The sequence below is a fragment of the Ipomoea triloba genome, chromosome 8, assembly GCF_003576645.1.
Source record: "Ipomoea triloba cultivar NCNSP0323 chromosome 8, ASM357664v1".
Lineage (NCBI taxonomy): Eukaryota > Viridiplantae > Streptophyta > Magnoliopsida > Solanales > Convolvulaceae > Ipomoea > Ipomoea triloba.
In genome coordinates, this window is record NC_044923.1 from 4,502,320 (window position 1) to 4,572,717 (window position 70,398).

The 70,398-nt window shown below is 34.2% G+C and overlaps 8 protein-coding genes and 1 non-coding gene across 13 annotated transcripts; 4 read left to right on the forward strand and 5 right to left on the reverse strand.

Annotated features, from left to right (window-relative positions):
- Nucleotides 1-6,297: 6,297 nt before the first annotated feature.
- On the forward strand, nt 6,298-9,758 carry LOC116028011 (AP2-like ethylene-responsive transcription factor ANT). Its single transcript, XM_031269811.1, has 10 exons — nt 6,298-6,476; nt 6,604-6,933; nt 7,035-7,635; nt 7,750-7,832; nt 8,024-8,032; nt 8,133-8,221; nt 8,318-8,391; nt 8,478-8,528; nt 8,623-8,699; nt 8,807-9,758. Exons 2-10 carry the CDS (start codon nt 6,666-6,668, stop codon nt 9,430-9,432), a joined length of 1,878 nt encoding a protein of 625 aa, XP_031125671.1. The 5' UTR covers nt 6,298-6,476; nt 6,604-6,665; the 3' UTR covers nt 9,433-9,758.
- Nucleotides 9,759-22,852: 13,094 nt separating this feature from the next.
- LOC116027981 (transcription factor bHLH74-like) lies at nt 22,853-24,560 on the forward strand. Of its 2 annotated transcripts, none has more exons than XM_031269783.1 (7): nt 22,853-23,102; nt 23,181-23,381; nt 23,457-23,522; nt 23,600-23,662; nt 23,771-23,842; nt 23,941-24,021; nt 24,357-24,560. In XM_031269783.1, the coding sequence occupies exons 1-7, from the start codon at nt 22,983-22,985 to the stop codon at nt 24,435-24,437; spliced, it is 684 nt and encodes a 227-aa protein (XP_031125643.1). In that variant the 5' UTR covers nt 22,853-22,982; the 3' UTR covers nt 24,438-24,560. The 2 variants fall into 2 exon arrangements, with proteins under 2 accessions (XP_031125643.1, XP_031125642.1); XM_031269782.1 differs by having other exon boundaries at nt 22,857-23,102; nt 23,600-23,668.
- A 2,199-nt stretch (nt 24,561-26,759) lies between these two features.
- LOC116027601 (RING-H2 finger protein ATL77-like) lies at nt 26,760-27,467 on the forward strand. Its single transcript, XM_031269306.1, has one exon. The coding sequence runs from the start codon at nt 26,760-26,762 to the stop codon at nt 27,465-27,467; it is 708 nt and encodes a 235-aa protein (XP_031125166.1).
- A 368-nt stretch (nt 27,468-27,835) lies between these two features.
- Nucleotides 27,836-31,563, reverse strand: LOC116027806 (probable xyloglucan glycosyltransferase 12). Its single transcript, XM_031269562.1, has 5 exons — nt 30,370-31,563; nt 29,895-30,203; nt 29,399-29,689; nt 29,201-29,314; nt 27,836-29,102 (listed from the first exon to the last, which is right to left on the reverse strand). Exons 1-5 carry the CDS (start codon nt 31,162-31,164, stop codon nt 28,476-28,478), a joined length of 2,136 nt encoding a protein of 711 aa, XP_031125422.1. The 5' UTR covers nt 31,165-31,563; the 3' UTR covers nt 27,836-28,475.
- Nucleotides 31,564-43,168: 11,605 nt separating this feature from the next.
- LOC116027900 (amino acid transporter AVT6A-like) lies at nt 43,169-47,904 on the reverse strand. Its single transcript, XM_031269668.1, has 5 exons — nt 47,227-47,904; nt 46,548-46,700; nt 45,398-45,601; nt 44,111-44,576; nt 43,169-43,790 (listed from the first exon to the last, which is right to left on the reverse strand). Exons 1-5 carry the CDS (start codon nt 47,627-47,629, stop codon nt 43,658-43,660), a joined length of 1,359 nt encoding a protein of 452 aa, XP_031125528.1. The 5' UTR covers nt 47,630-47,904; the 3' UTR covers nt 43,169-43,657.
- Nucleotides 47,905-49,827: 1,923 nt separating this feature from the next.
- LOC116027902 lies at nt 49,828-52,096 on the reverse strand. 2 transcript variants are annotated; one of them, XM_031269670.1, is made up of 4 exons: nt 51,795-52,096; nt 51,509-51,704; nt 51,335-51,412; nt 49,828-50,228 (listed from the first exon to the last, which is right to left on the reverse strand). In XM_031269670.1, exons 1-4 carry the CDS (start codon nt 52,010-52,012, stop codon nt 50,082-50,084), a joined length of 639 nt encoding a protein of 212 aa, XP_031125530.1. In that variant the 5' UTR covers nt 52,013-52,096; the 3' UTR covers nt 49,828-50,081. The 2 variants fall into 2 exon arrangements, with proteins under 2 accessions (XP_031125530.1, XP_031125529.1); XM_031269669.1 differs by having other exon boundaries at nt 51,335-51,421.
- Nucleotides 52,097-52,591: 495 nt separating this feature from the next.
- LOC116026761 lies at nt 52,592-56,607 on the reverse strand. The gene is made up of 7 exons (XM_031268143.1): nt 56,223-56,607; nt 54,960-55,001; nt 54,677-54,787; nt 53,829-54,064; nt 53,596-53,632; nt 53,121-53,178; nt 52,592-53,020 (listed from the first exon to the last, which is right to left on the reverse strand). Exons 1-7 carry the CDS (start codon nt 56,343-56,345, stop codon nt 52,938-52,940), a joined length of 690 nt encoding a protein of 229 aa, XP_031124003.1. The 5' UTR covers nt 56,346-56,607; the 3' UTR covers nt 52,592-52,937.
- Nucleotides 56,608-57,619: 1,012 nt separating this feature from the next.
- Nucleotides 57,620-61,066, forward strand: LOC116027166 (probable pectin methylesterase CGR3). Of its 3 annotated transcripts, none has more exons than XM_031268612.1 (7): nt 57,620-57,829; nt 57,978-58,124; nt 58,284-58,323; nt 58,650-58,682; nt 59,473-59,847; nt 60,028-60,083; nt 60,558-61,066. In XM_031268612.1, exons 2-7 carry the CDS (start codon nt 58,005-58,007, stop codon nt 60,708-60,710), a joined length of 777 nt encoding a protein of 258 aa, XP_031124472.1. In that variant the 5' UTR covers nt 57,620-57,829; nt 57,978-58,004; the 3' UTR covers nt 60,711-61,066. The 3 variants fall into 3 exon arrangements, with proteins under 3 accessions (XP_031124472.1, XP_031124470.1, XP_031124471.1); XM_031268610.1 differs by having other exon boundaries at nt 57,989-58,124; XM_031268611.1 differs by lacking the exons at nt 57,620-57,829; nt 57,978-58,124; nt 58,284-58,323; nt 58,650-58,682 and adding an exon at nt 58,757-59,230.
- Nucleotides 61,067-62,060: 994 nt separating this feature from the next.
- TRNAQ-CUG lies at nt 62,061-62,132 on the reverse strand. The gene has a single exon. It is a non-coding gene; the product is annotated as a tRNA-Gln (tRNA).
- Nucleotides 62,133-70,398: the final 8,266 nt, after the last annotated feature.

The window sequence follows — 70,398 nt, forward strand, 5'->3', positions numbered from 1 at the left end:
ATACTCTATAAAACATAAATACTCTTCATAATAAAATGACTTAATTAATGAGTCTCATCTCAACCTACATTCCTTAAACAATTAATCTAGTACAGGAGGTATCTGAAGTACTCAATAAAAGTTTGAGAATGTTGTCTTCATTGGTATAAGGTTGGTTAAGAGCTTTAAATGTTGATACCAATTATGTTCTTTATTTTCCTGAACAAGACCCCCCCTCCCCCTTTCCTTACCCCAACACAAACACAAAGTTTTTTTTTTTAATTATTATTATTATTATTATTATTATTATATTATTATTATTATTATTATTATTATTATTTTATTATAATAAATTTAAATTAAAAATCATTACTTGACCATTGATCACCTCTTCCAATTTATTTGTCACTTAAGTATCCTTGTATTTCATGTATTGTTAAATGAAAAAAATTTTAAGTGTAATTGGGTAAGGTGTAAAATGAAAATACATGTAGTATAATGAAACTTTTGTTAAATAAATCACTTAAAAAAAAAAAAGTAATACAAGTACAAAGGGTACTATTTTTTTTTTTTTTGTGTGTGTGTGACGAGGGAAATTGGTAGTAACCACTACCCGAAGGTATGCACAGGGTGAACATGACTTCTGTGTAATAGTCAGCAAACCACATAAGGGAGATAAATCGCATTAAGAAGAGCATGTGTTATGAGCTTGACAAAAAAATGTTTTGACAAGAATCAAACTTGTGACTTTTAAGTATGAGAGTCATACTCACTTACTCGACCACACATTTCAAGCACAAATGACACATTTTGTATCATTGGTTTTGAGTCATTATGCTTTGTGACTTGATGCATTTTACTTATGTGACGAAGAAAACTCGCAATTACTACTTGAAGATGTGCACGGAATAAAAAGGTAGTGATTATTGAACATTGCAAAAAGGAGACTCGCAATGAGGTCTAGCAAGGCACATCGGTCTAAAGCATAGTAGACTATTATTAGATCATAAAACATTATATGTATGTAGTATCATATTTTATATTATAAATAAAGGATCAATTAAGCACATCAAATTAATAGTATGAAATTTGGTGGAGAGCATGCATTTTATAGTTGTACTCCATTTTGAAGAATGAGTACAAAAGACCTTCCCATCTACCCTAATAAAATACTTTTCCCATTTTCATGAAAAGGATGTGATGTTGAAAAAATGGCAGCGACCATATTTAGACCTTGATGGATCAAGGGTTGAAATCAGGTTGAAGAAAGAATTATATTTTTAGAAAAAATTAATTATTAATTTATTTCTTCATTTTTTAAATTTAATTCTCAATCTATTAATAATTTGATCAAATTTTTTCATTCACTTAAATAAATGGCATTTAGTTTTTTTTTTTGAATACTATTAACTCTGTTACAATGTAGTATCTGTTTTTCTCAACCTACTGAAGCACAACGAGCCAACGCCCCCACTAGGGATCGAACCTGTGACCTCTCCCTTGGGATGACATTTAGTTCTTTGTTATCAAGTTCAATTCATATTATTGCCTCCCAATAGATTTATTCCGTTATCAATCCCTACATTGATTGGAATAGAACTTCTTTTAACACACTTATATAGTTCCATAGGTATTTGGATATTGAGCATCATGACTAAACCTGGTTGGTAGAGTGAAGCCAATAATTAGCAAACATTAACTTTGACGATTCAATTATTGACAAAATTAAATAGAAAAAAGTTAAAAACACGTTTCTAATTTGAAAACATGTTTATAGGGATGTCGGTAAATTTTCCTTGTCATCCCCGCCGTCAATATCCGAATGTGTGGACTAGGTAAATCACATTTAATTTCTATGTAAGTTTGCACACTACACATGAGGGCCGGTAAACTGTACTATGAAGACCTTGTGTGAGTGTGACAAACTTAACCAACGAGAGTTAGCAAAAATCAAGCACATGACCTTCTAACATGAAAATTATGTTTCATTCATTCAATCACCCCTTTTGATGCTGTTATATAGTCTGTACTACATTTTGAAGAATGAGCCCCCTATCCAACATGTTCATGAAAGGATATGTCACATTGGAAATTGGCAAAGAGCCACAATTGGATTAGGACAATAAGCTGGAAGCAAGCTGGCAGGAGAGTTATATATGTTAAAGTTATACATACTAAGATCAGAAAATGTTTAAATCTATTTTACAACTTATAAATAAAGGGTCACAAAGGTCAAAATAATGATAAATATTTAATATTTCTTAAAACTTAATTTTCAATTGTTGTCTATTTGAAGAATGAGTACAAAAGTGCCCTTCATCCACCCTAATGAAACAAATTTCCCATTTTATGCTATAAATAAAGATCACCAGAAAAAAAAAAATTAATAGTACGAAATTGTCCCAACTTTTTATTTTTCAATTATAGTGTACTGCATTTTGAAGAAATAGTACAAACAAAAGAGCTTCCATAGTCCCATGTAGCCTAATCAGTGTTTAATAATTGGTTTAGTAATGCAAATTGTTTTTTGTACCAGTGCAAGAGCCATTGGGTACAATCATATCCTAAAGTCAATGAAAAAGGCTTTGGTTTGAATCGGATCCTATAAGAGGATGACACTAGTGTTTTTTGTATCGAGTACAAATTAAAAAATTTGAAAAAGTTTTAAGTTTTTATCGGTTGTTGAGATAGTGTCCTATAGTATTGTGTATATATACTTATATGTTACTAGCTAGAAGATGACAGGTGCTGAAGCGTAACAACAATACTTGTTTTAAGGGTTTGCACTTGAACAATGTTTATTGAGTGGGTTGGAGGTGCATGGTAGTGCCCCATGGTATGATACTAGAGTAATTTTGTAAATGTACTACAAATTAGTGTTGCATGTAAATATGAAATATATAACATTGGATGTATTATATCACAATTAATAAATGAACTAATTCGCTCACATAGACTTAGGCACACTTACGAACCACACAAGTCTTGTGTTCTTCTTTCGTTTATATCTTTATTCTTGATTTCTTAGTTTCGTTTTGCCTAATACATAGTATTTATCCCATGCAAACTCAAAAACATTTTCAATTTACTTTTAGGTTGTACTTGGTACAAGAGATACTTGTACAGATCAATACCTTATATTTTTTCAAAATTAGGGAAAAAAAGTAATTTTCATTTCTAAGTTATAAGGTAATTATATAATTCACCTAATTGTTAGACATGCTCACTTTTCGCCTCTAAGCTATCATAGGCGTTGACTTTTTGGCCTTTTATTAACTTTCCGTCTCTAAGCTATACTAACATTGCAAATTTCGTCCCTAATGTTTTGTTAATAAAGGGACAAAAGTGTAACACCAATGGTAGCTTAGGGACGAAAAAGTGAGCACAATCAATAATTATGAAAAATGCTACAGTTATCTTATAACTTATGAATGAAAAGGGTATTTTTAAAAAAAAAAATATTATAAATTGGGTCAAAAATATCTTCTTCTTTTTTATTTAGCAAAATACTCTTTGAGGTAAGTAAGTGACTATATGCCACTTTTTTAGAAGCATTAATTTGATGCTTTTCTAAAATGAGTTTTTGATGTAGACTAAAGTCTTTAAATTAAATAATAAAACGAATTTTATAATATGGTATTTATTAATCCATTCAAACAATTTCCAAAAAAATCATTTTTTATATTCTTTCTAAAAATGGAGCATTTGATATCTTAATTACTAGGGCCAGAAAATCATTAAAAACTATTTTTCCATTTTCATGAAAGGATAGGTTGTAAAAGGACAGCAACTATATTTGGATCTGGAACAAAAGTTGGAACTATTGGAAAAAAGGATTTTATATTAAAATTAAATGGATAAATTCTACTCTACATGATTAAATACATTTTCAAATTAAAATTCTACTAAATATATCCCTATTTTACTTTTTATCCTATTATTATTGATTGATAATTAATTTTAAAAGATGGCTTGGCTATTTTTTTCTTCTTGTTTCATTCATCTTTTAGTCATCAATGCTAATAATACGATGAAAGTATGTATTTTTTTTTTATTTTATGAATTTTACAATATTGTGTGTGCTTTGTAGAGTTTCACATTGTGCTTTGTTAGAGGTATATATTAGTACATTTTACCCTCCTATATTCCTCTAGCAAAACATAATGTACTATTTTATAAAGTATACAATACTAAAAAGTTTGTTATGTTTATGAAAGAGTTAAAACCGGCTAACATCCCTCTACTATTATAATGTATCTAAATAAGTTTTTAACTTTTGTTGTTTGAAAACTTAAAGTTTTTAACTTTAAAATTGAAAGAATTACATTATCAATTACCAAAAAGTTACCAATTATCATCTTCTGTCAATTACATATAATACTTTTTTTTTTAATCACCGAATGTTACGTACTAAGTAAACCTTATGAGAAGTAAATTGTACTAGACGGATTATGTGCAACAGACGGACTAAGAGGGTGTTAAGAAAGAATGAAACTCATGATTTTCAGATATAAAAATTATGATATCAGATTCTTGGTACTCTTTTTGAGCTACATGTATCATTTTCTTTAAATTAAAATTAGTAAGTTGAATTTTCTTTAGTTTTTATTTGAGCAAATACCAATTTTGATGTCACGAGTATTAGCAAAATGACAGTTTTGGTCAACATGTTTAATTCTCATCAATTTTCATAATCGAATATTGTTTTAGTAAATTTTCATCTACGACTATTGTTTTAGTGCCAAACTTCATCACGCGGGCACCACTTCATTTAAGACATATCGAAATATGAAATTATTAAGGGTACATTCGTCATTTTCAAATTAAGACCCCAATTTGAGCATGAATACACTGATTTAAGCCTTAAGATCCATTCTAATTCGCAGTTTTTCTCCTTAAATTAAGGTTGAATGATGAGGAGAACTGCAAATTAAGATAGATTTTAGTGTTTAAAATTTCTATATTCATGCTCAAATTGCGATAAGTTGAAAAGGATGAAAATACCATTAAATTTTAAATTTTGACATGTTTTAAACGAAGAGGTGACTAACGTGATAAATTTTGACACTAAAACAATACGCGTGAATGAAATATGGTACTAAAACAATAATGGTAGACAAAAATTAATTTAAATGAAATATGTGAATCAAAATTATCATTTAATTAATACTGATTAGACTAGAATTGGTACTTGGTGTTTTTATTTTTAATGAGTTTTAAGAGAGAGAAGAAAACAGTACTGTATGAAGTGACCGGATGGGCAGATGAGCACTTCTGAAATCTAAGACTCTACCACCACCACCTCCTCCGCTCGCTACTGCTGACGACTGTAAAATGGTGGAAAAAGTAACTATGTTTTTGGATTTATTACTCTGACCTCACAGTCTCACCCTATTGGCTCTTTCTTCCCCACTAGATTCAAACCCATCTTTCTTCATTCTTCCCCTATTTTTATTCATTTCCTAAAACATTTCCCCTTTTTCTTTTTCTTCCTTTCTTGGGTCTCTCCCAAACCCCAATTATTCTTTGATTCAACTAGCTCGATCCACCCTATTTATGGGTTAAAGAAACAAGAAAACGGGCAATTTCAGTCAAGTTAGTCAGACCATCGACTTGATAATCACAAAGTTACGATTTTGACTTTCACCCGGAAAAAGCCTATTGATCTTCTTGCTGTGAGGCAGTCATTTATGAGCAACTTAGACTGATTCAGTCCTTATCTAGCAGGATTTATGACATGCACATTGTTGGGTAGTGTCTCAGGTAGAAGAGTCTATTGACCTTTTTGATGTAAGGCGGTCATCTATGAACAACCTAAACTGATTTAGTCCTTATCTAACAGGATTTATGACATGCACATTGTTGGGTAGGGACTGTAGGTTAAAAAACTCTGTGTCATGTACCTTTCTGGGTAAGAGTGAGGCGTTGTTCTAGTTGAATCCAAATTAATCTGGTAGCGGTGGAAATATCTGATGTTATATGTAAAAGAAAATATAATGATACTTCATAACTCTTATGACTATTCATTAAATAAGTGATTTGGATGGGAGTTAATTAAATAAAAGCTGGATTAATAAATGCAAATTTTAGTGAAAGTTTTAAAAATGTATTCCATATCTAAGGGTGGGTGGTTGGAATTATATCATTTTATGATACTTTGTTTGGGTTTAAGCTGGGTTTAAGACTTTAATAATTAATAATAATAGTTTAAGAAGACAAGTGTTTTGGAAAGATACTTATGCATATATAGTTATATTGGATAATAATATACTGTATACAGAAAATGTGTTATATATACACACACAGATCCCTATGGAATGAAGGGGGTTGCTCGCTGAAACTCATTCTCTTTGCTTAGTTTAAAGCGACCAGTTTTGTTATTTTAGAGAGAGAGAGAGAGAGTTTGTGGAGGGGCTTTCATAGATAGAAGGGAAATGGGAGAGCATCTTCTCATCATCTTCTTCTTCTTCTGCAGCTAGACTACAAAAAAATCTTTGGTGAGTTCTGAGATAAAAATGATGATGATGAAGAAGATGATTTCTTTGTGTGTGCATATTTTGTGTGTGTTGAAGTGAAATGATTGCTGTATTTTTCGACCCAATGATTGAGTTTCTTCAATCCCAGGAAACACTTCTTGGAGCCCAAGGAAAGTAGGAGAGAGAGAAAAGATTTAAACTTCAGAAGCTATGAATGATAAGAACAGTAATGCTAATAATAATAACAATGAAAATAGCTGGCTGGGATTTTCTCTCTCACCCCACATGAAAATGGAGGTTTCTTCTCCTTCTTCTTCAACAACTGCAGCCATGGCTGCTCAAAGCTTCCACCTTTCTCCCTCTCTGTGCTATGGGGTGGGAGAAGCCTCTGCCTTTCATTTTCCTCTTCCAGTTATGCCCCTCAAGTCAGATGGTTCTCTTTGTATTATGCAGCCCCTCTCAAGATCCCACCCAAATGGTAAGCTTTGATTAATTTCCCTCTTTTTTGACTTGTTTTCCTTTTGGGGGTTGAAAAAAAATTGAATCTTGATGAATTTTAAATTTTTGTGTTTTGTAAAGGGATGGTGCCAAATGGCAGCCCAAAGTTGGAGGACTTTTTGGGAGGTGCAACAATGGGGGAGAATCATCAGTTTGGCAGCCATGAGAGGGAAGCCATGGCTCTAAGCTTAGACAGTATTTACTATCATAACCCTAATGACCCTCAAGAAGCTGCAAGGCATAGGGGTAGTTTGGACTTTCTTCAAGAACCCCAAACTCCCCATTCTTACTTCTCCACCCTACAATGCCATGATCTTTACCAAGAACCCCTTGATGGGGAGAATGAGCTGAAAAATTGGGTTTCTGTGGGGCCCTTTAGTGGTGGTGGTGGTGGTGGTCAACAGCCCTTTGACCACCACCCCACCACCACCACAATGGTGGGTGAGGGGGGTGGGGGGATGGGCTGCAATGAGTTACAGTCACTAAGCTTATCCATGAGCCCTGGCTCCCAATCTAGCTGTGTAACAGCTGCAAGGCAGATTTCCCCAACTGAGCTTGAATGTTGTGTAGCTATGGAGTCCAAGAAAAGGGCTTCCATGAAAGTGGTTCCAAAACAGCCTGTCCACAGAAAATCCATAGACACTTTTGGTCAAAGAACATCCCAGTACAGAGGGGTAACCAGGTCAGCTCCTTTGCTTTGAGCCTGCTTTTTTTTTGTGTTTTTAAGGTAATTTATTATAATGATGTTTTTGACCCTGTAATTATATATATCATGTGCACATGATTATTGTACCAGACATAGGTGGACTGGTAGGTATGAAGCACACTTGTGGGACAACAGTTGCAAGAAGGAGGGGCAGACTAGAAAAGGAAGGCAAGGTTAGTCATCAAACCAAAAAAATTAAAAAAAAAAAAACATTATAAGAAAAACTACAATCATTTTTGTACTCTTATTTGTTTGGATGCATTTGTTTCTGACTTCCAATTTGGCTCATACTATGCTTGGTCTGACCTTAAATCTGCACTTTTTTTGGCATGTTTACACTTGTTGGGGAAATGCCATTCAATAGTGTATTTGGGTAAGATTTTTTGTTTTCTCATATCTGTTTTTGAAGAATTAAAGTAATGTGCATTTCCAAATCTTGAAATTGAAAAATGATTTGGTTTGATGATCTTTAGGAGGTTATGATATGGAGGAGAAAGCTGCAAGAGCTTATGATCTTGCTGCACTTAAGTATTGGGGTCCCTCTACCCACATTAACTTCCCGGTATGATTTGATTCGATGGATATAATATGTGCTCGGTTTAAAGATCTGCATTGGGTTTTTGAGCTAATGAATGAAACAAAATCTTGTCTCTGGCAGCTGGAGAACTACCAGAAGGAACTCGAGGAGATGAAGAACATGACTCGCCAGGAATACGTTGCACACTTGAGAAGGTAGTTATATGTCGTAAAGGATAATGTTCGTGTTGTTCGCTGTGCTTAGCTTGTCCTTAGAGTCTAATGATGTTTCGTGTTTCCAGGAAAAGCAGTGGATTCTCCCGGGGTGCTTCTATATACCGCGGGGTGACAAGGTTTTAATTTGTTTCTGTCTTTTGTACAAGATTATCTCCTTGAATTATCGGTTTTTTGTTCTTAGAGTCTCGGTTTCTTTTTTGTGTTTAACAGGCACCATCAACACGGTCGCTGGCAGGCCCGAATAGGAAGAGTTGCAGGAAACAAAGACCTTTATCTCGGGACTTTCAGTAAGTCTACCTATGCGAGCTACTGTTATTGTTACTCTATGGATTTGTTGCTTTTTTATGGTTAAAACAAAAAAAAAATTATGAGTCCTTATATGTTAATTTGATAGGCACTCAGGAAGAAGCTGCAGAGGCTTATGATATTGCTGCAATCAAGTTCAGGGGAGTGAATGCTGTCACGAACTTTGACATATCTCGCTACGATGTGGACAAGATCATAGCGAGCAATACCCTGCCAACAGGGGAAGTAGCGAGGCGAAACAAGGAGATCAGAGAGCCCCCCGTGGAGGCTGCTGCGATCGAGTACAACAACATTGCCCCGCCCGAGGGAGGGGAGTGTGTTCAAGATGGGAGGGCCACCGCGAACGCATCAGACTGGAACATGATGCTGTACAGCTCGCCCCAGCAGCAGAACAGCGTGTCGCTGGAGGCCTTACAGGAGAAGGCATTGAGCATCGGGGGGGGCGGGTTCTCAGTGGCCCTGCACGATGTGTTTGGGAACGAGACGAGCCAGGGAGTCCTGCAGCAGCAGGACGAATCGAACAAGATGGACAGCCACATTTCGAACCCCTCGTCTTTGGTGACTAGCCTCGGCAGCTCGAGGGAAGCTAGCCCCGACAAGACGGGCGCCTCGATGGTGTTCACCGCGAAAACCAAGTTCTTGATTCCAGCAGGCAATGTAGCAGCAGCCTCCATGCCTCATCTGCCAGTCTATGCTGCCTGGAATGATACCTGAGCTCTCTGTGACTGTGTTTTTGCATGGGATGGAAAAGTGGCAATTATTGGTGGTGGCAAAAGGTGGAGAAGAAAAAGGGTGATGTAGGACTTTAGTTGGTTTTTTTAAAAGGTGTTAGTGGGGGGTGATAGTGGGAGGGGAATTAATGGAAAGACATTTGGGGTCCCAATTATCTGTCTGTAACCTAGTGATGTTGGAAACACTTTCAAGAAGGCTAACCCTTTTCCTATCTTCATTTTAGTTTTGGTCTATCTGCAAAAAATGGAGGGAATTGGGTTTCTCTGCAACAAAATTTTCATGTTTAAAACTATCAATCATCACTCAAATTACCCATGAAAGCCCCCCATGCCCCGGGCCGATATGATTCTGGATGACTGGTTAAATCACGGTGACTCAATGAACTGCCAAGACTCAGTCTTGTACCCTAATTCATAATTTACTATTCAAAAATTAACTGAGCTGTCTGTTCGGGTAAAAAAATTGTATTGGTAGTGGAGTGTTGTTGAGTGATTGAACATTTTGCCTTTTTCTTTTCTTCTCTTTTGGGTTCTGCAAAGTACAAAAATCAGCACAATGGCTTCTCAATAATGGAAAAACCCAAAAAAAAAAAAAAAAAAGAAGGGAGGGAGGTTAATACTTTGACCAAATCATGGAATGATCTCCAGCTCTCTCCTATCTGCTGCCCAACACCATCATTGCCATTCTCCTTTTCATTCCATTGAGCTTTCCCTAAAGCCAACATTCCCTCTCAATGATATCTATACATAAATTATTGAAGCAATGAAGATCCTAAATAATTTTTTTTAGGATTATACAACTACAATTTGAGGTTGTATAAATAAATTGAGTTTAATACCCATAAACTCTCATTGATACACTAGTCACTTTGTATGATATGAGATTCGCTATTTAAATGAGGCCAACTCTAGCTAAGTTTGTAGAACAATTGGTTTGACTCCCCGTGGGAGCTGTACTGGTCTTCTTAGCTTGAGCCAACCGGCTAAGGTCACAGGCTTCATCCAGAGCACACCTTCAAATAGCGATTGCGAGCGGTGATATGAAAAAAATACACTTTTTAGTACTATTGACTTCGTTACAATGTAGTATTTGTTCATATATATATTTTCTCAACCTACTAAAGCAAAAAATTACACTCTTTTTTTTTTTGAGGAAGAATTACACTCTTTTTAGTACTATTGACTCGTTACAATGTAATATATGTTCATATATATTTTCTCAACTTACTGGAGTACTATTGACTCAGAACCGTTTCTGAAGCAAAAAATTGCACTTTTTTTGTACTATATTGACTCCATTACACCCCACTAGAGATCAAACCTGTGACCTCTCACTTGAGAGAGTCATAGTTATGCTGCTTGACCACAAGTTTTTTGACAAAAATTAGTAAGGGAAATGCAATTTGAACACGATACACTTTTGGTTAGGGAAATGCAATTTGAACACGTCCACTCTTCCTAATCAAGGACCAAATTACTATCCATTTAAACGAATGCCTAACATCACTACAAAAGTTAACTCAAGAATAACAAGGTGATTTGAAATCATACCAGCACGTGTGTCAAAAGGCTTATGCAAGAAATTAGATGTATGTATTCATATTAACCCAGTGGTTGCCTTCTATAGTGAGTCACCGGCGACCGTTCGATGGTCGCCGGTGACTTTTGGGCCGGAATATGGTCGGAGTGTGCCGAAAATTTGGTCGGAATCCCAATGACCTATGATCACAGGTCATTAACAGGTTTATGGACTTTTTTGCATCAAAATACAATGTTGATGGGTTTAATTGTTATTTTAAAATGTTCAGGGGCCTAATTGACTCCTTAGCTAATGTTGGAGGGCTTATTTGACCCTTTTCCCAAAAAAAAATTGAATAACAGTACCTAATAGAACTCAAAATAACATATAAAATTATAATCGCGATACAATATCGATCAAGACTTTGATATTTATGAGGGGAGATTGTTGCATGAGAGGTGTAGTGGGATTCTTGTAGCTAGGGTTTAATGGATGATCATAATTAGTAATTCTACAAGTTTGTCTGCACCTTTACAAATCTTGACAGAAATGCTCTTCCACTTTGCTTTTGTGACGTTTTGTACCTAAAAGCACTTTCATGTCTTAATGTGCCACTTATTACCTACTATATATATAAACTAATAATAACCAATTTACAACTTACAACCTCGCACGTGTATTCACCTCTACCACAAATCAAATAATTATTTTTCGGAAAGCGTCAAATTTGTCCCCTAATTCCAACAAATGATATAATTAGATATTCTTTTAAATGCTCCAATAAGTTCACTTAAATCAGTAAAATGGTAGTGTAATTAATCAGCGCACCTTAAATTTTAAAATGATTCATCTTAAATTAGAAAGTGACGCACCTTAATCTATAAAAAAGTGAATCTTAAACTATAAAATTACGCACCTTTAGCTTTGAACCTAGGCAAAATTACCATAATGCCACTGCTTTTTTATTATTTAAATTTGTCTTCATTCTAGATTGTTGATTTTGGCAAGATCAATGGCTGAGATTTCACCTCATTGTTTACTTTGGATGAGAACCAATGACAGTCGTCAACTTGTTCAGATCTAACGGATCATATGTAATTTTTTAAAACAAGATGCGACGATATTTTTGTAAATAACTCAAATTTGGTGCAACTAACATGTGTTAAAAGCGCAAGTAACTGGTGTAAGTGTTTAAGTAAAATCATTTAAAAGTGCAACTATTTTTTCACTTAATAGTGTAAGTAATTTACATTTTCACATTGGTGCACCTAATGATAATGTCTTTCACATTGATACACTTAATGATAACATTTAAAATTGTGTTTCTGATCCGTTAGATCTAGACAGATGGACGGTTGTAATGGGTTCTCATTCTTTTCCTGAGCCAAAAGCAATATGCAGTGGTTGTCGTCGTCGACTATAGGTGACTTTTTTTTTAATACTTTTTACAAAAAAATATTATTTTAAAAAATTAAAATTTTAAAAATAAAAATTACATAATTAACATTCACATAAGTATTAGGACACCACATGTTAGTGTAATTAGTGCTATTACTGCTATATCAGTGATAATATGTTGAATATATAATAATAGGATATAATTGCACTAATTTGGAGATATAAAGAGCCTTATTTGGAGTTTTTTAAAATTATAGTTACATTATTTGTTGAAATTAGGAGATGAATTTGACACTTTTTTAATAAATAAATCGTCAAATATTTACCATTTTTTAAATTTAAAAAAAATGCTTTGATTGGGACGATGGTGGAATCTCCATTAACAAAAAGACAATCCAGAAAAGCAGGGGGAAGAACTGTACTGATACAGTAAAATTTTCACCATACATTTCGTTGTAACACATCACATAAAGAGAATATCTATTATCCACAGCGCAAAAGATTATGCTAACTAACAAAATAAATAGTAGAAGAATAACTCATACTAGGATTGTCGATTGTTTTTCTGGGTGTAACTCATGGTTTTCATCGTTGAACACTACTCTTTCTCAACCTGTTAATCAATACAGCTTCTATTGAGGCTTGATCTCATGACTTTTGATATGAGAGAATCACTACATGTCATCTGAGCACAACGTGCCTGTCAATATTTGTATATATTTCCTTAATTTGGAATGCAAAGAATGGAGAATAAGAATTAGAAAATTGACATAAACACAATCTTAACTTCGATGTGTCTTTGCTTTTCAATTAATTTTTTTTTGCCCATATCCTAGTTAAATGGTCGGCGAAACATGTGATTAGATAAAAAATAATAATAATAAAATTTTTCCCTGCATCCACTCTTATTCAATCTCCGTATAATGACCTCCTTCAAAATTTTAGACTATGATCTTCTATGTAGAGTTTTAATAAAACCACACTTCTTTCTTCGTAGACTATAAATTCAAGAAAGATATAATCCTTAGTGTTGACACAAATAATAGCTGAAATTATTGGCACAACAATATTAAATAAAGATTATAATATTTTAAAAAATAAAATCTGCATGGAGGTATTACGTATGAGATGGACCATGGAGAAAGACAAAGTGGTCACCTTGGGCGATATTATATTGATCCCATAATCATGATGTTATTGTTCCATCCTTATCATGTCGTACATTTGTTGGCCATAATTGCACATACTTTTTGGTTTAATGTTTGACAATACAACAATTAATTACTCTCTTCCATTCCATTCCATTTCTTCTTCTTCTTTTTTTTTTTTTTAAAAAAAAATTGTTCATAATTTTTAGTATGTTGAAAAATATTACTACGTATTATATTTAAAAAAATAATATTTTTAATTTCTTACATTTTATTTACTAGGAAAAAGAGTCAAATAAGTCAAACTTTACCTGAAAAGTCAATTAGGTCCCTAAACTTTTAAAAAGTGCAATTACACCCCGTAACATGTTATATCGGGACAATGAAGTCCAATAGCCGGTAATTGACTTGCTATTACAAGTCATTCCTATTCCGGTAAAAGAATAATAAGTTTTATAATTACTAAAAGATTTTATTCCAATAATAAGATAAGAAAACTAAACAAACAAACATGATAATAGATATCAAAACTCATAGTAAAAGGTAAAAATCCCAGCAAAACACACCCTATGTTACCCCAAAAATTGTCCGTCCAATTTGCTACTAGGGATCTAGTATGTTTATCTAAATTTTCATAACCAATATGGCAATTCTATGAAAATAGGAACTTGAAGAAAGAGTACGTACCAAGTTAAACTTAAATGGAGAAAATAAATGATGAATTAGTATAGTTATGTAAAATTGTCTCATATATGAGACGTGTAATAGTTTTTAGATATATTCTAATTTTTAAATAAAAAAATATTTTAATAGAGTTATAAAAGTATTACATTTTAACTAAAAAGTATTATACGTTTAACATCTAACATAAAACAGTTTTACGCAAGATTTTCATAGTGAATATGCATTTTTGCTACACAATAATTTATATTTATTTCATATTTTTGTGTAACCTAAGTTTACAATGGTTGCCAAGTATCTTGTGGTTTGATGACATCACTATTATCATTCCAAACGAAAAGTTGTTGGCATATGTTGTTGGATAGAAATTACTAGATAAGTTAGATTGTATTTTTTTAAAAAAAAAAAAACTTTACAACCGTTTAAAATAATTTTCTACTTTTGCCCTGCTTCTTTGAAACAGAAAGCAATTATTGAATAATACTAGTTTTGTCAGGCTAGCTTGGCTAGTAAGAAAATATTGTTTTCATTTTCTAATTTTACAAGAGTATATATATATATATATATATATATATATATATATGTTCAATACAACTCTTTTTTTTTTTTTGAATAGTACTGACTCTGAGAACCTATTGAAGCCCACGAATCAGTATTGCCTCCACTGAGACTCGAACCCACCACCTCCCGTATAAAGGGAAGGGTTCAATACAACTCTTAAATGTGCTAATCAATTACTTTTTTATAGACCCCAAACAACATGTTCGTGGTCTCTCTTTCAACTTTTCACTTGAGTTTAGTTTTAATACCAAATTGAAATATGTGTTTAATCTCAGATCTTAGATTAATAAAGTCAAACATCCGACCTGTCTCACATATTAGGACTCTATATTCTAACCTACTGAAGCACAAAGAGTCAACAATCGCCGCTCGAACCCACCACTTTTCATGTGGGAGTGTAAACCGGGTGCCACTAGATCACAAGGTCTTTGGCAGTACTCTATATTCTAAGTATTCTAGAATTCATTTTTCTCTCCCTATATTATTAGGATTAGGAATATTACCATTTACCATTTCTATTATGACTAAGACTCTTTGTATCCTTATAAATACATCTCTCCATCATGTACTTCACGTCATCATGATTGATCAAAGATAATTCCTAAAACTATTATTCTCATATGATATTAGTAGACCAAACTCTACATGACTACAAATCCTACCAAAAAAAAAAAAACATTGTAGCTGCCCATCGATGACACCACCTCCTCTTCTCGCATCATCTTCGATATTGTCTATCCAACCATAGCATCAATAAATACCCTACAAACAGCTCATCACTTTATCTCCATTAAACATACTTCCTCAAACTAGCTGTTATGGAAGACTCAACTTGCTCACTTTCTCCATGGTCAAAGTCTTAGTGGATATGTTGATGGCACGTTACCTTGCTCGACTTCATTTATTAAGGCTTCGGATGAGTGTTCAATAGTAGTCGCGCTCCGACTGAGTGTTCTGTTGTAGCCGCGCTCTGGATGAGTTTTCCGTTGTAGGCTTCTAGCTGCGCTCCTGATGAGTGTTTTGTTGTAGTTAGTTGTGTTCCGGATGAGTGTTCCGTTACAGTTGCACTCAGAATGAGTGTTCCATTGTAGTTGCGCACTAGATGAATGTTCTGTTGTAAATGCGCTCCAGATGAGTGTTTTGTTGTAGTTGCGCTCCGAATGAGTGTTCTGTTGTAGTTGCGCTTACTCTAGATAATTCATCTTGATGCTCTTTAAACCTTATCAAATATCATATAACCTTTTTCACTATTCACCAACTTTTGAAGGAGGTAACATGGAGATAGAAGGGAACACTCCAAACATGTATAATCGATTAGGTCATTGGGTAAGAGAGAGTAGAGTGTGTGTAGTGGTCAAAAAGAATGCGACATTAGTGGGAAAAAATGGAAAGCAAATAGGGATACTTCTAATCTATGGATACTAGCTTAGCTAAAAGGTAAAAATAATGCTGATTTGATATTTGATTTTTAGTCAAAATTAATTATTACTCTTTGTGGGTTGTAGACAGCTTGTTCTTATACAATACAGCACAATTACACTCTAAATTGTTGTCTTTTTTGTGCACGAGGAGATGGACATAATAATTAATCCATCAACCACTTCTTTTGTCAATATCTTCTTCTTTTATTTATTTATTATACCGCCAAATTAGCATTGTATGCTCTATAATGTCGTTAATTTTAATTGTTTTTTAAAGGGATATTTTGATCATTATATTTGTTATTTTACTAATTTAGATGAAAGTATCAAAATGTCTCTTTTTAATTTCACTTTTAGAAAAAGGCATCGAATGAGAAGACATTAGACCTTCTACATTTGTGAATTTTACACTGTTTTTTAGACAATTAATGCTTAGTTGGAAGAAAGAGAGGGAATAGAGAGAGTATGTGAGGTTGTCTTGCAAATTTGAATTTTTGCAGTGACAGTGGGGCCGCTGTGAGAGGAGAGAAGCGCCTCACGTAGCGTGAGGCGCAACTCTCGCGCCTAGGCGGGTGCGTTTTTTTTTTTTTTTTTTTTATACATATTTGATTTTTTTTCTTTTTCCTCCCCACTCATTTTCTTTTTTCTAGTCATACCTAAAATCTCCTCAAAAATCGATCACTATTGAGGAAGGCCTTAGGGAGTTTATTGTCTTTTTAATCTTCATCGAGCAATGTTTGTTGGTAGTCAATGTGTAATAGTTTTGATGAGATAAGATTTCAAGTAAAAAAAATAAAAATTATACGGAGTATATTTTAATTTATGAGTTTAAATTTCTTTTAAAATAACTTAACATTTGCGATAAACGATTCTCTTACTATCTAAAATAGATATTTTATAAGTTACATGAAATGGTACGATATAATCTTGTGATCTATTCGACTTGACAATAACTTTTTAATAAATCCCATCATACTATTTGCACTGTTGAATATCTCTCCTAAGGGCTTAAGTATTATCTTATGGCCTATGAGGATATAGTCCAACAACTAATGAAATTTGACACGGGTGATATTTACATTTACGAAATAACGTAACACTAGAAAGATTATATTGTAAGCGGCAGCTTCAATCAAAAAGATGGTGACAATAATCAAACTCAGATCATGATATTATTTTAGTATGAAAATCATACTAATACAAGTTCCACCCATTCAACCACCCTTTATAACACTTTTTTTGAATATATTTATAGGGTAATGTTCCTATGAGAACCAACCTCTCCATGAGTCAATGTGAACCAATCTGAGGCATCAAAAAAATAAATCTATAGATGAGATTAATTGGGGGAATTAAGAATGCGCATGTGCATATATTAAGCATACATGCAGATTAAACATGTGTTGTATGAAATATATAGACATGCTTAATATGCACACATTATACTGCTTCATATTCACATGCGCGTTTTTAATTCTCTTAGTTAATTGCATATATACATCTATTTTTTAATGCACCAGATTTGTTTTCATGAACTCACAGAGAAGTTAATTCTCATATATATGTGTGTAACTTTTTTTCTACTACAATAAGAACCAAAGTAGTAATCTCATCAGAAGCTAACAAGGATGAAAATTGTACTTTTCCTACACTTTACTTTACAGGACAATTACATACAAAGAAATGAGTATTGCTACACTCTCCTTCCAAAATTACTTCTTAAATTTTATCCTAATATGTAATTATTCTATTAGATTTTTTTAATATATAATTAATGATCGCATACTTTCTTTTAATGATATCTTTTTATCTTGATTATAGCTCAATTCTTGAATAACTAATAAATATAAAGAATTTTTTTTTAAAAAATCGTATAAATAATCTTACACCAGATATTGACGTGACATTGTCGGCAAAATTAAGAAGGTAAAACGACATTTTCTTTGTTAACCAAACTGAACCATAAGGACCACTTTGACAAAAAGATGTAATCTTTTTTGTACATCTCTAAATATCACATGTTGAAACAATTAAGAAGATTTGCCAACAAAAATCAGAGGTAAAAACGAAGGAAAAAACAAGAAAACTCAGATTGTACCTACCATATATACGTGAAGGACATGGGGACAATAATATGGTACCAAAATGTTGTTTCATTTTCAGAGGATTTACAGATGAGGATTGAGGGGAGATGATTTATAATTGCATATATGTTGTTCCCTGTAGAGGCTCCTTGTTTCCTGCTTTGAAACTGTCTTTCTTTCATTATTTTTCTTTTTTATTCATTTGAAGGTCCCTTTCCTGTGCCCATTTCAAACCCCAAATCACGTGAAATCTCAGAAAGCAGACCAAACATTTTTGTTTTGTTTTGGTTTTTTTTTTTAATAAAAATAAATTGAATGCTTTCGTTTGGAGTAAGGTGACATTATTGTTTTCTAACCAAAGAAAGAAATGGGCTATCATTATTCCCACATTATTATTGTCTTGTTTCCATGTAAAATTTAAGGGAAAAAAAAAAACACAAAATGGTAAATTATAACCACAGAAATAGTCAAAAAGTGCTATCCTGAAATGCATTTTGGGTGAAACTGACCTTGTGGCCTAACTGGCAAAGGACCACAAGGAGGTAAACTAGCCTAGTTGTCCATAATTAACCGACTCAAATCTCAAACCACCTCTCATCCCGCTTTATGACCTTAGCTAGCAAAAGACCACAAAGAGGTTTCAGTCTAGATTACTAATATCTGACTGATTCAAACCAAGAATGTCAACATATAGCTAACTCTCACAAAGAATTGAATTTGGAATATTGTATTTACCAAGACAAATAGTCCCGAAAGAAAGTGGTCATAGTAATTTTTTTCATTTCCTCTAATAAAATCAGAGCATGTAACAAGTTAACAACAAGTAATATTATAGTTATATAGAACTTCCACAAATTACCCAGAAGTTTTATTGGTTGCTATATAAGATGTTTATCCTAGAGGTAAATGAATGTTTCATCAATGGTATAGGCAATGAAATCTTTGAATGTTACATGTAATAAGAATTTTTGGATGTTGAGTTGAAACAAAACAATGATAAAAGAAAGTAGAACCACAGCCTAGTATAGGATATGTAAGACACAACAACATCCTAGGGAGTCAATTGAAACTCTAGTTCATTTATGGAGGGTGGAATTTATTATTATTATTATTAATTATTTTTTGTGAAGAATGAAATTTGCAGTTACTTCTGTAAAATTCAAGTTCATTTATGGAGCTTGGAGTTAGATTTCTATCATAAATAGTGAGTCACTGTCACAATTTATTTTTTTGTTGCCCCACTGGCCCATGTCGTGGGTAGCCATTAAAATTGCACAACCACCAAACATCAATTTAGTTGTTTTTCTTTTTTATTTTTTACCCACAAAAGTCAAAATTTTCTTATTCTCAGATCTTTATTTTTCTGCTTGAGAGGATATTGAAATGTTAAATTACAGTAACTCGGTGACTCGACTAAAACAATAAGGTGCACACAAAGAACCCATCACATTGAGTACCTATTGAGAAATTGAAGCTTGAATTTTTGATATACTAACCTAAAGTCAAAAACCATTGCCACTTGATTACAAAGACTTTGGCAGTATCAATTTTGTTATTGAGGCATCAATTACCAACGATCAAAATGAAAATAGTTTAATTTTTTAAACTAAGTTCTCATATTTGGGCCAAGGACCTTGTGGTCCAGTGGCATCAAACCCATCCTTTTATATGGGAGGTGGTGGGTTCGAGCCTCAGTGGAGTCAATACTGACTCTTGTGCTTCAATAGATTGAGAAATTAGTTATGAACAGATACTGCATTGTAATAGAGTTTTTTTTGTTAGACCATGAGGGGTTTTGAGCAGGCCTTAACTGTAGGAGACACATTTAAGCGCATATGTAATAGAGTTTTTTTTGTTAGACCATGAGGGGTTTTGAGCAGGCCTTAACTGTAGGAGACACATTTAAGCGCATACCATACTCAGACTAATTCTCATTCGTACCGGCCCAGCCCAATTAAGGAGCAAAGTGCTAGCCAGATTGATTTTTCCATACAAGGAGTTCGAACTCCCGACGTCTCTTAAGGGACAATAGTACACGTAATTAACTAGAAAAATATAAAATATAATTAGACTATTGAATTAAAAAATAATAATTAGACTATTGAATTAAAAAAATAATTAACTCATTAAACACGTTAAAACACGAGCAATTAAACCAAATATTCATTGTTCAAATAATCATCTGGTAATTAGCCATTTACTATTCTCCCCTTTGTTGCTAAACATATCAAATACTGAGGCTACCTAAGCCCAGTATTTGATCTTCAAAAAAAAAATCAAATACTGGGCTTTGGTAGCCTCAGCTTAGGTTGCATGGGCTATTGACGATGAGAAGCCTATGGGCTACTTTTCTATATAGGCCATTAAAGCCCACTCTAAACAAGAGGGGTTGTTATGCCGTGGACCCAGGTCCACCTTGCAAGGTGGACCTGGGTCTACATACACATACACTATACTCTATAATCTACATTCACACTTTGTAAACTCCACATTCACACATTACAGGATTATATGATACTCTACATTCACACTTTGTAAACTCCACATTCACACATTACAGGATTATATGATACTCTACATTCACACTTTGTAAACTCCACATTCACACATTACAAGATTATATGTTTAGTAACTATATTACCACTGTTATGCATTCACACAATCAAAATTCTATATTCACAAGTCCTATATTCCATATTCACAACTTGAGAACTCCACATTTACACATTACAGAGCTACAAGTTGCTAGAACTTCTTAACTCTATTACAGATTCACACATGCATAACTCTACATACACGATTTCTATACTCCATATTCACCATTTGCAACCTCCACATTCACACATTACAGGGCTCCAAGTTGCTAGAACTTCTTAACTCTATTACAGATTCACACATGCATAACTCTACATTCACGATTTCTATACTCCATATTCACAATTTGAAACCTCCACATTCACACATTTATGGGCAACTCTACATTCACACAATCATAAATCTACATTCACAATTTCTATACTCTAAATTCACACTTTGAAACTTCTACATTCACACATTTTTGGACAACTCTATATTCAACAATATGTTTATTAATTATTTTTTTTTAAAAAAAAAAAAAAGACAAAAACGACGTAGTTTTGGACCCAGGTCCACCTTGCAAGGTGGACCTGGGTCCACGGCATAATTTGCCAAACAGGAGTTTGACATGTGAACTGGTTAAGATTTTAGTCGGTTTTTTTTTTTTTTTTTTTTTTTTCACAAATTTTAGTCGGTTGTTATGACAAATAAATTATTTATTCATTACTTTTTTTGAAACATTGATTTTTTATAATGTAGTATATGTTCTATATTTTTGGAATGATATCAGAGGTTCTAAATAATAGTTGACTCTTCATTACCCATCTATTTAAGGATCAATTTGACTAATTTGGTTCACATGCATGAAATAAAGAGAATAAAAATTGAGATTATTTTTCCTAACTTAAGAAAGTTTAGATCACTACATTCCGTTAAAAACTATTTACCAAACACCTCCATAATATTTTGCAACCTTGGAAAGCCCCTTCCACAAGCAACCTCTGCACAAGTTTCTCCCCAGAGGATTTTACGTAGGACATTGTCAAAATTTTCATTCTACTTTACTAAATGTGTCTTCATAATGCAGAAAAGTTTTCTTTGGATAAACACAAGGTAAAGTACAAGGATTAAGGAAGAGGAAAAGCATCAGGTTCTGCAATAATATAATATAATCACTTGCCAGTAATCTGTGGTTTTTGTCTTCTAAAAGTAGTCAAACTCACATGCACAAAAATTCCCAGTTTAAATAATTATGTTATAAGTAAATTACTGAGCAAAACTCTGTAAATGTCTTGCATAAACAATTTATGGACTGACAGTTTTCTAGGAAGGAAACTTGGAATATTTGATCTATAAAGACTGCTGCTTTCTTTGCTGTGTTTATCCAAGTAGCCAGTTGATGAATTTGGCCTCTGTGGAATTTAAGCAAGTATTTGATGCTCTCAGAATAGTACTATCCATGGAATTTGGTGCTTTTTGCTGGGCAGTTTTGGCTACCCTTTCTCAGAATATTTAACGAAATTAGATTCCCAGACTAATTCTAAGCCCCCAAAATCCTTACTCAAGAGTCGCTGGAGAAGGTAAATCGCGATCTTGAGCCTTATGGGGTTGTTTCGAGTACTTGTTATTGGCATCTGTTAAAAATATATTTCTGCAATAGGTGTAAGGGATCTTCTTTCACCACCATTGCTAGAAGCTCCAAAAATGTTTTGTTAACCATGATTTAGATCAAGATTATGTTTGATTAGTTTGGAAGAAGTGGAAATTAATTACTCTTTGTTTTTTTGGTACAAAAGGGAAAAAAGAAAGGGGAATCTGCTTTCTAATTGGCTTCTTATCCAATGCCTTTCACTTCATCCTTTTCTAACTTTATGCTCTCAAAGTTTCATACTTTTCATGTCTCTGGTGATTACTCATTGCACCAGAATTCATCCTAGGATTTGTTCTTACCCAGAATGTTTTAGATTCTATGCCTGTTTCATTATCTGTATTGATACTGTGCTGAGAGATTTCATTTCCTTGATTTAACCTTAACCCTCCTTTCCCCAGTCCTATAAAGCTGCCTGGTTATTTTCTTTATAGTTTGAGTCCTGCAAGATATTACCTTCAGTTCTGTTATATTAGCTCTTCCAATTTAATACAAAATGGGAACTGAGGATAATCAGCCTATTAGTGGAATTCACTATCCATCACGTTCGAATCCGGTTAATGTGGTGTCCAAGATTCCTGCATTTTGGAATCAAGACTCCTGCATTGCCATTAAGGTATAAACTTTTGCTCTGAGATCCTCCAGTTAATCCTACTATGAAGTGAATTATATTATTTGTTGCATAATGTTGTAGAGTGTTGAAGGGGGAGCCCCAAAAGATCCATCTGGAGATGTTTTCGAATGTTCGAAAGAACGAGGTGAAAAGAAACATAAGATGGGGCAAAACGATGACAGTGCGAGATGGAAGAGTAGCGGGGAGCCTCGAAAGGAAAATTATGTTCATGTGAGGGCTAAAAGAGGCCAGGCAACAAACAGTCACAGCCTTGCAGAAAGGGTAATAACCTCCATTTCACCTTTTTCTTGCCAGAAAATATACTATGAAAGGCTTGATTTCCTCAAAGAATTGCAGGTTAGGAGAGAAAAAATCAGTGAAAGAATGAGACTGCTTCAAGAACTAGTCCCAGGCTGCAATAAGGTAGTAACTGGATTTTTATTTTTATTTTTTTTGGTCTTATCGAATTGCGTGTTGAAACTTGCTGATTCGATTCGTAGATTGCTGGGAAAGCGGTGATGCTCGACGAGATTATTAAGTATGTGCAGTCACTCCAGCAACAGGTTGAGGTATATTTGTGTTCTCAGTTCTGCAGCCTTAAATTAGCAGAACCATTCTGTTGTTGTTTTCGATTGTTTCCGACCATTTTCCTTGCTTTCATGGTTTTATAGTTCCTGTCAATGAAGCTTGCAGCTGTGAATCCAGAGATGAATCTTGATGCTGAGCAGATATTATCCAATGATGTGAGTGATAATATGTTAATATATCAATCTGCATTCTTCCTTTTGTATTGTAGAAAGAACATTGAAGTTTAATTTATCTGCAATTCTCTTCTGTCAAGATCTTTCTGCCAGGATTGAATATTTCCCACAGATCTTTCACTTGCATCCCAGGCTCAACCCTATTGCATGCTTTACCTCAGGTATAATCAAAGCGTATTTGATCACTGTCCCGCAGGGCTAACTCAGTTGATTCGACTGGTTACCCAAAACTTTAGTGACAGGGAATCCCTGTATCTGATCATTGTCCCGCGGGCTAGCTTAGTTGATTCGACTGATCACCCTAAACTTCAGTGATAGGGAATTTGGAGGCCATTAGGAGACATTAACAGATGAGAAATTTAACTCCTCTAGCAGCTTTCTTGGGCAGGGATTCTGGGAGCTGCTTAGGATTAGTCTGACGTATCATTAGTTTTAGAGCTTCTTTTGCTCAAAACAGCATTGATAAAGATTACAAAAGTTTTGTTTTTTCATGCAGAATGTATGGGACAATGACCTGCAGAGTATTCTCCAAAAGGGATTTGATTCCATGAGTAGTAGGGGACCAAATGATAGGTGACAACTATGATTTAGCTTGTTTAGTAATCAGTAGTGCGGTCAAAGATGAAATACTTATCAAAAGGTGTTGATTGAAATGAAATGAAGTTAAGTCGTTTAAGTATAAGGTTGAAATTTAAAACTATGAAAGTTGTATATGTTGTTTTTGCTTACAAAGTCCTAATTCTAATAATGAAGTAACATTTCAGATTTCATGTATGATGTACATCAAGAAAGACTTTGATCTTATTCAAGAATATAATATAAGGGACTAAAATGCAATAATGATCCTAGAAAGCAAAAAATGTGTATTATATTGTTGGGAAACTAGGGAATATTTTAACATGTGAAGCTACTATACCTTAATTACATCCAACTATAACTTCTTTGATTTGCGGGAAAAGTCCGTATCCACTATTCGAATGTATACTTAGGTATTTAAGTGAAACTCGTCTTGTAACTCTAGCCAATAAAAGATCACAATGAAATAAACCAGCATAAGTTGTTTATAACTAATCAACTCAAATTAAGAAGGCCAAAAGTATAACTATAATTTCTCACTATACTATACTAGTATAGTAGTATACTACACTAAAAATAGAACATAGTTAACCATATCCAAACCTTGTGATCATCTATTGCCAAAAGAGAAATGCTTACAAAAATAACATAACAAAATCCTATCTCCTAGGCCCTAGCAAAGTAACAACCTATTGTGATAAATAGCCCAAACTTATGTCGTGAACTTAGTTGTAATTCCAACCCTATGTGCAAAACCAAATAAATACTCTCCCAAACAATTCCTCATAGCTCATCCAACTACAACAATTCTTAGTTAGCCAAGCACACTACCATCAACATTAATTTTAATGGCTAAATCATTCGACTTGTCCCATTTAATGATAACCTTTCACTTAAGTTTAGCCCTATGTTTAGCCATGTTATTTCACAACACTTAATTAGAGTTAGTAATAGTAATAACAGGTAAAAGATAAATATACCATACCATTATGAATCCATTTTTTTAATGAAAACTTCTGCATGATTGTTACAATTAAGGTTACAAATTTTCAAATTTTATACGTCATCATGTAGTAAAATATCATCCTTTTTTTTTTAAGCAAACAAACGATAACACTATATTAAAACGGGAGAGATTAAGCCAAGAATACAAGAGGATAGATCGAGATCCCATTCCCTTAGATCAATTTGAGAGCTTATAGCTTTTTTTTTAACTTGTTGCACATGATCTTTTTAGTGCGGTTTACCTCTCCTATGTACTTTGCGGGCTATTAAACAAAAGCATAGTTTACCTAATGCACACACTCGAGTAGTACCTACAGTTTTTTCTTGTCACAAATTTTCATAATATGCTCTAAAGGGAGTGGTGGCCATGTGGGTAGAGCATTATTTTCGTATCTAAAAATTATGAATTATATTCTTGTTAATACACTCTTGGTCAAGTCCACACAAGACCTTCCAAATATCCTATTGGTCGTTTCGACAGCTCCACTGTTGCTTTTGGTTCTACAACCAAGAAAATTACTTTGTTTAATGTATTTAGCTTTGAGAAGGTACATTTTAATTTGTTACTTATAATATTAGATTATATTTGTATGGTATCATCAATCAATATATAAAGGAAGGTCAGTGTGCAGATGTCACGTCGCGTATATCACGGAAGCATGTCAAGTATAGAACAAGCAAATCAGCACCCATACCTATCTATCATTAAATAAACAATTACTCCGTAACAACAATAAGCCAAAATATTGTTGTCCCATTCATAATCTTCACATATTTTATTGCTATAATTTTTCTATTACTTGTTACACTAATACTCAGTTGAAATCTATATAGAGAAGCATATTAGGTGTGAACTAATATTATCCGTTCATTTAGAATAATCAAAGGCTGAAAATTAATTTAAAATATGTGGTGTCATTTTTGTAATTACAACGATATATTTAAAAACCCTTACATGTAGAAGAGTAAAATTTAATAAAAGTGATTGCATTTTAAACATTTAACCTGACAAAGAGAGTTGGTGCACACGGAAAAACAAATCAAAAGAAATAACAGAGAATGGAAAAGGAAGAAAATAAACAGCAATAACCAATCAAACCCCACAAATTGAAGCCAGATATCAGCCCAAACCTAGAAAAGATTTTTTTTCCTAATCCTAAACCGACCTGGATTTGTAGAACAGCCTAATCCTAAACCGACCTGGATTTGAATTGAAAATCCTATAAATTTACCTAATAATCTTCAAGCCTTCACTATCATCCATCTATCCTCTCTTCTCCAACACATCACTACAATCAACTAATTAATTAACACCCTCATGGCAACACACAATAACTCACCCAACATCGGATTCTTGCACCGTCGAGGCACCGCCAGGCTCTCCTTTCGAGCCAGGCGGTCATCGGAGATCAACCCTAGCTTTGTAGCAATAGAAATTTCTCTAAAATTCAAACACATATTTCTCGGGACCGGCGGCGAGGATGGGTACAGCTATCAGAGGAGTCTTGGCGAGTCAACCGTTTCCTTTCCTCTCAGCCACGGCTCTTCCGGGCTGCACCTAGACGCCTATTTGGGAAACCAATTTCACCGCTGGATGCCGGCATTATCTCCTCGCGTTTGTGGCATCCTCTCCCAACGTATTGTGCATTCTGCGCGGCGAATTGGATTTGCTAACGGCGGTGGAACGGTAGTTACAGCTTCTATTGAGATCCTGGACCGAGAACGACCGCCGCCTACTGAGAATAATGTCGTCGATTTTTTTCCTCACCGTGATGTTTCATCGTCGAAGCCGAGGGGTTTGAGCGCGGAGGAGATCAACAGGCTGAAGGAAGAGAGGTTTGAGAATGGCGATGATAAATCGTTGGTCTGTCCTGTTTGTTTGGAAGACTTTTTGGCGGGAGCAAAGACTTCGCCATTGCCCTGCTCTCACGTCTTCCACCATGGATGCATATCTTCATGGCTGGAAAAATCTGCAAGCTGTCCTATTTGTAGATTTGATGTCGCCAACCATCTGGCAACAACTTAATTGTTTTTAGGAATATAATGAATATGTTTTAAGAGGTTTTTGTAATATGTTTTAAGAGGTTTTTGAATATTACAGTATCTAGCTTTATTTGCATTTCAAATTTAACTATATATGTTTATAACCATAACATAATATAGTTGTATATTTATATGTTATAAAATGACTATAATCGACATGTATTATTAATGTGTTATGATATTTGGATGAAAAATATTTATTAGCTTGAATAGTTTGAACTTAAACTGAGTCGAACTCGAATTAAAAAAATTATACCTTAATCGAGCTTGAGCTTCAATTTTCAAATCAAGTCAAATTTCAAGCTTTGACTATTTGAGCTTTAACTCATTTACACATGTACTGATAATATCTGATACAATCATATATAAACATTCTCACAACTGCCCTTAAGAAACAATGTAGAGCAACGTAAAATCTAGACAATAAGAATGTGCTTCAAATGGCAAACTTTGTTGTCCACATACACAATATCTCCTTCACCTAAAGATTTCAAGAATCTACACAAGTCCTTTTCTTCTTGAGGATTGGCTCCACCATCAAACCTCTAATGAAATTATGGAAATAAATTGATGACAATGAATTATTGCATTCCCCTCCCCCTACTACTACTATATCAACTGTATCTAACCCCCCTGTTTAATGTTTCGACCGACAAATTCTTCTTACAAAAGAATATGCCAAAACAGAAAAAATAAAAAAGAAAAGAAAATTACAAGACAGAAGATGGCCATAGAAAATACCATTCTTTTCGAAGCTGCAGTGTTTGGAGCAATCATATTCCGCTTTGCAACTTCAGCGGGCAAAGGTGAATTAGCGGGAGGGGGGAGGGGAGAACGAGTATAGGCGTGGTATTTGTCGCTCCGTTATTTCCCCCCCTCGGGATAGTGTATATGCATGATGTGCCATTTCTGTTTTTGCACACAGACACCGACTTGACTGTCCACTCGAACTACATATTCACTCGAGGCTGCTAAACTAACCCGTATTTATTTAGTCTACCTGTTCACCTATCAGGTCCAACCCGACGAGTAGGAAGGATACGCCTTGGAACAGCAAGAAGTAGAAATGGATGCCCTGAGCTGACATGAGGCTCCTCGCTGCAGCTGTCAGAAGGAGGAACGCGAGGGCTAGTTCTTTCGTGTATATCCGGTTGTGCTTCTTTTTGCGGGAAGCCTTCTGTTCCTTCTGTTTCATTTCCTCCCGCAGTTCGTCTAAATCAGGTACGGATACCCCTCTTTGGGGTTTCGGTTTTTCATCGACCAACGAGGCAAGATCACCCTCGGAGGATCGCCCTAGCTTTTTCGTTACAACCCACTCATACGCACTTCCGAGTTGGAAAAGTCCGGAAATCATGGCATTGAACTTGGTGACCGACATTGTGTTCTCGAATAGAAGGTACGGGACGATGAAAGGGAAAGATTTTGGGGCCGGAAGTATATTGAGAAACGACATGGTGGCGGGGATGTAGCAAACGATCCATGATGGAAGTGTAGCCTCGGGAATGAACATTGTCATGGGAAGAATAATGCAAAAAAGAGTGAACGAATAAAACGGGAGTATCAATTTCCTCAAGAGGAAGAATAGGAAAATTAAATTGGATTTCTTCCAAATGCTGATCTGCATAAACCAAGTAGGATCGGGATTCGGGGGTTAGCCATATGTAGTGTCCGGTTAAATGCAACTCGACAAATAACATGTTTACTCATATTAGTTACCTTTGAGTTAATGATGTCAGGCAAACAAAGACGGAACAACTGCATGGGCCCAGAATGCCACCTATGTTGTTGTTTCCTATACGCCTCATAAGATTCCGGCAACTCACATTGACACTGAAAATTCAAGAAACTACGGTTAGCCACACATAATTTACCCTACCATAACCAAAAACGACAGTTGTGTCCACCTATGAATACCTCTACATCGTTAAGAAAGATAAATTTCCATCCATGGAGGTGCGCCCGGACAGCAATATCCATATCCTCCACCGTCGTCCTTTCCAACCATCCACCGGACTCCTCCAACGCTTTTATCCTCCACACTCCAGCAGTCCCGTTAAACCCAAAGAAATTTAGGTAAATCCCATTGACCTGCTGCTCCACTTCGAAATGAAAAGCTAAATTAATGAGCTGCAACCTCGTTAGCAGATTTTCATCCTTGTTCACAAAGGACCACCTTGCCTGAACCAGCCCTAGGTCCTCGTTATCCTAGAAGTCAAAGTGAATGACAGCAATTTACTAACCACTAACAAAGAATACCCGTATGAAAACTATAGGAACAGCAAAAAAAAAAAAAAAAAGGATTGCTGACGTGGAGAAAATCAAACATGAGTTCATACTCCAAACTGAAGAACGAAAGCACGGGGCAACATAATTGCATCTCGAAAAGTCAAATACACAAACCAAATAATACCTTGAAATAAGGAACAGTTCTTTTAAGAAAATCCGGTGCTGGCTGAAAATCAGCATCGAATATGACAACAAATTCGTAGTCCTTAACATAGCTGCAATTCATGGCGGACTTGAGATTCCCCGCCTTATATCCCTCCCTAATCACTCTATGCCTGTACACAATGTTGGCCCCCTCCTTCTGCCATTTATGCACCTCGTCTTTAATCAACGACTGAGTCGCGGTATCATCAGAATCATCAAGAACTTGAATCAAAAAGCTCGATTTAGGCCAATCTAAGCTACACACCGCAGCTATTGATTGCTGATAAACCTGGAAACAGCAATATAATGCAAGACTCATTTCAGACCAAACACATCAACATCCACCGACAAAACTCTCATCTATCATTCTATCCATGTTCTTAAAAGCTATGAAATTTACAAAGATTAAAAATTCAAACTTTCAAAACCATAAGGCAGGAAAGGAATTCTCCTACCTCTCTTTCATTGCACATGGGGATCTGAACTAGAACCATGGGGAAATAACCAGCCCCTTCACCCCCTTCAAGATCCATGGCTCCTTCTTTGGCAATTGGTTTTATCTTCTTAAACCGGATCCAGAAACAACCCAGGCAAAGGATAAGCCTATCCAAGCTCTGGATAAGGAACAGGACAATGCAGACATTGGCCAAGAATTGGAGTGGGGGAGCGAGATACTCCACCCTAACCAAAACCCACTTGGAATAAATCCAATCAAACAAACCCTTAACCGCAAAAGGGTTAGTTAGAGTGTAGAGATACTGGAATTGAAGATCGGTGGCACTAAAGTGCCAGCCTTGAAAATATGCGGCAATTTCAAACCCTAGCAGGACTAGGGATAGGGCGAGGAAGACCTTTATGCAGGAGAAGAAACGGGTCTTGACCGCAGGATTCTCCGCGGGGGTAGTGTCGGCGCAGTCGGTCCTCCCGGAGGCGACGCGGCGGCGCACGACGGAGGCGAGGCCGAGCAATGCGGCGGCGATGGAGGTGAGACAGCCGGCGGCTTTATGCGCCTTGAGGAGGAGCACCCAAGTGAGCTGCTTGGCGTTTTTGTTCCGTACTTTCTCGCGGGGCCGGAAAGCCGGCATTGAAGGGCCGTGGTGGTCGTCGTCGTCGGCGGCGGTGCACAGAAAATCCTCCTCCGATGCACCTTCTAGCTCCACCATTGACCAGTTATTCGGGTTCTCCATTTTCACCACCACTGGGGTTCCCATATGGCTCTCCTTAGCCCCCCACCACCCAAACGGAGCCATTAAATCCCCCTAAAAACCCAAAAAGATTCAATCTTTCCCCTCAAAAACCAATACCCAATGCTCAAAACCCACTAAGAGCCATTAAATCCCCCTAAAACCCCAAAAAGATTCAATCTTTCCCCTCAAAAACCAATACCCAATGCTCAAAACCCACTAAACCCACACCATTTAAAAGCACTAAACAAAACGAATGCCCTGTCTCTGCGGCTCTTGAATGCAAAAGAGGAGCTTATATTATGCGGTGAGATTGAGGGCACGATCGGGTTTTACACACAGAGAACGCCACTGTACACTCCACAGTACAAAGGAATGGAATTAGCTCTCAGTCTCTCACTCTCTCTCGCGCACAAGAATGGGGAGTGAGAGTGACGGCCTGAGAATATTCATATAACCCCAACAAAACAAAAGAAAAAGAAAACTACAGATTTAAAGCGCAGTCACATAAATAGAGATGAATGCCTATTCAGTTCCTATAATTTCTGCTCTAATCCCTTTATAATCACAGTTAAATTTTATCTAAAATACCAACAAAAAATTGAGTTAATATCTCATAGAGTCCTCCAAGTGTAGTGATTTTGTTAGTTCTAAATGTTTAAATTGATCACGTGTGGTCTTTCAATATTCAAATTGTTACCATTTGTTGTTCAAATTTATCACCTATAGTCTAGACTTTCAAAATTTAACCAGTTTTAGTCCTCTTGAATGAACATGTGTGGTTAAAATTTGATAATTAAAGGACTATGAGTGGATACCTTTTATCACAAATGATAACAATTTGAAAGTAAAAGAATTATCAGGTGGTTAAAATTTGATAGTTGAAGGACTATGAGTAAATAACTTTGAACATAAATGGTAACAATTTGAAAGTAGAAGAATTATTAGGTGGTTAAAATTTGATAGGTGAAGGACTATGAGCGAATAATTTAGACTACAAATGATAATAATTTGAAAGGGGAAGGACCACCATTATAAATGATTAATTTAAAAATTTAAAACTAAATGTGACAAAATCACTGTATTCGGGGATTACTGGTATTAACTCAATAAAAATCAGTGTTTAGTGTTGACGGTAACATGGCGATTATTGTACTGTAGTGACAGCTCAGCATTCGTTTGATTTGGATTCAAGATTTCGAAACCGTCTAAACTAAAAACAGGTTTAAATATGGTTAGTCTCATAAAAATTGTACGGTATGTTATGGTTGGCGTGGAACATCACAATTAAACCGTCCAACGTTTAAATTTAATTTAATACGTAATATTTACAAATTTAACGCCTCTAATGTTCAGATATTATGTATTTAATAATTCAAAGATTATGGGGTTTAATGCTTCAACATTATAATTTATGGTTGTTGACTTGTTGGTACTATCTTAAATGTGTAATAATAATGAAAATGTAATAAGTTAAAAAGTATTTTCGTCATTACTATATATGAATTACTATAATCATCTTAATTTTACTTATCATATTATTTTGTCCTCTCCATTCTCATTTACATATATCAATGGAACTTACTTACCTACACTTAGAACTAGACTAATCCCAACTGATTTTTAGATCAAGCGTGAATTTAATAGGTTAGTTATTGGTTCGTATATTTTTATTTATGTTATATCTACACATACATTTAGTTCGAAAATCAATTGTTAAAATTTTACATATATTATATTTGAGTTACTGCACATATCTAGTACACACCGTTTTATAATAGTTATCGTTTTTCTTCGTCACAAATAAATAAATCAATGTTGAAATTCTATTTTATTTTTATTTTTTAAAAGGGTTTAGGAACTACCATTTGTTTGTGGAGATCTCAAGCTATTTGACACTTGACAGGGAGAGATATTTAGGATATTTACAATTTTTATTTTTATGTTTTACTTTGAACGTGCTAATGTTCTCCACGTGTGACGAAAAGAGATAAAGTAAACGTTTTCCATAAATGGGAGAACTAAAATTGCAATACGGTTAAAACTTAAAAATGTAACAATTAATGACTAAAATTACTATTTAACCATTAATGACTAAAATTACTATTTACTATCATAATATATACTTAGTAATTTTGCACATTGAGACCTGAGCATACATTCCCATTTGATCAGCCTCCATTTAACCATAACTTAAAAATTAAAATTGCAACACGGTTAAAATCTTAAAGTATACTCCGTATATCACACTATATATATTGAAGCTAAATAATTAATGAATAAAATCATTATTTATAACTTTCAATATTTAAACTACAAATTTATCTAAAAATAAACATGCAAATTAAACCTTAAAGAAAAAGAATTAATCTAATATCGCCATAGTATTGGTAACATAAATCTTTAAAAACTTATTGTAACGTCCCATATCCTCCATGTCCATGAACCAAATTAAATATTACCAATGTCTAAAGTGGGCAGATATCTTATGTACTGACATTTGGCTTGTTTGCTTAGTCATCGAGTTATCATGATTTATATTTTCTCAAATGCTCTATTAGGTCGAGATGTAAGAGATTTTTGGGATTGGAGATTTAACTTTAAAAAAAAAACTTATATAATACTTTAATATATAATGTCTATATATTATTATCACTGAAGAAGATAAGAAAATATATGTTAGATGCATGTGCATGACAACAATAGTTGAAAAAAAAAATAATAAAGTTATAACGGTATGTATATTTTTTGACCAAAATATTGTATAGTACAACTCTTATAGCATAAAAAAAAAAAGATGTGACATAATTTTTATTCGCACTTATTAGTTTTTGTATTAGATATAAAAATGAAGAATGATTTAAACGGTAATTCAAAATTCAAAATTTCTGAGAAAGTGCCAACACACTGCTCAGGTCTTTCGGAGATTGTTCATTTCATCAATTAGATAAAGTATGTTCATCAGTGGCACCGTTACGTAATTATGACATTCTGAGAGGGCAGAATCGGGATTCACATCGCTAGCAGTTCCCGGAAAACGGTGAACAGTGGGACCACTTAAAATTTTATCCGTTTTGGATCTTCTGGAAAATAAAATAAAAATCTTGAGTTAGTTTTTAATTTTATTTTTACTACTTAGTAGGCTAGTAGCTCTTATTAATTAAAATTTTTAAAAGTTAATGACAAATTTTGATAAATTCATTAATGAAGAAACTAGAAATGCTACTCTACTCACAATTCAGGAACTAAAAGTGACGATACTTATAATTAAAAAAAAAGTATATTAGTTATCATATATCATGGAGATCAAATATGTATTTTATTCTTCCAATAAATCGTCTCATTATATATATATAATTTGAAAATTATTTTTTTTAAAAGAAAGAAATATGCAAATGAACGCACCCGACTGGGCACTGAATGTGCATCAAACGCGCAAAAAGGTAATAGACTTCTGTCCTTTCTCTCTTCAGCGGGACTCACAAAAAATCAAGTCTTTGGAGGACAACTCCAATCTTCTCTCTTTCACATGACTAAAATTACCGCAAAAGTCTCCCCAAAAGTTACAAATGGAGATGCTATAAGTGACTTTGATCTACATACTTTCAATAGTTCAATTATGTAATTTATGATTGATTTCTAATAAAATTTTCTCATGTTAGTGATTTTGAAAGAGTTAATTCAGACGAGTTAAGGTCGTGATATAATCACAAATATTTAATTAATTCTTAAATCATTTAAAATATTTCTGCCGACTGCCGCATAGTGTGAAAGTAACTTGTTTGGTAGGCTAAATTTAAGTTTGTATTTTTTTAAAATTAGATTAAATATAACAAAACATTTCCATACAATTTTTAAATAAATATTTTAGCAATTTGGTTAAGACAAAAGCAATTAATCTCTGAAAAGAAAGAACAAGTTAAAATTAAAGTTAGTAATAAATGCATTTCAATAAACAAAAAACATGCGTCTTATATGTACTTCTATAAACAGTATGTCACGTACTAAAATGAAGCCAAAAGTGACCTGAAAAAAGTAACTAAGTGAGTGGAGTATAGTTATTGTATAATAAAATCACATATTTAATTTTTACAAATATTTTTTCGGTCAAGTCTGTTGCATCTATATTTTTAGCATAATTTATCTCTAATGCATAAACATTTATTTTATACATACCCTCAAATCGCAAGTAATGACTGTGAATTTTCGTTCTAATTTAAAAGAAAATAAATAAATAAAAAAGCCAATAGTAGGTATGTAATGATATTTAATGTGAGATTAGGACTGCTCAACAGCCAACCGAGAAAAGAAAAAATAATTTAGATTTCATTGTTTGTATTGTGTATTGTGGTCACATGTTTTGTCACTTTAATTATTATTATTTTTTTCTATTTGATTGAAAAAAAAAGGTTAATTGCATTTTCGATCTCTAAAACAATCAATAATTGTTAATTATTAATCATCCAATTACAATGTAAGCCAATATCACCCCAAATTATGCACCAAGTGGCTATTTTGATTCCTATATATTGTCACGAAAGTCATTAATTCAATTTCAAATGTTGCACATGTTTCGACTTGTCAAAAGTAAAAATGCAGGTGATATTAGAATATAAAACACGATAAACACATGTGTGGCCCTTTAACTAAATATGGTACTTGAAATTCTCAAATTGTTCTATTAGTGCATAATTAGGGATAACATTGGCGCACACACATGTAACTTAAAGATTATTTTGATCATTTATATCATTTATGTATATTTTAAAGACTAAAGTGTAACTAAGAAAGATATATAATTTAAAGTGATTTTCTTATGATGTCTAATCTAATTAATTATTATTTTTTTCGTTGGCTTATACATATACATACTAGAATTAATTAATCCTCCTTTTTGGAATATGGTAGAAGAACATATAAGGTATGTCGGTATGTCATCTTATTAGAGGAAATTAGTCATTTCAATGACAAGAAAAATACACAATTATTGTCCGATTATATATATTAGGTAAATCTCACTCCTATGTAATAGTTTTTTTTTTTTTTTTTTTTTTTGGTAGGAAAAAGGAGCCGAGGGCTCCGGGTGATTAAAGGAGTCTGCTAGTAGCCACTCCCTGGGCATCCCGCTGCAGCAGGTTGAGCATCCCTTCCGGTGGGGAGTCTAACAGTGAGGTTCCCCAGTGCGAACTTTGGGCCAAGTTAGCTAAGAAGTCCGCGCACTGATTTTCCTCACGATACACATGCACTACATCAGCGTTCTAGAATTGTCCAAGTAAGCTTCTGCAGTATGAAATTAACGTGTTTGGACTATGAATCTCCTCTCTGTTAAGCGATTGGGCAACCGCTTCCGAGTCTGTTTCGGCCACAATGTTATTAAAACCGTGATTTCTTGCAGTGGTGAGGCCTTCTCGGAGACCCCACAACTCCGCCATGAAGCTACTGGTGCAGCCGATGTTGGTTGTAAACCCAATGATCCAATCCCCATAGTGATTACGAATCAGACCACCAGCACTAGCCAGTCCGTTACCCGATTTCCTCGCACCATCCGTATTAATCTTGACGAAATCTGGTCGCGGTGGGATCCAACACACCCAGGTCTCCTATGTAATAGCTTGCAAAATACATAAAAGAGATAAACTACATTAAAAAGACTATGTGAAATAGGCTCAACCATGAGAATGTTGACTAGAATAGAACTCATGATTCGTAGGTACAAGAAAATTAAAGCAAGCTAGACAATTAAGTATACATTGGAAGGTTCCCAAGCATATTGGTCCCATAGGCACAAGAATTATTTGTATAAATGGAATGTGTTAGGTTTGGTTGTTTTAAAAGGGAAATATATTAAACTTATATACCCACATGTAATAATTAACTCAAAAGTTTGGGCTCATGATTTGGCAATTAATTGAGGTTAAGGGTTGATTAAGTAGTGGAAATGAGTAAGTTATTTTGCTGGTTTCTAAACACACTCTAATCTTAATTTCATAATATACGAATAAAAGTGTACATCTTGAGTAAACATTTTTAGTACCTAATGAAATTTTTATTACCCCTTAAATAAGTGTCAAAGATTATAAATTTTTAATTAAAAATATCATTTAGGAGACCTTTACTACTTTAATTGTCCTGTGGGACAATGTAATCACTAGTGGGTAGTCCATAATCTAATAATTATTAACTCATAATCTAGTTTTGTAATCATATGTGTGGTTGTGCACTTGTGCATGATAGAAGACATTTTTTGGGAAATATAAAAATTATGCCAACTTTTATATTATATATATAATGTAATTGATTAAGGTCCCATTGTTGTTTTGTCATACCAAGTTATCTTATAGTTATAAGTTAATTTTAATTGATATTTGTTATTAGAAGTTAGTTGAAAATTTATAAATATTAAATTGGTAAATTGGATTAGAAGCATATAGCAAAAACAAAGGTAGGGTAGTTGATAAATGTAAAATGATTGATAACAATATTTCTTTTATATTAAATGTTCGTTGAGTCTATACAACTTTTTTTAAAAAATACTTTCATAACTTAAAATATAGAGATTTAATGTTAAAATAATATTATATGATTTTAAAAAATTAAATCAATAATAAAAATATTGTCTCTTAATTACTAATTTATAGAAATGTTAAACTTACCGTTTAGTTTTTTTTTTTTTGGGAAAATAATTAATTTAATTCGTCAATTACACATGCTCACATTGAATTGTCAAGATTGTGAAAAAAATAGTCTAAATGATAAAATGTTAATTTTAATGGTTAAATATATATTTAAAATCATAACTTTTTACTATTATTTTGCAAATTTGCTACATTCTTCTCCAAGCATTATTAGTTTGTGTTATTTAATTAAAAGGTAAATTGTCAAGACCTTATGATCTAATGACACCAAATTACATGTATTGACTCTTTATGTTCCAGTAGATTGAGAAAGTAGTGAGCAGTACTAAAAAATTAAAAAGTACATTAGGGAGAAGAATACTTCAAATATACAAAACTCCCCCCCCCCCTAAATTTTATTTCATTTTGTTTTCCTTTGTTTTAATTGCTGTTTACGTTTATTTCTTTGTTTGTGGGCCGTTATTTTTTATATTTTTATTGTTTTCCATCTGAGTTTTGCTTCATTCCCGTGTTTGAATGTATAATTATAGAGTTATAAAAATACACGATGTATTGTATAGAAATACACTATCAAAGTAATGTGAATGCACAGCCTGACCAAGTGAATAATCAGATAAGAAGTTATCAATGCATGACAATTGATATTAGAATGTACATCATTTTGTGTAGGAATGCACGATCAAAATAATATGAATGCACAACCTGTGCCAAACAAATAATCAAATACTAATCAAGGTCACGGGACATATCACCGAGTTCAATAGACTCGTTGAATTAGTCCGATGACATTTCAATACGAGACTACTGAACTCGTCAACGAGTTCAATAGACACGTTAAATACTCAACAGGGTCTATTAAACTCGTCAACAGGTTCAACATACTCGTTGGTCCAACGGTACGCCGGTACTACTTAACGGGTCTATTGAACCTGTCTGGGAGTCCGTTGACTGACCAAATTGTCCTTCCTAATTTATTCCTTGCCTCTAAAACTTGGATTTGTTCCTTACGAGTACATCTCAGTCATCCAATCTCTAATTCCAATGGTTTAAATTAGTTCGCAAGTTTTCACATAAGAGATGATTCTCACTTAAACTGGACCCTATATATATAGAATAGTTTATAAGCTTTAAATTAATTTAATAAATTACTGTATTAAATTAGCTTATTTGGTGTAGGAGAAGTCCATATCAATTATGTGTGCAAAAGGTGTTTGGATGCAATTAAATAGGATAGTAAAGGAAAGGAAACATTAACGTGGGGGTATTTATGACCAACCCAAATCTAATGCTGATGCAACACAATTTTGGTATCTATGGGGTTGTCGGTGACAACTTTTCAATTTTATTTCATTTTCTTTTTTAGTGATACAAATTGCAAACGTGCAACATATATATATATTGACGCAAACATGATGCATATATGTCTCCTTTTGTATTTTTATTGGGGAACTACTATTTCTCATTACAATTGTTACATGTAAGTGTATTGTAGGTGGAGTTCACTTGTGAATTAGTAAATTATTTTAGATTGTTTATAATTGGACTGATTAATTAAGAAAATTAATATAAATTTTGGAGTTAAACTTGAAATATTATAGTTCAGTGATTGTCAAGTTATTTTTTAAATTTCACTTCCAAACTAATAGCACACGAAAATGTGGTGTGAGAGAACATATGGAAATGATTAGGGCTGTTAGCGAACAGAGCTTTCGACAAACTACTCGTGTTCGAACTCGGTAAGCGTTCGTTTATGTCCGTTTATTAATGTAAATGAACATTAACAAACAAAGTTTAGAGCTCGGTTAATAAACGAATAGAGTCTGAACAGTGGTAAGCTCGTTTGCTAAGTTTTCGCGAACAAGCTCGTTTGTGTTTGTTTAATAGTGTTCGTGAACAAGCTCGTTTATTGTTCGTTTAATAATGTTCGTAAACATGTTTACAAACACACACACACACACACACACACACACACACACATATATATATATATATATATATATATATATATATATATATATTAATTGTTCATGAACATAGATTATTTATTGTTCACAAACAAATTGTGTTCATGAACAGGTGCAGGTGTTTGGTTATTAAGTGTTCACGAACGTGTTCGTGGACATAAATGAACGTGTTTGTTAACGTTTGCGAACACGTTCGTGAACGTGTTCGTTAACGTTAACGAACACGTTCGTGAACGTGTTCGCGAACGTTAACGAACACTAACAAACGCTTAACAAACGAACACGAACATGATTTTTAAAAACCTTAAAAAACGAACACGAACACAAACACCTCAAAATCCTTAACAAACGAACACGAACAGCCTCCGTTCGTTTATGTTCGGTTTGTTAACGAACCCTAGAAATGATAATTTAAAAACAAGTTGTGTACTTTTTTTTTCCTGGAGAATGAATGTTTTTCAGACTCATAAAATATATTTTCCTTTGCAATTTTTAAAAAATTCTTTTAATTATTATAATGGTCACATAATTTTTTTTGAGTTTGTGTGTGTTAGAGAGAAATGTTTCTAAAAGTAAATGCGCTCCCTCTTAAGATTTTTTTGACATTATGGTATAACTTCATGACATATCTAGAATCTTTTAACTTTTATATTTAATTATTACAAGAATTCATTATGAACTTGTGGTATATTTAATCAATTCATGAATAATCAACAAAGATAAAGAGCTTATTCTTATTTCAAAAAAAAAAAAAAAGAAGAAGAAGAAGAAGAACTTTAGTCTTTTAAATAATCTTATAAATACTTATATTTAAGAAATAAACATTAATGAATGATTTTTGTTAGAAAATAATTGTTTTTTTCAATTTTGAATTCTCTCAATTTAACAATTTATTAATTACAACGTATTATACCAGACCATAGTTTCAGGATCAAAAGTAAATTCACAGCTTGTTTTTTTTTTTTAAATAAAAAATAAATTCTTTGAATCAATAAATTCTAATTCTTCAATTCCGTATTTGGTAAATAGTTGTTAGTTGATTGATTTAGTGAGTTTGACTATTTGATAAGATTACCTGATTGTAGAAAGATGTTTGGTAAATTAGCTATTAGTTGATAGCTGATTACATGCAAAATGACTATATCAAAAAGTTGATCGAAAAAATCTATTTTACCAACTTTTTGAATTTTAACATTTTAAAGTAATAAGATATTACAAAAAAAAAAAAAAAAAACAATTAATCAAACATGCATATTAACTATTTAATCAATTCGAACAAGTCAAAATTGACTAATAAACTAAATTCGTTACGACCCAATTATTTTTTTATACTAAATCAAATACCGAGTAATAGAATATTCCTTTCCATAAACTAAACGAGTGGTTAGGATTACATGTGAAGTTTGAGGTGCAATGGACTGAGCGTCGACCGACAAAGCTACCAAAATCAGCAAACGTATAAAAACATTAATTCTGAATATGATATCATCTTTGTACAATACACTGTCTTTACTATTCATGTGTTTTCTCTACAATGTGCAAAATACATATATATGGCATGACATGCATTATTATAATTTATAGCTAAATTTGATTTCGGTGAACTAGTTTGCAATTTTTACTAGGAAAAATGAAAATTTTTACAGACTCGACTAAAATTTAATGCTTAGATTTTATGACTTGCGAGTTTTGTGAACTATTATAAATTGTGTATTTATTTTGGGAGGAATTTGTTTAACTAATATTCTAGAATAACATCAATTAATAATATTTTAAATTGTTAACAATTTTAAGAATAATACATCACTTACAAAAATCACTTCATAATATTTATTATAGTCATTATTGTATTGATTTTTTCAGATATTTAATTATTATGTAGATTCTTTATTAACTAGTAATAGAATCAGTCTAATACCAGTATTAGATTATAATATATCACTATGTAGAATATAAAGGGTGGAGTATAACTATAATAGCTAGAGAGTGTAAAAGATGTACTCCGTATTTATTAATAATATCAATAAGTTCAAGTACATCAATTAAGTACAAGGTGTGCTTAGGAATTCCTGCTAGGGTAGAAAGTGTACAAGAAAGAAAGAACACAATGTTGACATATTACCGACAGATTTGACTTGGTGGCTTAGGTCAGTCGTGACTTGTTTCGGATACTAATGTGAAATCTAGAGCAACAACAAATTAACCTGATTTCTTGACGGCACCCAATCTTGGTGTTCTATTTCTGTATGTATAACTCCTATCACAAACAATTCACGAATAGCTAAAAGTTTTACATTATTGAATCTGTCACAAGAGTATGTGAACATTATGTAATGATTTTAGTACAAGAAAATAATATACAGAGTATTTATTTATTTTTAAATAATAGTCAAAGGAGTTGGTTAAATAATTAATTAAAGTAAAAGCAAGTAGCTTCAAATATTAACTCATATTGGTAAGTCATAACACATCATTGATCATTCTTAACCAGTCAATGATAGTACCACGTAAACAACATGACCGACAGGCCTTTTTACTACAGTAGTCTTATTAGTTATTAGGATGTTTCAATCATCAAAAGTTAATAACACACAACACACACACACATATAATCATAAAGAAGAAGAAAGCCAGCAAGGAAGCATCACTCTCCTTTGTCACCTATCGGATTTCACTACTTTAATTTGTTGCTTTCAATAATGCAGATTTGACAACAATGCTACAAAACTACAAAGACATACTCCTATTTCTTATTTAAAATTCTACTCCTTAAAGTATATATATTTATTCAAATTTATATTTATATATATGGACCCAACACAACCCATTACAATTATTAATAAGCAATATAACCTTTAAAAAAAAATTATAATATATGTCCCTCGAATTTATATTTATAAGCCAATTATAAATGTTACCCACCAATTTCAAAAAGCTGCTCAAAGCAACTTTTTCAATTAGCTTTTTGATAAAAGAAATTATACCAAACAGCTATCAGCTAACAGCTAACAGCTGATTTACCAAACACCTTTCTACAATCAATTAATATTATCAACTGGTTATACCCTCTAACCCAATCAACTAACAACTATCGGGCCAAGGTGTTTTTGGTCATTTACATAGCTAGGTAAAAAACTGCAAGAATCAATCCAAGATGGAAGTAAAAATATGTTTATGAAATAAAACAACAATAATATACACATAGGATGCAGGTAGAGTGCTGTCATTCTTGAAAGCATGCCAGGTCTGTGTAAGTAAATTCCAGTCATGCTACAATTGCGTGCATCCTCTGAACACTTTTACTTCTATTCAACACATATGTACAGTGTCAGACCCATAATCCTAATCATGGCTAGAGCTATCATCCATTGAAAAGAAAAACATGTAATAAGAGAGTGGGTGTCGGAGCAAAACTCCAAGAAACTATTATATGTCGTGTCCAGATTCCATAACAGCATTTGACACACATCAAGTCAATACCTTTAGCCCTCAGTGATAAAGATAAAGATGTACAGTTCATATTTCAGTGTCAGTAAGGTTGTGCTGATTCAAAGAACCTCCCCAACCAAAAGGAAGTACAGACTACAGAGTATATTAATGTTCTCCACAAAACAAATGGTTACAATCTGTGTATGTATTGTTATCTGGTTTCATTGTATCTGTAAAAAAAATTGTCTTGCTATGTTAAGAAGAAGAGGACATAACTAACCATATCAAGAAACTCAAATCCTGATTGATTGGTTAGAAAATTGCGGATTAAAGAATAGTGTTGACAACTTAAACAAAATTTCTTCGGAATCCACAACTGTAGAGTTAAATAAAATATGCATTGCATGTCTTACTTTCATCAGTTGACTTGAATTTTGAAGTAGTTGGAACGTACGGTTAGGTTAGGCGTTAGTTGAGCGCTGTTCGAAAATGTTGAAAGTGCCTTCGTTGTTTCCCAACCCAAAACTCGTTTCAACTCCCACCGCCAATGTAGAAAATGTTGTATATGTCGCTGCAGATGGCTACCGTGCTTGAAAACACAGCGGTAACTATCATGACCCAAGACATTACCTTGTCATTCTTGGTTGCAATTCCATGAGGATCCCTGCTCAACAATAATTTTAGGATATAAAAGTTACATATACACCAAGGAAAGCTGCAAAAGTTGCAGTAAATCTGAAAATGGTATATGAAATTTTCTGATTCTACATGAGAGAGTGCAAAAATTGCAATGCTTATGAAGTCTGAGACATCAATGGTTAAAGGACTAGGAGATTGGAGCACTCCCAGAATTTTGGATGTATGAGTTGGACACAAAAATAACATTTAAACTAGCGGAGATATAAGAAATGATATAAGTAGTAAAGTTCACAATAAGAGCTTTTAAGCAAGAGAAAAAAGTGGCATTGATCAAATGATACTCACTTAAGGGCAATGGCAGCTGGAAAGATGAAACCAACAGAGACGGTAGCTGTGGCACCAGTAAATTGAAAAGCATCCCAGATGCTTGGCACGCAATTTGCTCCCAAAAATATGAAACACATGAGAACTGCCGTAAGAGTATAGAATCTTCGGTTGTCATAGGCAATAGGAATTGAATGCGGGAATAGAAGGCCATCAAGGTTGAGGCGGAGGGAAAAGAAGACTATAGGAAACACAAGTATCAAGTGAATTACGTAGCTCACTCTCACCACATCATCAATCATTGAACTGTAAGGGATCTTAAGATCTCCATCAAAGTTAGCAAGTACATCGTCCAGTGTCTGATCACCAAAGAGAAGGAATCCGAAAAAGCTAGTTGCAATATAGACACAAGTGCATAACGTGATTGATGTGTGGACTATTGATTTCATCTGGCTGGGGTCTTTAAGTTCATTCTCTATAGGATGTACTGCAGTATATGTCAAAATGTAGCAATAATAAGTTTCAAATAAGTGCTTGTGTCGTGGATAATCAAATGAATGTGATAAGTAACATCATATGCATACAAATTATTGAACAATTACACCTCTTCTATATTACATAAAAATAAATAATTAACTAAACAAATTGGGAAAAAGAAAAATGTCTTACAGGGATAATTAACTAAAAATGTCTTACTAGTAATCACAATAGTAAGATAAATGAACTAAAAAGTAATCATATATATATAAGGCTCTTTGCAATTTGACCGTGAACATTTATTGCAAACTTTACAGTTCTACAAAAGTTTTATGAAACAGTTTCAGCATGTGCGTGGAATGTCAGTGATTCTAGGAGCAGAATGCATATGTAAAACAAGGTACCCAAATGTATACCTATTTAAATACCCTTGGTGATACTATGCAACAGAAAGAAATGCCTATCCCTTAACAGAAACCTTCAAAACCACGAAAGTGGACATGAGAACTGAATATAATAAAGTTTTAGTACTTTAAAATTTAGTTCAAATCATGAGATTAGTATCTTTCATATTATTGAGGTGCACCAACTTCCTACCAACCAAACTCCATGCATGACCCACTAAGATGCGGGTGAGTATCTAATGATTTTAACAATTTTCAGAATCAATTCTCATGGAATTTGACACAAGTTCCAAATTTATCCATTCACATATTTGATTATAAACAGATTTCTCAAAAAATCAAACATAGATTATGCATTCAATCATTCATCACAAGAAAGGAGCACTACACAAAGAAAAACACAAATTTGCTTGAACTTAGAGCTTACCGTTGTGATGGCATATGTAGGAAGTGACAAGTACAGGAACAACTGTGAAAAGTTTCCAGAAAGATGCCTGATTAACAATGTTAGGCAGCATGCGCGGCATTTGAATGCTACCATTTATCATCTTAACAATGACTACACCGGCTGTGATTGCCACAAAGGCAACAGCTAAAGCGACTGACAAGGCTGATGTGTATCTCAAAGAATCTGACAGAACGAGAGGACAAAGTCACATCAAATTACTCCTTTCATTTTACTTTTAATAGTGGGGAAATCAATTGAATTATCATTTCAGATTTCCCTATTCAACCTAGTAGAAGAAAGATTTAGCAAGTTAACAAGACAAGAACAACAACCCTGAACGCATTACAGCGATCACTGATTGTAAGTGCATTAATAAAGCATCATTACATCAATCTTATAGTGTAGATAGACAAAGAGATCTCCCCAGGGCCACACTGGAGTGAATCACTAGTGCTATCAATTTCACAAAGCTGTATCAATCCATTGTCTTAATTGAATGTTTAGCAGAGATGGGAGTCACTGAATAAGAAAATCTAACCTCTCAGTTGCTCTGATATTGTAGGACTGGAGTATTAGCAAACCAACTAGGCACTATTCAGGGTCTCTACTCGTAAGCTTATCCTACTCATTAAGATATGTTTTAATTGCCAGCAAGTTCATAAGAGTAATGAAGAATATAGGCTAACCAAGTTCTTCTCTCCATTAGTTTCATTATGAAAATCATCACATAACTGAATGAGAGTAATTTTTTTTATTTGTTTTATTTCAAAGATCAAATGCTGCTGGTATTGTTTTAGAATGACATCATAGGATCAAGACCTGACAATTTGGATTAAACAGCTTAGAAGAGTTTCCTATGAGGAACTTTTACTCATTGTTTGAAATTGAAAAACGCATTACGATGGACTAAACAAATTGCAAACAGCATCTATACATCAAATCCTAACTGCATTGAGAAACTATTAAAACTCAGGGTAAGGGTATCCCCATTTCATACTAGCACATTAACATTTGTATATTTTAAGATATTAAAAAAGTAATTTTTAAAATTTTGTTTTATTCTTTTGTTTTTATTTCATTAAAGAAGAGTTGCAAATATTTTCTATCTTTTTGATGCTCCGTTGCTCACCTACACGTTTGAATGAAATGAGAGGAGCAAAAATAAAAAGGCTGATAATAAGCACCAAGGAAGGACGTGTTGTCCACCAATGTTGACCGAACCATTCTTCCATTACACCCAAATGGTGCACCCCATTGAACGAAATCCCAGATAGGACATCCCCTGCAACCAAATACACAACAGGATAATTTACTACACCAATCAAATGTTTGGCACATTAATTAACACGATCAAAGAAGCAATTAATTCTCTTCTGTTCTAATGAAGACAAAACAATCATTTAGGAGATAAATGAACAAGAGAGCTTAAGAAACAAGTTCTCATGTAACAAACAACTTCATTTCCGACAAAACACCAACTAAACCTTGGAGATAGGTTTTTTACCTATTTCCCACAAAACTTCATTTAGATAAATCTCTACACTTTATCTACCTATCTCCAAGGTGTTTAAAAAAAAAAAAAAAAAAAAAAAAAACCTTGGAGATAGGTAGATAAAGTGTAGAGATTTATCTAAATACTAAATAGACCCAATTGTGAATTTTACAAAACAAATATTGAGAAGAAGGAAAAGGAGGTGAAGAAAACTTAAATTTAAAGAAATTGGATTATAATAGCTGAGAAAAGCAACAGAAAGAACAAGCGGGCATAACAAAGTTAGAAAAACATAGATATTGAGAAAAATACAAACCAATGATGATGATGTAGACGACCATGGTGCCGACATTGTTAACCACGATGCAGGCCTGCAAGAGCGTGCGGCCAAAGTCGCCGAAAGTGTCGCCGGCGAGGCCGGAGTAGGAGGCGGACTTGGAAGCCTTGCTGAATCTGAGCAAAATGCTAATCGACTTCTCGGTGAGCAATGAGGCAAGGAGGATGACGACAAGCCCCGGAATCGTCCCCAGCTGCTTGAGCGTGGCTGGGAGGGCCATGATCCCGGCGCCGACTATGGTGGTGGAGAGATTGAAGACGGCGCCGGAGTAGGACGCGCCGTCGAATCCGCCCTCCGCATGCTCCGATTCCTCGGCCTTCTGGACCAGGAGCAGGAGCACCTTCGGACTCCGGCGGTGTTTCCGGTGGTCGCTAAATGGCATACCTGTAATTCCGTTAAATTCGGAGGATTTTACGTAGAGAGAGAGAGAGAGAAGAGAGAGGATAGAGGATCGTTGATTATTATTTGTAAGTTGTAACCCCCTTTCTGAGAGAAAAAGAGTTACGAGGGGATTTACGCGGGAACCAACACGAACACCGATCCGTTTTCCTTAGTCCAATCAATTCCTGCAACGTCGCCTATGTGTGACCTTCGCTTCGTATCTACTTCTCTTCTCTTCATCGTTAGGGAAAGAATACCAGCCGGCCTCTTTAAACCGCGATTCTAGGATTTTTTTTTTTCCCTTTAAATGATTTTTTTCTCTTGTAAAACATCAAGAGGGACGTAGAATAAAAAATAAATAAACTTTATTTGTCTAATTTGAAAAAGAAAATAGACTACGGAAAAATTTGAAAACAAAGAATAATTTTAATTGATTTTTCTTAAATTTGAAAATTCAAAAAATTGGAAAATTAAGTTAGTTCCTTCCACAGGCTAATGGGATTAGGCTGATCCCATTTGACCATTTGCCCAATTGAAGGCCATTTATTTGGGTGTACCTAAAATTTTTATTATCGGACAAAGTGAGTCATTAGGTTTATGTTATGTATTATTCATTATTATAAATTTTAACCTCAAATTTAAGGCCTATTAATATTTTTTATCTTGAAAAAGGGTACATGATATGAAATCACAAAATGTGCACTAAATGCTCATAGGTAGGATCTAAATCCTACACCTTACCATTGCTAGCAAAACAAACTTAACAAAACTTATGAATTAATTTTGAATCAGTAGACTAATTAAGTTGTGTCTTGAGGCCATATAATTCATTAGTTATTACTCCATATTATATTATTGTTAAAAGTAATACGGAGTAATTCGAAGAATAATGTTTATTTTTCCTTTTTATTTCTCCTATTAATGTAACCATGAATTGACTAGCGCATCTAACATTAAAAAATAAATTTATTTATTAATCAAACATAAAACAAATAAATCAAACATTGTAACGTCAAGGGTGACATCAGGGAATGTAACATTACTCTAAATTAAAGAAATGACTATAAAATATTTTATGAATTTCCTATAAATTCGTGATTAAACGTTTTTGAGATGGCAAAAATGTTACAGTATTTCTTAACCATAGGTCTAGATTTTTGTCTTGCATTTACAGCAAGAATGCTAGTACTATGGCAACCTAATTGACTTTATCAGAACTCAATTAAATGAGGATTAATTAAAGGAAATTAAATGTTGGTGCACTCGAGATATCGTAACGTGACAATGATGAAAAAAGGAATGAGATGCCATAACGTGGAAGACAGTTAGGCCAACCGTAATGGGGACAAACAACCTAAAAATAGGAATACCTTATTGGATTTTTCCGATACATTTGTTCGGATACTTTAGGACTTTTTAGGGCTTTCATTGTTTCATTGCAGACGTTATTACTAATTAATTAATTATTACCCCTATAAAAACGTTATTACTGATGAATCAGTTACCCCTAATAATCAACTTTGCTCCTTACACGTTACAAGTTGAAAATAATCAGGAAAGAATTTCTTTATGGTAACTCAAATTACGTTTAGAATAGCTACAAAATTTTAAATTTTGAAACTACGTGAATGGCAAGATAATTGCAATCTGTATTTAAAATATGACTTTAGCTTGTACGATAGTTTTTTTTTTTTTTAAAGTCCATTTCAGACTTCTTTGAATTATATACGTAGAATTAGCCCTCCGTATAGTTAATTAAAAAGACTAATTAACTAGAAATGACAATGGAATTCTTAATAATCAGGTACTTAGAAGTACCCTACCCATTTATATAAGGTTCGGTTACCCTACTATAGGATTTGCTTAAAGTACAAGTACTGCCTGTGGAATTCTTAATAATCAAGCCTAGGCTATAGATTTCCGTAACAGGCCCAGACCGGCTAGGCTCGGCCTATTTCCACCCCTAGTCAAAATGTTATAAGAAAGAGGTTTATGATACGGGTATGACAAATTTTACAGGTACTCTACCCATTACCATCCTAAAAGGAACTAAACTTTGTTACGTAACTGTCCAAACTCCAAGGAGTATGTTCATGTTCAACAGAATTTGGAACCTCCCCTGCCAAACTAACAAAATGTGCGCCCAAAGTTTTGTAGTTTAGCTGCCATAAATCTATGACTCGGGGTAAGATGTCTAAATTCAAAATCCCCCTTCCTCTCAGATATACCAAAAAAATAGCCTAAAATATGTTCTGTATAGGATTAGCTGCTGTACATACAAAGCATGATGACAAATGATTACCATCAAAATGCAATTTCAAAGTGTCACCCTTAGATGGGCAATATATACTACAAGCAGTCAAAAAGCTTGAATAAGCTTGGGGGAAGGCGGGGGAAGAGTTAACTTACCAATTGACACAATTCATGGATTAAGCAGACTAGCATGGTCCAAGTTATCGCTTTCGCTTTCTTTTTGACTTGTTCTCCAATTCTCCCTCTGGCTTCTTTGATGAGCCGCTCAACTTGACACCCATAGCACAACTCCATAGGGCCCTTTCAATGTCTGACGGAGTAAATGAAACCCCCATTGCTGTTAATTCCTGAAAATGAGTCTCCATCAAGTTGTGTCAAACCACCAATAGGCTATGCGTTACGTTCAAAAGTATGCAAAAAGGACCATATTGAGGTTCATGGCATTCAGTAAAGTCAAACCAGACAACCACATCCTACAACACCATCTACCATTTAAGGAGAACAGGAAACCATCTTAATATGTTTGTAAGAAAAACAATGAAAAGAATCACAAAGTTGTAAGTTTCAAGAACATAGCCTGATAGCCTACAAAGAGCTTAGTAATTTAGGATAATTTAATCTATTATCTCAATTGTCTATGAGCTTTGTAATAGACTCAACATTGGTTTGCAAACAGTGTATGAGCTTTGTAATAGATTTAGCAATTAGCATGTTGATCTGCACATTATTTATTGAAGAGCACATTTAGAGAACTCATTAAAATCCTACCGTAATGTCCCCAGCCTGGGCAATGAATTAATACTCACCTATTGAAAAACTTCATCAGCCTATTAAAAACTATAAAACTTCCAAAGTTCCATTTCCTAAGAGTTATTTTTTATATACAATCTACTGCTTTCACTTATGAAGCTCTATTCCATAATCACTATTAACTTAAGATCGCCTCTGTGCTATAATTGCCTTTGACAAGCACAAAACTAAAAGAACCCAAGCGCAACAGGCTCAATCTGACCTTCAAACCTTCCTATGTCTGCCTTCCAAATATGTGGTAAATACTGTTCAAATCTTAGAATAAAACATCCACATAGACCACCCAGCATTGAGATAGACTGCTTAACTATGCACCCTCAAGTTACCATAGGTCCCGTACTCCTAGACCATACTTAAATATGCTAATACTACTAGGTTACTAGCTCCTGGGCCTGTTAATCTGTTATGTCAAGGCTCAAGCATTCCTCACATGGTTAATACTTCTCTAGGCTACTTTCAAGTTAGGCAACCTACTTTACATATTCCAAGCATCAAAACTATGAAACATGTACGGTACAGTAGATCAATAATTCCACAGTAAAAGTTGAATAAAAATATCAATGAAAATGCAAAAGCTTCATTCCCAAATAAATGCAAATTGCATCCAATTCAATCAAACCAAAGTAATAGCAGCATGGCCAACCTCAGCTTTGGCTTGTAGCTTGTCCACAAAAACTAGATACTGCTTCAGAGTGTAATCTTTAGAGTTCCCAATCGCAGCCTGCATCGCCTAAACCAAAAATCAGATAAATAATTAGGGGGGAAAAAAACAAATAGTAAAACGAACAGAACAAATATGTTATGAGTATAATTTTACTTCATCAGACATGAATGGCGCAACATCAGGGGCGTAAGCAGCCAGAACCGCGGAGGCCGTGGCCGGACCTACACCTTTCAAAACCGTGAGCTCCGAAACGGCTTTCGAGACGTCAGGAAGAGACTGAAATGCAGCCTGCGAAGCCGATTTGACTACGGCGTCGTCTAACGACGAAACGAAATCCAAAAGCCTCGGCCTGCAAATCAGAACTCCAAATTGAAAATTATACTATCTACTACTAGAATAAGGTAACGAACGGTGAGTAAAAGTGAGAAAATTATCTTGCCTCCATTTGCCTCGTGTGAGTTTCCATTGCATGAGCTTGGTGAGGTCGGAAGTGGTGAGGTACGGAGTAGGGTTCCGTTGCCGGAGGAGAAGAGGGAGTTCGTTCCGGTAGAAGGCGTCGAGAGAGAGGAGATTAGGCTTATTCAGGGCCTCGATGCGGGCGTCGTAGGACGACAGAGCCTCTTTCCAGAGGCCGGAATCGGAGCATTTGAAATCCATTTTCCGATGAGTGATGACCTGAGAGTGAGCGACCGTTCTGCCTTCTCGTTCAAATATTTTAAAATTTCTTTGGTTTGCGCCTGTTTTTCACTTTTCGTTCCCTCAGATTTTTAATTGAAAACCAAAATTACATTTCTAATTTCAATTATCTGAAAAGAGTTAATACCATTTCGGGTCCGAATATTCTGATTTTGTCACATTCAGTCCTAATTTTCAAAATGATAATCCTTTGACTTTTAAATTGTTATCGTTCGGGGTCTTAAATTAATATCATAGTCTGGAATCCCCCTTCTAAGTCCCCCTTCTAAGGTGAACTCATGTCGATTTACATACTGAATGTTCATAATTTACACACTACATACTGAATGTTCACAATTCTTCAGTATGTAAATTGTGTATTTTAGACCCGAATCGACCTTGCAAAAATCATTCACAATACATTACAAAACACAAATCCATAAAAACTCTTAAGAATCATTCACAATTCAATTTCTTCAAATTAAAGATGCAACTAATATAGTTGAGTCTAGATTTTTGAAAGATGCAACTAAGCATGTAGAAGAAGAATAATTGTCCTGGTGACAAAAAAGAAAGTAGAAGAAGAATTACAGTAAAGTCAAATACTATGAAATAAATACAAAATTTTCCACTTTGTATCCAATCAATCTTGGAGCAATGAACATAGTGATGCAAAAAGTAGGCCTTGAATCTACAGTGATCTGATTTGTGCTTTTGTAGGCATTTTGCTTATTTCTATACAAACAATAAATTGTAACACAAACTACTCAAAATGCTACAACAAAAAGTTGGACAATGTTACTGACAAGTATATATGTAATGCTATTAGCCACCCCGCGTCCTCGAATTGGCAGGGTGTGAAGATCATGAGCTATGTGTTGCATAAAGCCTCTTTGGGGTGGATTTTTCATCGTTTCGTGCCATTATTTCTTTCCAACTTTATAGCCTCGTAAGAGATCATAACCTCCTTAAATTTGGCTTCAGCAAACTCTGTAGCCAAGACACAGGCATAGATATGTTAGTCAACTATCAACTAATTGTGTATATACCACTTCAGAATGAGATTTGCGGATTGTTAATTCATCCCCACCTTTATTATCCTGATTCTGATCAGGATGGAACTCCATTGCCTTTGCCCTAAAGGCCGTCTGCATAAAAAAGGAAAAGCAAAAACATTTACTAACGGGAGAAATATCCCACTTCTCTCAAGAAATGGGAAAATGGAGAAAGGAAAATACAGAAATTGGATGCTAGTAATCCTAGTATCCGTGTTTTCCAAATCGGAAAACTAGAGAAAGAAAAGCAGAGATTTGAAGTAAACTTAGCCCTTAGCCCAAAATTTCACCTTATTTGCAAACCTAAGTTTTATGTAAAAGTGCGTAAAAATTAGAGTGTGCAAATAACATCATACTCTTTCCTTCCGAGCTAAACCTCACAAAACGCTAGTTGGAAAGAGCACAAATAATGCTTTGTTTCACCAGAAGAAGACATTTTAATGCAAAATGGATATTCTTTCATTTAGAGCTGGAAAGAGATTTAGCTGATGCAGAAACAATATGAAGTACCTTTATTTCATCATCTGTATATGGTTTTGCCCTTGATCTGTTCAGAAAGGAACCCAGAATGTTAGCTTTAAGATGTTCTTGTTAAATATAGACTTTTAATGGGTAAACAATCCAGGCTAGTATAAGGACAAATACATGGCATTATGAAATAGATTAGCTAATAGAAAACCTGTAACAATTTATAGTATGTTAGTGAACACACTAGAGTGACCAGCTATGATGAGAACTCCTACCTTTCAAGGCCCAATATTGAATAGTGATGTGACAATGGATAGCTTGAATTCACCCGGGGAGATTCTCTGGAATTGGTCCCCCGGTCTTTGAATGATGCATCAGCCTTCCAATACCAGTCATTCCTCTGGAAATGCTGATGATATGCTCCACGTCCATTTTCTGCCCAGCTCTCATAGTCTTTTTGATATTTATTTCTCCGTCTATTGAAAACATTTTGCATGCGTCGTATCCGCTCCTACGTAAAGCAAAGACAAATTACTATGATACGACCATAAAATGCTATTTAAACAGATAGGTTTCAAGAGCACCTCAACAATTAAATTAAAGAATCAACTAGTTCCAAAGAATATCCTTCTTCAGCTTAGCAAACATTGTTTCAGAAAGCAGAGATACACCATCCACACTTTCAGTCTCTTAATCACCAATTCGAGAAAAACTAGGAATGGTAAATGGTTTAATTATAAAGAGATTCTAGAAAGTAGATATGTAAGAAGATCATTTTATTGTTACTACTACATGTGTCCAATGAAATTATCACTTGATTATCTCAACTAAATAAGATAATCTGCAGCTTTGCTTAACTTTGCTCAACTACCCCTCTTGAGTCCCTTTCTTCTCCTAACGAGAATCTTGTGGCTACAGTATCCCATTAATTATTAACCTCAGCCCTGCCTAAATTTTGTTGCACCCTTGTGTAAATAGATAATGGAACAAATTACATCATAATTCTTTTTCATTTGAAACAAGTCATAGAGGAAAGAGTGCATCATTATTATGCTAGAGAATATATCTTATGTTGTATTATTGCTAATAGAAAGCATGAAAAATATATGATGATTAATCTTACCAGTCTCTCCATTTCATCTTCATACTCCTCCTGAATGCGTCTATTGTATCTTTTCCATGCATCCTCACGAAAATTTGACCAAAACTTCCACCCTGTCTGTGACCTGGTAAACTTTTCAAATTCAATAGTATCAATTATCAGTTTAAGCAATATTATTCATATTCTCATTCCCCACAGCCCTTTCTATTTTTCTCCTGGAAAGGGATAATGCACACATGATATGGATTAACCCAACGTGCAAGAGGACAACTCATAGTGAAGAAAGATAATACTTAGTAGTTACCTGAGAATACACCCAATCAACTGTCCCTCGCAATTTTGAAGCCTGTAAAAACCACCAAAGTATCAGATAAAAGAAGCCCTCAGATAGCTATTAAAGGACTTTGATTACATGCATTCATGATTTTGAAGGACTTTACTACATGCATTCATTAAAATATGTGATCGAAAACTTGGTATGAAAATTTTATAAATAAAATTAAAAATTATGTAGTGAGGTTTTGTTATTTTGCATAAGTCATGGATATATACTTAACTGGACGCAACCTTGAGAGTCAATTAAGTAGGAATGATTCTAATTTTGCCTAGTATTTGATAATTGGCATAGAGGTAGGTACCGTAGGCACCTGTATCAAGTTGGGGATGAGGGTGGGTAATGGGTTTAGAAGGGTAGGCTGGATGGTGAACATAGCATACCCCAACCACACCCAACCCATTGTTATCCATACTTGGGGTAAACTTTGTCCCTAACTTCATAAACCCTTAACACCAACCCTCTCTCTCTCTCTCTCTGTTTCCCCGCCAAAAACCCCTTTCCTCACTAAAATGCTGAGCTTTTTCCCACTATATTTCTACTGCCAAACAAAACATTTTCCCTCTGATCAACTATAATTGAACACCACTATAGGCTCCTTCATTTCTTCTGTCAGCATTTTGGTGGTAGAAATGCCATTTGAGGGGAAAAGATAGAAGAGGATTACAAGTCACAAAGTTAAGGGATTAAGTTAATTGCAAAGTAAAGGCTTTTGTCCATATTTTGGAATGTCTAGTCTAGAAACATAAAACTACTCCTAAGTTTCTAAAGTTCTGCGAAAGTTTTCCATGTAATTCAGGGGTCAAACTACATTTAAGCCTTCAAAGAAAGGCTACTGCCTTTCAAATTGCTGAACTGAAAACCAAAGATAGCCTCATCAAAAGAATACCTAATATGATTTTCATATATTCCTATGCCTCAATCATGCCTCCAACACTCCACTCAAGTTTCAATTCACACAAAATCCCCAACTTTTGAAGCCACTAAACATTGTATAGTCAAATGCATATGTGGGAAGTTACAAAGAATTCAATTTATGACAAGAATCTCCACGAAGTCGAAGCATATATAATGTCAAATTAGAATTGAACTAAAACTCACCACAAGCTTAAATTCTATCAATTCCCAGAAGATAATTCAACAAAATTAGCAACAATACCGAAGTCTGAACCTCATGCTCACAAAATGTTAAAAAGGAACGGATGAAAAGGACTAAAAATTACAATAACTCACGGCAATCGTAGTGGCAGAAGCTCCGATTAACCCAAAAACGAGAACCCTCCAGAGCATCGTATCCTCCCCCCCTTCTGGTTGTTGATGCTGAGGAGGATTATCCCCCTTCTGCTCCTTACTCATCTTTACCCTACTGCTATTCCAGAACTCAAGAATTAAATAGCATATAATTCACCAGGGCATCCTAAATCCGCTTCGGAACTGGAATTCAAACCGGAATCCCAATAACCATGCACCAAAATCCTCTATGGCGATTCAAATTCTCTATAAGGAGGATATGCAGCAAAAATTATACACACCGCATAGATTACTACTATTCAATTGATTAACTATTTTTCTTCCAAGCAAAAAAGATAAAGAAAGAATTTGTTCATTTGACAATCGGCGTCTACGCTTTGCTGGGGGGAAAATGGGGAAATGTTTAAGCCCACTGGGCGCTTGCTGGATTGGACAGTCCGGGCTGCCCATATCACATATTCATATATTTCAAACATGATGGATCAGAAAATTGGAATCAATTAATTCAGTACAAGAAATTAAACTTGAAACTGGTTTGTGTACTTGAGGTATGTTAATTTTTGTTTGTAAAAAAAAGGTGTGTCGGTTTTAAAGTTTTAAAAAAAGTGTGTTAATTTTAAAACAACAGTTTAAAATTTTAAGTACGTGATTTGTATTCTTAAGGTACGTGATTTGTGTACTTAAGGTGTGCTATTTTCATGGTTAAGGTTAAGTTGCTTAGTTATTTCAGGCGAGCATTTTTTTTTTTTAATTTTTATTGATTTGAGTCATTGATCGAGATTTAATCAACGGTTCAGATTAAACCGCACGTCCGCACCTGAGCAAACTCCTACACCAAAACCACTTCCTATATATACACACAAATATGCATAAGCACACATGGTGTGTCAGGTAAGGTCTAGGCGGATTTTGTACATAGAACGAATCCAACCCGACTCTGCGCAAGTTTACTTTTTTTAAGACTCATGCCCGATCCATTACCTACTATCACAATATATATATCGACCCATACAAGGTGAATTTGAATGGATATCCACGGGGCAAATTTTGAAACTGCCATCCCTAAACTTATTCATCTACTATCCTATCAGACTAACCAATATGGTTAGCGTGGTGGTTCAGCACCTCGTCCCTTAAGCATGAGGTTGGGATTCGGTCCTCACTCATGTAAATGGAGTAAACCATTTGGTCAGTCCCTTACCACTTACTGTGCTGCCCGTTAGGACGAAAGTTAGTCTTCTTGCTGTCGGTGTTTTGACCAAGATAATAAATCAATCATGAGGCATCATATTCTAGCCCGTGACATTACTCGAGTCCAGACCCGGATCCGTTCACGGGCCACCGACGCTCCAATTCAGTGACAAGCTTTACCATACGCGCCTTTACGCCAAATTTCGAAAAAACCATTCTAAGTTCTAACCAAACACATTCACAGGAAGGAAGACGCACACCCTCGATCTAAAGCTTCCATAACCATTCTCCCTTTTTGCTCTACGGATCTCTCTCTATACGTACAACAATGAACCAGCATTGAGAATCCGGATCTCGAATCGGACTTCCAAACCCCTCTGGTCATCACTCTTCATCAGGTAATTAATTCCCGGGAAAAATGATCACCTTACCTTTTCAATCCGCCCTGAAGTTATGAACGTTGAATCTTTAGGATCTCGTGCGAATTTTCAATGAACTCAATATTGTTTTGCAATTCGGTCGATTTAATTTTAACTAGCGACTTAGATTTTGATCAGCTGGGAATTTATAGCAATGTCACGGAGGCCAATCAATCCATCGCGCCGTGTACCTGGTAGTGGAGCTGCTTCATTGTCAGCCTCAGTTCGGTCGAAGCCGTCTCCGCCGTATCTGCGAATTGGGCTCGTTGTTCTGGTACTTTCTCCCACACCATTCCCTTCCATGTAACTTATGTATTGTACTTTTTGTTATATAGCAGGTGTTACTCATTGCTCGTTTTGAAAAATATGTACTAGTAGTGTTATGTTGTAAATTGTAATTGATTCATTAGTTTATTCTCTTTTGAATTTTCAGGGAATATTTCTTGTTACAGGCTATTTCTATCGCGACTCAGGTTTGTATTCTTGATTAAATGTATATACCTATTAAAGTTCGTAAATGATGCTATTTGCTCAGAGTATAGTTCTATGCGAACCATTGGCAAATGGTTTGTGTTGCTGTATATTTGAACCTGCAATGCAGTAGATTACTAGGTATATTTGCAAATTTTGCCGCCACTGTATTTATGAAACTTCAATTCTTGTTTGGTAATAGTTGCATATGATGTGATCCTGTCCACGCTAATTTTTTACCGTTAGAATTTTGGCTTCACCTGACTCCAATATGTTTGCTACTTTTCATTTCTCTGGCATTGACCAAGCAATTATCTTTGCTTGATAGGAGGTGACATTGGAGGTGTCAGCAGAGTTGAAGGTAAATTTGTATTTATTGTTAGTGGTATGCAATATTTCTACATTGACAAGTAGGTTTTATCTGAAAGTGAATAAGTGATACTCTTGTACTTTTCTCCAGCTTGGAATTTAGATTTACTTGTATTTAGTGATGCTATAACCATGTCAATGCTTATTCGTCCCTTTGGCATATTCTTTTAGTTAAAGCACAAGTTCTTGGCCTCATTAACTTACATTGTGTGGTATCCAGTATCCTGACACTTTAGTTGATTGTTTTCCATATGTAATTATTTGTCCACCTACTTGTTATTTGGATGACCTCTTTATCAGGAGCTTTTGGAAATTGCAAAGCAAGTCCACTGTGATACTTCAGTCTTGTTACCTATATGCAAACTTTATTTATCATCACTTGATTTTTCTTGTGTTTAATTTGGATTTCTGCAAGAGAGTTGCCTGCCTGAAAGGTTTTCCATTTGCAGTCAAGATACCAACTTTTTCTTCCTTCAGAGTTGGAAATAAAGTTTTATGACATGCTTGCCATCTGGTTACCCTTTCCTGTAACAAGAGAAGGTTGCACGTACTTTATTTATGAGATCTGTATATCTTAGATTTATCTTACTCTCTTTCATAAACAAAAGTAGGTGAAGTTGTAGCTTTTAATGGTTGCTATATATAAAGTCCTTTAGGTAGATAACTTAACATTTTTGGCATTTTTCTGTTATCTTTTTTTGTGTTTCTTTCAAAAAATTAATTGATGTGCATTGGCAAATGACCTTTAAATTAAAGATTTGTAACCTGTTTTATGGATGCAGGCGACTTATCTTGCAATATTGATGTACAAAGGGCAATTCCATCTCTGAAAATAACATATGGTGACAGCATGCATAAGGTGTTGCATGTTGGCCCCGACACTTGCTCAGTAGTTTCCAAACTGTTAACAGAGGAGGACACTGAAGCGTGGGGTGTGGAACCCTATGATATAGAAGATGCTGATCGTCACTGCAAGAAACTTGTGCACAAGGGAATTGTACGCGTGGCCGATATTAAGTTTCCTTTTCCTTATAGGGCAAAATCATTTTCTCTTGTGATTGTCTCAGATGCATTAGACTACTTGTCACCTAGGTACCTCAACAGAACACTTCCTGAATTAGCAAGGGTATCATCTGGTGGTGTTATTGTGTTTACTGGTAAGAAGTGCGGCTGTATTAAATTTTAAGAAAGTTTGAGCTTCATTAGAATGCCTGGCTTGCAATTGAGTAGAAAATAAAATCTCAACCAGATTCTAATTTTAAGAAACCCTTAGAGATTCTTTAGATCTCACATAACACTGTATTTGATGCATTTATTGTTTTAAATGTTGTTTATAGGTTATCCACACAATCATAAACCCAAGAATGCAGATAATCCAAAATCTGGACGGCAGGTTAGTAAAAGATCCCTGCAAATAAGCCGGTTCTTTATTCAATATTCATTCGGAGGCTCATGCCACCATTAACCTATCTCATTCTTTTTTCTTACAAATATTATCAATCTTGTGTTAACAAAGATGCCTGCTGTTCTCAGATGTTTTCGTGTATGCAGAACACAATACTCTGGTTTATTTTGAAACATTCCCTAGGTCCCTTGGGATATAGACATTTTTCGGGCAAGTCATAATTGCTTTGTTAGACTGATAGCCACAGGAAAAATAAAAAATAAAAAATTAACAGCATTACCATGGGCGACTATGTTTAGGGCTTGAGTAAATGTTTTCTTTCCCTATCTTGAAGATGAGTGCATTAAAAAGAATTTTAGGTTGATACACATAATCTGAAATCTTTGTTTCTAGAGCATAGCTACTTGCATTGCCAACAACAGGCGAAAAACCAAGGTAATTTGACACCAACCTATTTTCCAGGCTAAACTACGGAGCGCAACATGGTGGGTTCGCTATTTTATTCAGACTAGTTTAGAGCAAAACGACGCTGCGATTAAGAAGTTTGAACAAGCTGCATTTAAGAGATCATATCATCCAAGCTGCCAAGTTTTTCATCTGAAGTCATACCGTTGATGATTTTGGGATTATTAATTTTACCTTAGATGGCAGCTTCTTGGTGCGATTAAAGCGCCATGTAATTATATCAACTTCAGCAGCAAATCAAACAAATTTTGGTGCAGGCAAGGGTATGCTCTCTTGAATGAACTTCACTCCCTCTTATAGTAAGTTATATATATATATATATATATATATATATATATATCTTTATTTCATATTCAATGCAGGAGCTGCATCATAACTCTTTGCTCTCATATACTGTATCAAATAGACCTGCTTGTGAATGTAGGTTGATTTAGTTTATCATATTATTGTACCTTGAACTGGTTCTTATTCAGAAAACAATAAATTAAAAATCATTCTTTTGTTCATAATGCAATCATTAGTTATCATCTTCTTGATAATCTTAAGAAAAAAGAAGAGAGGGAATTGTTTGTGGACTATAGGGTTGGTAAGTGTGTTTTATTCATTTATATATATTTTTGAGTGACAGGGAAACTCCCATCTATATCCTAGGTAAATCTTAATCTTGTGTAATAGCTCGCAAATCACACAGGATAGGTAAATCACATTACGAAGATCCAATGCGATGGGTTCAATTGAGAAATTGTTAACAAAAATCAACGCGACGGGTTCAATTGAGAAATTGTTAACAAAAATTAAATGTGTGACTTTTGTTTAATTCATATGGTGAGATCTAGATATAGATCATGTCACTTCCCTCTTGTGTATTTGTGCAAGTTAACGACATCCAATCTCTTCTTTGGGTTGATTTAGTCATGCTTTATGTATTAGTTTGGATTTTTTTTTTTTTTTTTTTTTTTTTTTGTATGATGAGGGAAAATTGCAACCAATATATGAGAATGTGTACTGGATAAATCTTATTTTTGTGTAATAGTTTGTAAATTATAGTAGAGATAAGTCACACTAAAAAGACTTTATGCAACGAGCTCGATTGAGAGGGTGTTGACAAATTTTCTAGTTTTGTTCAGCAGTATCCAAAAAAATAAGACTTTGGTAAATTAGTTAAGATGACAAGATATATAACTCATATATAATTATCTTAAATTAATAAATAGCCAATAAATAGAATAATTAAAGGCTCAATTACAAGTAAAAATAGTTAAATACTACACCCCTAAATAAAATGGCATGCATGGACTAGTTGTTGGAATTAATACCTGTAGTCCATCAAATTTTGGTTTGTTTAGGACCCAATCAAATCTATTGGGATTGACCCAAGACATTAAAACTTATTGGGGTAAGTTTCAAATAAGTCCTTCAAGTCTTCAACTCAACTATTATTTCATGGATCATAGTTCATACATTTGTACAATTTTTTTAAAAGAAAAAACAGAAATAAGAAGGTTCTACCGAGATTTGAACTCGGGTTATTGGATTCAGAGTCCAATGTCCTAACCACTAGACCATGGAACCTTGTTCAATACATTTGTACATTTGTGTGAAGCATAAATAAAAAATACATTTTTAATATAATAAAAATATTTTATTTGTACTTTTAGTATATTAAAAATGTAGATTGCATTCATGGTCTATACAACTATGTGGACCATAGTCCACACAATAATATGTCGTTTTCAACTATAGTCTATAGGTCAAAGTGCAATTAGCTCCTTAAATTTAAAAAAAATGCTTCAATTAGACCCTTCATCTCTTCACTTTTATGCAATTAAGTTTATTAACAGGTTACATCTAGGTTACAAGTAATTTTTTTAATTTTAAAAAATAATTAAAATAATAAATATATTTTTAATTCAAATACATTAATAAATCCTTTTTAAAAACCTACAATGACCTCTTCTTCGTCTTGTTAGATGGAGAAACATGCTATGGCTTCTCCTTCCAGTTAGATGAAGAAGCTGGGCAAGTCGGCCATGACTTCACCGTCGAACTAGACGAAGAAGCCAGTCAACGGTTATTTTTTTAATATAAATTTGTAAACTATTTTTTAAAATCAATTTTACCTGCTATTATCTTGTGTTTACTTGCAAAATTGAGTTAATTGCACAAATTTAAGAAGTTATAGACTTAATTGTATAAAAGTTACTAAATGAAGGATCTAATTGAAACTTTTGTTATTTTATGGAGCTAATTGCACTTTGACTTATAGTTTACGAGCTTATTTAACCCTTATCTGAAACTTATTTGGGGAATTAAATCATAAAAGAAGAAAGACAAAAAAATATGATGTACTCTCACGCTCTCTCTAGCAAGATAGCAACCAAGAGAGTTTGACTGTATACATATAACATCACAACAACATAATGAAACTTTTTTTACTTGACTTTTTCTAAAATGTACTTGTAATTTTTATTTTTTATTTTTGGGTTTCTATCTAACAACGGCTCATCAAATAGGCTTGAAATGGCAAATTATTGCATAGACCATGGTCCACACAGCTGTGTGGACCAAAAATAAAAAGTACATTATTTTTGTACTGAAGGTACATTATTTTTGTACTGTAGGTACATTATTTGATAGTATCTATCAAATAATGTACCTTTAGTACAAAAATAATGTACCATAAAATAATGTACCTACAGTACAAAAATANAAATTATTGCATAGACCATGGTCCACACAGCTGTGTGGACCATGGTCCATGCAATAATGATTGGCTTGAAATAGAATAATATTAATGGGAATATGCATATTATGTTGTTTAGTAAANAATAGGCTTGAAATGGCAAATTATTGCATAGACCATGGTCCATGCAATAATGATTGGCTTGAAATAGAATAATATTAATGGGAATATGCATATTATGTTGTTTAGTAAATTTTTTATTCTTTGAAATANGGTACATTATTTTTGTACTGTAGGTACATTATTTGATAGTATCTATCAAATAATGTACCTTTAGTACAAAAATAATGTACCATAAAATAATGTACCTACAGTACAAAAATAATGTACCTTCAGTACAAAAATAATGTACTTTTTATTTTTGGTCCACACAGCTGTGTGGACCATGGTCCATGCAATAATGATTGGCTTGAAATAGAATAATATTAATGGGAATATGCATATTATGTTGTTTAGTAAATTTTTTATTCTTTGAAATAGTTTATAGTTTGTTAATGACTAATTTTCTTTAAATTAAAGGTATTAATTAAGAGCAAATTAAAACTAGGATGTAAATATAAAAATTCTATATAAAGGCTATTTATGTATTTTGAATGCTTATTTCATTTTATTTCTTAAACTAACCCAACACTGAAAATCTGAAATACAAATCTTGAAGTTTATTCGTTCACGGAATCAAATAAAAATCATATTTCATTCCATACCTGTGAAATATGATTCATATTCTTCAATTCAAAATTCATTATCTTTTGAAAATCTTAGTATTCTTTTCATTTTAAGTTATATAACATTATTATGTAAAAGAATCGAGTGCCTAACCCTAACATCTCTAAATCTAAATCCAACTAACACTACCCTAAATGATACTCCATATATATTATTTAAAATCCAGCACACATAACCTCTTAGCCATGAAACTTCCTCCATAATTGGCTACTTCAATTCTTTTCTTGTTTTCCAAATTAAATGAAGAGGTGGAAGATCAGAGTTTAGCCATGTGGAATAGTACAATGACAAAAAAAATTAGCTTATTCTACACTCAAAGATTTGGAAGAGTGTGGCCGTGTGGAATAATACGATCGAAGAGAAAACAATTTTTTTTTTAAACAACAACAAAAAGAGGAAGAAAATGTTAGACTTGCTTGTTTACAGCAGTAGGGATATAGAAGTGTACAAGTTGGTGTTTGAGTGAATAGAATATGATTCTCATATCAAAAAATTATGAGGGTTTATCTTTTTAGTGCGATACAGCTAGGTGTGAGAATATATATTTAAATACGCAAAATTTAATATAAAGAGTATGTTTTTGTACAGCATGTAATAACATTATTATGACATAAATGTCTTACTTTCTTGTTTGTCTTGCAAAGTCCTCATGTTTGTATGTGCTTTCTCACACATTATGTTAGAAATTGTCTGCTGTAAATCTGTACTTTAGGGTGTCATGAAAGCACTTACCTTTTTGACTTTTATGCATGGCTGCCTTTCTGCAATGACTTTAACTTTCAAGAGGGTTTGGACTAGAAGTAACCTAATCAATAGGGTTAAAGATACAATGTGTAACAAGAGTTTGAATTTTGACCTTTTTAATTTGACCTGAACAACTATAAGTAACCTAGATTTGATTTACTTCATTGTAATTATTTGTCGGCTAAGGTTACAATGCAGGATTTACTCAATGCATACTCTCTAATAATGTCTGCGGATTTCCCTCGTCACTCCAAAAAAAAAAAAAAAAAACAACAACAAAAGAAGGTTTGGAGCAAAAATATGTTTTTAGCATGAATAAAGAGATTTAAACCCTTAAAAGGTACTTTCATCCTTCTCAACTCAGTATCCGAATTTGAGCATGAATAAAGAGATTTAAGCTCGTTGTTGGTTAAAAAAAAAAAAGAAATTTAAACTCTAAGATCGATCACAATTCACAGTTCTATTCCCTCATTCAGATATTCCTTTAAGGGCTTTTTGTTGGGAATCGATAAGTAGGATATTAATTAGCATAACAACAATTTTTAGTAACTATATTTTTCAAACAATTTTTAATAAAGTGTTAAACCAATTAAATCAGTTGAAATCAAATAAATAATAAAAGAAAAATATGAAGAGACAAAAATTCCCTTTCTAAAAATAGAAAAAGTCATGAGAAGGACTAAAAGCATCCAAAAAATAATAGTCTGAGATGTTAAATGGAAAAAACGATAATCTAGGACTAAATTTGAAATTATTACCAAAGACAAGGGACTTTTGGTGGAATTAACACGCTATATATATATATATATATAGAGAGAGAGAGAGTTATACAGAAATCTACTCAAATGTAGCCGCGCCTTCTCGTGACCACTAGTGTTAACAAAATACACCACTATTGTTAGGAAAATGCACAACAATGAAAATGCAAAAAACACCCTCATAACTCCCTGCCTCTAATTGTGCATTTCCAAACACTGTGTAGTGTATATTTGCATGCGTACCTAATGGTGCATATTTTTTGTCATGCGTACCTAATGGTGCATATTTGTGGTTGTGCATTTTCCTAACACTAGTAGTGTATACCGCACCTGAACTCTACTATATATATATATATATATATATATATATATATATATATATATATATATATGTATGTATATATGTATGTATGTATACTTCCATCCACCGCCCAAATTAAGGAATCTCAGTTTCATTTCGGTCAAAATTAGGAACACAAACTTCGATTTGAATTGGGTTTTAATCAACGTGCGTGGCTACTAATCCAAACATTATTAGAAAGTCATTACTTAAAAGAAGAAAACAAAAGAAATAGAAATTTGGTTTTGTAGTATTGATATCTGAAAACTAGATTGTTGTGCAGAAAAAGGAAGGAAAAAGTTGGCATGGGTTTGTGTTGTGGGCGGGTTGTGATGGCCTAACATGGGCATGCATGCATGTTACATGTTGCCACCTTTCTCTGTTCCTTTGGACCCAAGGATCTTACGATGATGTTTTCTGTGGGTGCATCAGGACCCCTTCCACTGTTGTCTCACATGACCTTATTTATAAATTATAATAAATATTGTCAAAACAATTTGGTCCCTTCTTCCACATAAATTATTTTCGTCATACTAAATAGTAGAAAAAAAAAAAGAAGTTAAAAACGATATATATTCAAATCAAATGAGAATTATGTGTGTATTGTGCACCTAGGGTATTAAATTGTATGCATATATTCATGCAGTAATATTAATAAATTAAATATTACAAACTTTGAAAATGTATAATATTTATGAAATTGACCCATACTTTTTTTCCCCCTATTTTCACTTATTGTTCTTTATGTGTCAACCGTTAAATCTACTAAATTGCAGGTAGCTAATATTTGACTACACTTCAAATGATAAGTTTTGTTTTTATGGGAGCTAGACTTTATATATATATATATATATATATATATATAGGGACATGTTTTGGAAAACACCATGTTTTCAGTGAGAACTATGAACGTGCATTGTGTAACAATCATATAAGTGTAATCACTCATATGTAAATGTGTACTAAAATCTGAAATTTTACAAGTGCATCGTGCAATAGTACAAGTACAATCGCTAATATGCAATGGTGCATTGCATGGTTAGTTGTTACACAATGTACTCTAAATTTGAAATATTTATTAAAATATCACTACCACACACATGCACGCGCGCGCGCGCACACACACATATATATAAAATTTTACAACCCTTTGATCAACACATCAATAGTCAGGTTTAGCCCGCAATTCTCATTTGATCCTTCTCATCATATGTGTGTGTGTATTAGATCAAATGAGAACTATCGCCTATATAAAAATTGTGAATCAATAATTTAACCATCAATATGAGTTGACCAATTACGGTAAAAAGAGCAAGCTCAAACATTTCATAGGAAGCATGATTCTCATTGAAACTTACCATACACACTAATAATTTCTTCCAAAATTATTTCTCAATTTTCCATTATAATATGATAGGACCACCGTAGCTATTCTTCCATGCTGATTCATCACAACAATGTCGGATACATAAAATAATACAAAAACTTATCAAAATATAAAATGCAACACGTTGCTTGTTACTTTTAGTAACAAATTTGACCTGAAAATTGGCTCCCACTAAAATATATAATCCCAATTCTTTCGTGGAGAAGAGATCCAAAACGAAAACCAACCACTAATACACATGACATATATATATAGTTTAGTCAACAATCCTCAGTCTTTTCCAAGCCATAATGTTTTGCCAGAATTAGAGACATATGGATCGGATGGGCTTTAATTTGCTCCTCCATGTTCTTGGACTGTGCAAATGTCTGCAAATTCTGGTCTGGTCTTTAAACTCCACGTGCTTAAAAGTCTACCACGAATTATACACGCAGTATAGTCATCCTGATAAGTTAGAAGATTTTAACACTTTGGATATTTTTAGATATGGATGCACCATTGATATTCCAGTTGTGACTTTATTGCATATGTATAAATGGTGTCTAAAAACTGACGTGTGTGACGTGATGAAGGCAGCATATAGTGGACTAATATTGCCCTTTCACATTATTGGTCAAGGTTTTTTTGATCGATGGCGTGTTTTTGAAGTGTAACGGTAGTTAAAATCTAGTTCACGTAATGTGATTGAATTTGTAATACTCGAGAGAATATTGGGTGCATGTGTTTTTGTTGAGATTGTGGCTCAATTTGCATGGACCATTTCTCCTATTTTGATGGCATTTGTACACGTTCTCCGTCTTCATTGCTCCTTCTTGCATTGCCGCACTTTTCTCTCAATTTTCATTGTATAAATAGTGTTCCTTTTCTTTGTATTCAATGCACCATCAATTCAATTAATTCATCCTTCTAATTTGTTTCTCTCATCTCTCACGTAGCATATATAAATATATATTATATTCATTAATTCCCTTTTGAGAGTTTAATATATATTTTATATTTTTCCCATTTTAGTGATTCATTTGTTATTTATATATTGTCCCTATTATTTAACTTCTATAATTCTCAAGTTCGATTATTCGCTTCCGCATTATTTCGCTATATTCCTAATAAGTGGTGTCAGAGCGGTTTAATTGAGGGTTATTTTCAAAGATGTCGACTGTTACCAAGTTCGATATCGAGAAGTTCGACGGGAAAATTAGCTTTTCTATCTGGAAGGTTCAGATGGAAGCCGTTCTGACCCAGAACGGTTTGAAGAAAGCGCTAGCTGGGAAGAAGAAGAAACCGGCTACAATGACAGATGAAGATTGGGAAGATTTAGATGACAAGGCACGTTCAACCATTCAGTTGTGCCTGTCTAAATCGGTTCTACGTGAGGTGATAGGTGAGACGACTACGTCAGGTTTATGGTCCGAGCTGGATTCGCGCTACATGGACAAATCTCTGGCGAACAAGCTGCGCCTGAAGGAGCGGCTGTACACAATCCGTATGACGGAAGGTACTTCAATTCAGTCTCATTTGGATGAATTCAATTCTATTTTATTGGACTTGGAAAATATTGATGTCGTAATTGACGATGAGGATCGTGCTATTTTATTGCTTGTTTCTCTCCCTGAATCATACAAGCATTTCAAAGAAATTATGCTGTATGGTAATTCTCTTGGAGTCCTAACTCTCGACAGTGTTAAGTCGAACCTACTGTCCAAAGAAAAATTTGACTTAGAAACTAAGTCTGGGGATAAAGGTGAAGGCTTGATTGTTAGGGGTCGTTCAGTTGAAACGGAGAGTAGCAATAAAAAATCTAGATCCAAGTCCAAAGGACGTAAGTCCAACAAATCCTGTAAGTACTGCAAGAAGCATGGTCATGATGTGACTGAATGCTTCAAACTGAAGAACAAACAAGAGAGAGAAAAGAAGTCTGCTGAAGCTAGTGTTGTTGAGAGTGATTCAGAAGGCGATGTGATGTTATCTGTTAGCTCCGGTGACAAACGAAGCGACACTGAGTGGATTCTGGACTCTGGTTGTACATTCCACATGTGTCCACACAAAGACTGGTTCATCTCTCTGGAACCAGTTGATGGTGGAGTTGTCTTGATGGGTAATGATGCCCAATGCAAGGTTAGTGGAATTGGAAGTGTTCATATCAAAACTCATGATAACGTTATCAGGACTCTTACCAATGTTCGGTATATTCCTGATTTGAAACGCAATCTGATTTCATTGGGCACCTTGGAATCTCTGGGGTGCAAGTACACAGCTGAAGGTGGAGTTCTGAAAGTTATTAAAGGCTCTCTTGTTCTTATGAAAGCTTCTCGTTCTGGAAGCTTGTACGTGTTGCATGGCAGTACAGTGACAGGTTCAGTTGCGGTATCCTCATCGGTGTCTGATGCTGATCTCACTCAACTATGGCATATGCGTCTGGGGCATATGAGTGAGAAAGGCATGCATATCCTGAGCAAGAAAGGCCTCCTCGGTTCAGGTACGGGTAAATTACAATTTTGTGAGCATTGTGTTTTTGGGAAACAGAAGAGGGTTAGTTTCTCTACTGTTATACACCGTACTAAAGATGTATTGGAATATATACATTCTGATTTATGGGGACCGACTAAAGTCCAGTCTATGGGAGGCTGTAGATATTTTATGTCTATTATTGATGACTTTTCTCGTAAAGTCTGGGTCTATTTCCTGAAACATAAAAATCAGGCATTTTCTATTTTCAAAAAGTGGAAAATTCTCGTTGAGACTCAGACAGGGAAAAAGGTCAAGAAGCTCAGGACAGACAATGGCTTGGAGTTCTGTGAGAGAGATTTCACTGAGTTCTGTGCAACACAAGGAATTGCCAGGCACAAGACCTTGCCTGGAAAACCCCAGCAGAATGGTGTTGCCGAACGTATGAACAGGACTCTGTTGGAGAGAGCTCGTTGTATGCTCTCTAATGCTGGGTTATGGAAACGGCGTGACTTTTGGGCCGAGGCTGTTTCTACTGCATCCTATTTGGTAAATAGGTCTCCACATTCATCCCTCGATTTCAAAATTCCAGAAGAAGTTTGGTCAGGTAATCCTGTTGACTATTCTATGTTACGAGTTTTTGGATGTCCTGCTTATGCTCATTCCAGTACGGGTAAATTAAACCCTAGAGCTGT

What these genes read in the sequence shown, in the direction of transcription:
- LOC116027900 (XM_031269668.1), bottom strand. Translation starts at nt 47,629, where the DNA reads ATGCCATTTAGCGACCACCGGAAACACCGCCGGAGTCCGAAGGTGCTC. An exon ending in CTACATATGCCATCACAACG is followed by an intron (nt 44,577 to 45,397) that starts GTAAGCTCTAAG and finishes CATATACTGCAG; the next exon opens with TACATCCTATAGAGAATGAA. An exon ending in CCAGCTGCCATTGCCCTTAA is followed by an intron (nt 43,791 to 44,110) that starts GTGAGTATCATT and finishes ATTGTTGAGCAG; the next exon opens with GGATCCTCATGGAATTGCAA.
- LOC116027166 (XM_031268612.1), top strand. Translation starts at nt 58,005, where the DNA reads ATGTCACGGAGGCCAATCAATCCATCGCGCCGTGTACCTGGTAGTGGA. An exon ending in AGGTGTCAGCAGAGTTGAAG is followed by an intron (nt 58,683 to 59,472) that starts GTAAATTTGTAT and finishes TTATGGATGCAG; the next exon opens with GCGACTTATCTTGCAATATT. An exon ending in ATCCAAAATCTGGACGGCAG is followed by an intron (nt 60,084 to 60,557) that starts GTTAGTAAAAGA and finishes CCTATTTTCCAG; the next exon opens with GCTAAACTACGGAGCGCAAC.
- LOC116027902 (XM_031269669.1), bottom strand. Translation starts at nt 52,012, where the DNA reads ATGGATTTCAAATGCTCCGATTCCGGCCTCTGGAAAGAGGCTCTGTCG. An exon ending in CGCCATTCATGTCTGATGAA is followed by an intron (nt 51,422 to 51,508) that starts GTAAAATTATAC and finishes TTTTTGGTTTAG; the next exon opens with GCGATGCAGGCTGCGATTGG. An exon ending in AGCTACAAGCCAAAGCTGAG is followed by an intron (nt 50,229 to 51,334) that starts GTTGGCCATGCT and finishes ACTCATTTTCAG; the next exon opens with GAATTAACAGCAATGGGGGT.
- LOC116027601 (XM_031269306.1), top strand. Translation starts at nt 26,760, where the DNA reads ATGGCAACACACAATAACTCACCCAACATCGGATTCTTGCACCGTCGA.
- LOC116026761 (XM_031268143.1), bottom strand. Translation starts at nt 56,345, where the DNA reads ATGAGTAAGGAGCAGAAGGGGGATAATCCTCCTCAGCATCAACAACCA. An exon ending in CTTCTGCCACTACGATTGCC is followed by an intron (nt 55,002 to 56,222) that starts GTGAGTTATTGT and finishes TGGTTTTTACAG; the next exon opens with GCTTCAAAATTGCGAGGGAC. An exon ending in ATACAGATGATGAAATAAAG is followed by an intron (nt 53,179 to 53,595) that starts GTACTTCATATT and finishes TTTTTTATGCAG; the next exon opens with ACGGCCTTTAGGGCAAAGGC.
- LOC116027981 (XM_031269782.1), top strand. Translation starts at nt 22,983, where the DNA reads ATGGGAACTGAGGATAATCAGCCTATTAGTGGAATTCACTATCCATCA. An exon ending in ACTCCTGCATTGCCATTAAG is followed by an intron (nt 23,103 to 23,180) that starts GTATAAACTTTT and finishes ATAATGTTGTAG; the next exon opens with AGTGTTGAAGGGGGAGCCCC. An exon ending in GTCACAGCCTTGCAGAAAGG is followed by an intron (nt 23,382 to 23,456) that starts GTAATAACCTCC and finishes AAAGAATTGCAG; the next exon opens with GTTAGGAGAGAAAAAATCAG.
- LOC116028011 (XM_031269811.1), top strand. Translation starts at nt 6,666, where the DNA reads ATGAATGATAAGAACAGTAATGCTAATAATAATAACAATGAAAATAGC. An exon ending in TACGTTGCACACTTGAGAAG is followed by an intron (nt 8,392 to 8,477) that starts GTAGTTATATGT and finishes TCGTGTTTCCAG; the next exon opens with GAAAAGCAGTGGATTCTCCC. An exon ending in CCTTTATCTCGGGACTTTCA is followed by an intron (nt 8,700 to 8,806) that starts GTAAGTCTACCT and finishes TTAATTTGATAG; the next exon opens with GCACTCAGGAAGAAGCTGCA.
- LOC116027806 (XM_031269562.1), bottom strand. Translation starts at nt 31,164, where the DNA reads ATGGCTCCGTTTGGGTGGTGGGGGGCTAAGGAGAGCCATATGGGAACC. An exon ending in TCTTTCTTAACGATGTAGAG is followed by an intron (nt 29,315 to 29,398) that starts GTATTCATAGGT and finishes TTGAATTTTCAG; the next exon opens with TGTCAATGTGAGTTGCCGGA. An exon ending in CTGACATCATTAACTCAAAG is followed by an intron (nt 29,103 to 29,200) that starts GTAACTAATATG and finishes TGGTTTATGCAG; the next exon opens with ATCAGCATTTGGAAGAAATC.